Source organism: Caretta caretta, chromosome 14 (assembly GCF_965140235.1).
Source record: "Caretta caretta isolate rCarCar2 chromosome 14, rCarCar1.hap1, whole genome shotgun sequence".
Classification (NCBI taxonomy): Eukaryota; Metazoa; Chordata; order Testudines; family Cheloniidae; genus Caretta; species Caretta caretta.
In genome coordinates, this window is record NC_134219.1 from 31,705,518 (window position 1) to 31,775,996 (window position 70,479).

Consider the following 70,479-nt stretch of genomic DNA (forward strand, 5'->3'; position numbering starts at 1 on the left):
GCTGCTTTTTGGTGGTGGGGGGGGAGGGCAATGAAGCCATAATAGTGACATTCTCTAGCCTGTGTTATTTGTATTACTGTAGCACATAGGAGCCCCAGTCATGGATCAGGACCCGATTGTGCTAGGTGCTGTACAAAATAGTACAAAAGACAGTCCCTGCCCCAAAGAGATGACAATCTAAGTATAAGACAAGAGACAGATGGAGACAGACAGACAGACAGGGGAGTGGAAGGAAATAATGAGACTGTATTGGTTGGTATGATAGGCAGTGGTCTCAGCACCCCAGGAGACAGGCTGTTGAATTTTTGGTAGACCTCAGGGCAAAGAAGAGCTTTGATTTGGGAATTGGAGATGGATAATGAGGTAGGTTTGCAAATGTTTAAGGGGCTCTCCTCCCGAGCATGAAGGGCATGTGGCAGAAAGCACGAATGGGGTTGTCTGAAAATTTAACAAGTGGGTGTTGCTGGCAGCATGGACCAATTGGAGGTGGGAGTCAACCCCTTGGTAGAGTGAATGGGAGATGTCAGGCTGGGAGAGGACAGTACGGGAAGGGCCTTGAAAGTGAAGAGAAACAGCTTCTGTTTGATGCAATAGAGAAGGGGGAGCCAGTGGAGGGATGCAAAGAGGGGTGACATGGTGAAAGCAGCGGACTAGGAGAATGATCTTTGCAGCTTGCAGCAATATTCTGAATGGATCTGAGCTGGGCAAGAGGGAGAAGAGAAGCATGTGGTGGTAACTGAGATGTGATGTGATCAGAGCCTCGATGGGAATTTTAGCTGTGTGGATGGAGAGGAAAGGCTGTATCTTAGAGATGTTATGCAGGAAAACTGCACAAGACTTAAGCACAGCCCTGGATGTGAGGACCTAGAGCAGAGGTGGGCAAAGAACGGCCCGCGGGCCACATCCGGCCTGCAGGACTGTCCTGCCCGGCTCCTGAGCTCCCGGCAGGGGAGGCTAGCCCCCGGTCCCTCCCCTGCTGTCCCCCCGCCCCTGCAGCCTCACCTCACTGAGCCGCCGGCACTCTGGCCCGCTGCTGCTACCGGGCGGTGGGGCTGCGAGCTCCTGCTGCTCTGAGCAGCGTGGTAAGGGGGTGGGGGGGTTGGATAAGGGGCAGTCAGGGGACAGGGGGCAGTTGGATGGGGTGCAGTTTCTGGGGTGGGCGGTCAGGGGATGGGGAACGGGGGGGTTGGATAGGTGTGGGATTCCCGGGGGGGGGGCTGTCAGGGAGCAGGGGTGTGGAGAGGGGTCGGGGCACTCAGGGGACAGGGGTTGGTTAGGGGATGGGGTCCCAGAGGGGGCAGTCAGGGATGGGGGTCAGTCAGGGGGTGGGAAGTGGGAGGGGGCGGATAGGGGGTGGGGGCCAGGCTACTTGGGGAGTCACAGCCTTCCCTACCCAGCCCCCCATGCCATTTTGCAACCCCGATGTGGCCCTTGGGCCAAAAAGTTTGCCCACCCCTGACCTAGAGAGAGGTGTAGTGGAAGATGACAGGTTATGGGCCTGAGTGACAGGCAGGATGCTGGCGTTGTCCACAGCGATGGAGAAAGGAGGCAATAGAGAGGGCTTGGCCAGGAGGGGAGAGATAGAGAGCTCTGCTCTAGCCATGGTGGGCTTGAGCTGACAGCTAGGTAGGCACAAGGAGATGTCCCAGAGACAGGCTGAGGTGTTCATTTGGCCAGCAGGAGATGGGGCTGGTGCAGAGAGGCAAATGGGTGAGTTGTCAGCATCGAGAAGGGAGTTGAATTTGTGTTTACAGAGGAGACAACCCAGAGAGGAGGGGCAGAGGGAGAAGAGAACAGAAGAGGGAGGCTGGCCATAAACCATGTCACATTTACTGTTTTTTTTTTCAAGACCTCCCCCTTCCTTGTCACACATTGTTATACCGAAACAAACCATTAAGGACCCTCCCCACCCCATGTGTTTATATACTATTTGGTCAGCCCCAGGGGACCAAGGACAGAGCCTGTGGAAGGGCCCCGGAGAGCTGGAAGGAGGGGGAAGCAGTGATCAGAGGGGTGGGGGGAGCAGGGGAGGGCAGAGGGAGGACAAGGTTTCAGGAGGAGGGCTGGCAGGGCGGGCAGGCCAGGGAGGGCGAGGACTGAGCCCCCATCGGAGCTTTGCCCGGGGGCCGGGCGGACGCTGCTCGGGCACCAGGCCAGCCCGGGAAAGAGGGGGAAGGTTTGTCGGGAGCGGAGTGACCGGGAGTCCAGTGGTTAAATGGAGCCGGGGCTGAGGGCGGGGATCGGCCGCTGTTGTGGTGACACCCGGACACGGACGTTTCCGCTGTTCAGACCCAGGTGGGAAACGAAGCTGGCGCAGTGGTCACAGGGAAGCCGGTCGCTCTTCGGTGGCTCTGTGGCTGCGAACTCACCTAGTGGGATCTGGCTGCGAGCCCGCCTGGCTGGTGGGACCTCAGCTCCTTCCCCCGGCTGCGGCGCTGGGCGCTGTTCCCGCGGGTGAGACGCTCCGGGTCCCAGGGGTCCCTGCCCGGGCCGCGGGTGGGTGGGTGCTGCTGGCTGCTCGGCGGTGGCTCGCTCTCTGCGCGGCGGGGTTTGCGGGCCGGTTCCAGTCACAGCCGGGCTGGGGCGAGGGGGGACCGCGGGCCCGAATGCGGGGGGTGCCTCGGGCGGGGGGGAGCGCAGCGCGGCGACGGGGCCCGGTTCGTGGCCGAAGGGCGGGGATTCTGGGCAAAAGGGGGGTGATTCGGGGGGCGGGCCCCAGGCCGAAGGGCGGGGGGGGGTTCACATGTGTCACCAGTCAAGGGATGAACAAAATACCTGAAAGGAGGATAGGTGCCTCAGTTTGCATAGATACAGGTTTTGGAGGTGGGAGTCAACACCTTGGGACGGTGAATGAGAGATGTCCGGTTGGGAGAGGACAGTACGGGAAGGGCCTTGAAAGCGAAGACAAGCAGTTTGTGTCGGATGCAATAGAGAAGGGGGAGCCAGGTTAAATGGAGGCGGGACTGAGGGCAGGGACTGGCCCTTGTTGTGATGAAACTTGGGAACCGAAGTCTCAGCTGTTCTCTTAGGTCGGCTCTGATTGGCTGCAAACTTAGCGGGTAACGGGGTCGAGCCTGGCTGGTGGGACCTCAGCTCCTTCCCCCTGCTTCGGCGCCGGGCGCTCTTCCCGCGGAGTGAGACGCTCCCGGTCCCCGGGCCGGTGGGTGCTGCTGGCTGCTCGGCGGTGGCTCGCTCACCGTGCGGCGGGGTTTGCGGGCTGGTTCCAGCCACAGCCGGGCTGGGGCGAGGGGGGACCGCGGGCCCGAATGGGGAGGGGCTGGGGACCGAATGGGGAGGGGGAGGGGCCGGAGGCCCGGAGGGATCGAATGGGGAGGGGGAGGGGCCGGAGACCGGAGGGCTCGGGGCCAGAGCCCGAATGGGGAGCGGGGTTCAGGGCTGGGGACCGAATGGGGAGGGGGAGGGGCCGGGGACCGGAGGGCTCGGGGCCAGGGCCCGAATGGGTGGCGGGGCTCGGGGCTGGGGACCGCATGGGGGGCGGGGCTCTGAATGGGGGCCGAGCTCGGGCGGGGGCTGGGGACCAAATGGAGGCGGGGCTCCAAATGGGGGGTGGGGCTCGGCTGGTGCCTGGGGACCGCATGGGGAGGGCAGCGCGGCTGGGGGGGCGGTCCTTGGCCGAAGGGCGGGGATTCTGGGCCAAAGGGGGGCGATTTGGGGGGCGGGCCCCGGGCCGAAGGGCGGGGGGGTCAGGAGAGCCCCCCCCCCCAGAAGGGAAAGGAGGGGCTGGGCAGAGGAGCGCAGGACGCTGGTTCAAGTCCTGCCCTTCAAGGAGGGGGCTGGGCCAGGGACAGGGCTGTTTTGAGCCCCATCCCCACCCCTTCTGATATCCGACTCACACTTACTTCCAGGAGGATTGTGTGTGTGAGGAGGGTCTTCTCCCCCACCCCCCAGCTGAGTGCCTGTCACGGTTGAGCGGGGCCTGTAGCAGATCAGGTCTCTGAGGCCCTGGGGGGCGGAGGGGCCGATGGGAGTGAAGGGGTTTTAATCATCATGGCACCGCCTCTGGCAGGGGGTTGGGCTGCTGGGCAGGGAACGAGAAACCACAAATCGCCTCCCCCACCCCTGACCTGTCCTGCTTGGTCCGTCTGGGTTTCAGATCGGCTGGAGAGTCTGGAGCAGGGACGGGGAGCCAGGGCCAGGACCTGTGCCTCGGCTTTGCTGCTGCCAAATCGGACTCACTCAGACCGAGAGGAGCCGACCCCAGCCCAGCACCTGCTGCAGCGTCTGTGGCCTGAGTGTCGCTGAGAGAGACGATGGGGCCAGCAGCTGGGGCTGCTGAGAGCGAAGAGCCGCTGCAGGAGATGTGTGTTAATGGCAATGGACACCGGGAGACTGGAGGGAACCCAGGTAATGGGGCATCTCTGCCTGGGAGCAGGCTGGAGAGAGACACTGAGACTGCCTGGGGTGCTGGAAGGGGGCATGGCCCTCCCACTTTTTGTCACTGGCCCCGCCCCTCCCCCTCCTCTTCCCCCTGAGGTCCCCCCACCCCATCTCTGGCTGGCAGCTGGAGTCCAGGCAGTTGCAGGGAGCCGTTGATGACCCTCCACTTGCCTGGGGTGGGGGGCCAAGAGCAGCCCCTGGTCCATATCCCTCCCCCAGTCTCCCTGCCCAGAGCAGGGGGAGGGTCTGTAGTTCCCCACAGCTGCGGCTCTAACCATGGCCCGGCTGCTGCTCTGAGGCCCTGCTACCCAGCCAGAGCCGGATCTTGGTAACAGCCCCAGGGCAGCTCTGGGGAGCCATGGACCCTCTGTCTGCCCTTGGGGGTGGGGGGGGGTCTGCCTGACCCTCCGGGCTCCTCTCCCAGAGCGTCTGAGGGAAGGAGCAATCGACAGAACGGTGCATGTTCCAGGGCAGCTCCAGCCCCGGTGTTGTCAGTGAGACGTGTCCTCCCAGCCCTGCCTGACGGGTCTTTCTGTTTCAGACCCTCCTTGGAACTGCCAGAAAAGTCCAACCTGTGGAGTTGTGGTTGCACTGATAGTTGTATCGTCTGCTTTGATCGCTGCCATCATTGCTCTGGCAGGTGAGTTCCCAGCTTCCGCCCTGCTCCCTTCCCCTCCATCTACGATCTCCGTGCATCCCATTCCCCCGTGACCTACCACGGTCCCTCTCTCCTCCCAGCCTGTCTGGCTTCTGCCCCTGGGACAGAGGATTCCTGGGGGATGTTCCTCCACGACCCTCCTCCTGCTCCCTCCCAGACCCCGGCACCTGGGCACTCTCTGTGTCAGGACGATCTGACTGACATTAGCCCCCCCCCAGCCCATCTCTGAGCACTTTGGGTCCAAGTCACCTTTGCCACGCGCCGTGAAGCAGTCCCTGACCAGGGTGTCCAGTGGGACAGGGTGCAGTGCAATGCTGAGCCCTTTGCCTTCCCTGTGTTGCTCTGAGGTTACCAGCCTGGCCTTCCTGGATCTTCAGGTCACGCCTGTGGCCGGACGGCAGGTGTTATTGAAAGGAGCCGGAGAACTCAGTCTAGACCCCTCCACCAGCGCAGTGTGGAAACCCCCCAATCGCTGAGCGTGGCCATGAAGGCTCCCGTAGCACCATTCGCTCCCCCCGGCTGCACAGACGGCGTGTGCTCGTGCAGAGGGCTTTTGTTAGCCGTGAACATGAACCCTGCTGTATCCCCCCGTCGTCTGGGGCAGGGGGTGCTGGAGACTGTCGGGGGTGGGATTTCTCTATTGCCCTGGGATCTGATCACTGAGCCCCAGGAGGGTTTAGCAGCTGGCAGAGGGGATTGAATCCAGGTCTGTCTGCATTAGGAATCCTCTGTGCCGATGTCATGACATCCGTGCAGTTGAATTGGGGCAAACCGCTAAAGGAGACGCACCGCACTGGTGCACAAAGGAGCTTGCCTTGGTGCAGTTCGCTGCAGGAAGTTACCAGAGCGAGCCGCACTGCTCCAGCGCATCTCCAGGAGGTGTTTGCCCTGATGTCACTGCGTCACTGTGATTATACCGGTGCAGATTGCTCGGATACAGATGGGCCCTGAATCCCAGCTCCCTGCTGTAATGGCAGGCTGTTGCAATGGGCAGCATTGACTCTCGCTGTGTAAGGTGGGAATCTGTGAGCTTAGGGTTGGTTACACACCTGCAGGTGCAGGGAGCTCTGCAGAACATGTGGCATCTGACCTGGAGATGGATGGTGGAGACAGCCTGTGCCATCAACTGTTAGTCACTGACTTCTCTGCTCAGTTCAGTAGGGCAGGGGTGTGGGCTACCGTGCACTGGACAGTGAAATCTACAGGGTCAGACATGCCTTGTGCGTGAGGCGAACACATGCTCGTTTTCTGATCACCGCTGCCACGTTTCCTAACTCTTCCCGACTTAGAGTGTCTGTTCCTCGCTGAGCGCCAGCCACATGAGAAGGCTTGAAAACCAGTTACTGAGTTACTGTGGTGCAAAGAAAAGTGATGTGCTCAAAAGTGTTTGGAGGGGTTTGAGTCCGACTCCTCTCAACTAGACAGGCCTTTCAAATCCTCTTTGGTGTCACTTGTGGGTGACCCACTGCCGCTCTTTCATGGCTCTGAAAGGGTTACAGTGCCGTGAGGGCTTCCAGAAAGTGCCTTTCTTGCTGCTGTGTTTGGGGAAAGAAAAGTCTGCAGGTAGGAGGTGAATAAAGTTACATCATTCCTGGCCCACAGTGCAACAGGTCACTTCCTGTGGCTGTGGTTTCTGGCGTCCCCTTGTGGCTTTCATGTCCCTGAGTGAAAGTTCCCACGTTCTTCTCAGTTGTTCACCTGCTGTTTGTTGCGAGGTTGAACGTCCAGCTGCTGATCTTGTGCCTGGGGTGAAATGCTCTGAGCTGTGTCAGTCCCTCCCAGGCTGGGAGTGTCCCTGGAATCCTTGCCAGGCAAATTTACTGTGACAAACGCCTCCCTCCCCCTGCGTCTGATTGCCATGAACCAGCCCCAGCTGGGGATCCCAGTAGGCTTGGCAAGCCGGTTAATTGACTGCCTGTTTGGCCGCAGTCAAATACTCCAGCGAGAGCCCTGGCGGCAGGAGGCAGCCTGCCTTTCGGATTGCATCTTGGAGCTTGGCTGGTGTTTTTCAGAACTTGGTTTCAGTGTTTCGCCTTTGCTTTCTGAGTTAAAATAACTCAATGAAGTACATTTTTTTAAAAAAAATCGGTAGATCCATATCAAGCTAAAGCTACTGGAGGCAATGACGTCTTGCTCTTTTTTGTTACTGTTCTGATAAATTGGTATTTTAAAATATCTGACCACTATCTGGCACATTTGACTGGTCAGTTAACCAATTTTTGTACCAGTCAAATGCCCAATTCTAGGTGCAACTCTTACCCTCCATGTGACTGTCTCATTCTCAGTGCTGGCGTCTGTAAGCTTTCATCAGCTGATCTGTGCCCCCCTGCTGGCCCCTCGTGCCTGGATGGCTGGATGGGATACCAAGGGAAATGCTACTATCCCTCAGAGAGGGAAGGGAGCTGGACTGACAGCCAGAGCCACTGCTCTGCACCGGGTGCCTCCCTGGCTGGGATCGACAGTGAACAGGAAATGGTGAGAGACTCTCGAATTGCCAGACAGTGGCCTTGGCTCAGCAGCGGCTGCTACAGTAGGACCTGGGCTCTGCCCCTGTGGGGTGAGGAGCAGCTCTGACCCCTCCCGTGCTGGGAGGCCGGAGTGAATGAACTTCCAGCGGCTGAACGCCAGCCCTGGCTGGGCCCAGGGCCCTACTGTCTGTGTGTGATCACGAGGATTGGCCATTCTCAGCTTCCCCCTCCCCAAATAGGGAGACAGCCCCTCTCTAGGGCAGGGCTGGGTCAGGCATCTACTGGCTGTGGGAGTGGGACTGAGAACCCAGCCAGTGCTCCTGTTTGGGGGAAGGGAAAGGAGCAGCCAGGTGAGGATGTGGGGGGTGGGGTGGGGGTGGGAACCTGTCACATTGACCCCTCCCACTTCAGTTTGACTCGCTCCCTCCTCCTACCCTGCTGTGGTGAGTGGGGGCTGCTCTGTGAGAAGAGACGTCTCTGCAGAGAGTTCAGACCCAGCAGCTGCCCCCAGCCCAGGGGGACTTGGGGTGTGGGTGACTGGGAGCACTGGGGCGGGGCTGCTGTGTGCGGTGGGAGGGTTAAGACTGCCCAGGTGGTCTTGTGGTTTGCAAGAGGGAGGGGAAAATCCCCCCCCCCCCGAAAATAAACTGAGCGCCCTTCAATATGCGACTGGGATTCTCTGCAGCACAGAGCCCTGGAGGGGCGGTGGGAGGAGCACGGGAGCTGGGGCTGATACCTGCTGTCCCTCGGCTTTCTTTAAGGCGTTCCTGCTGCGCCATAAGGGTGTCTATGACTGGATCGGCCTCTGGAGGGAGCCGGGTCAGCCCTGGACATGTGCCAATGGCACCAAATTCAACCACCTGTGAGTCTCTCTCGCCCCTCTGGACTAATCCCCTGGGCTGGGGATTCTGGTGCCTGAGCTGTTTGAGCTCAGGTAGATCCACCACTCAGTGCTGGTGAAACAACCAGACACGACCCTGGTCCGTTCGCGTCCTGCGTGTATCGGAGACCGATGGGAGCCGGCGTGTCCCTGAACTCTCGGCTCCTCCCCGCAGCACGGAGCTGGGCCGGAGACAGAGCCCGCCACAGCCAGAGGTGCCCTCGCAGCGCGCTGGGATTTCAGCTGGGACACTCGCTGTTCTCCCCCAGCCCTCTTCAGCAAGGTCCCTGGGGTGTCTGACCCCCCTGGGGAAAGGAGGCAGCAGGGAGCTCAGGTTAACAGTGGATGCTAGAGAGGGCAGCATGTCGAGCAGTGCATGGCAGGTGCAGGTCCCGCTGGGGATTTCAGCCGGCAGGTTTGAGTGACTTGGCTGGTGAGGCCTCTGAATCCGCAGCAAGGCACCGATGTTAAAGGAGCCTGCGGTTCACAGGTGCTGGACGCCTGGGGCTCCCACGGGAACGGGGTACAGTAGTGATGGCTGCCCAGCCAACACCCCGCGATGGGTTTCAGTGGGCTCCAAGTGTGATCACAAAACCTTGAGCCCGGAGCAGGGTTTGAACCCCGGAATTCAGCATTAGAAGCATGAGCCTCTTCCATAGGAGCGAAAGAATCCACTTCTTTAACTGAACCCCCCCCCACACACCCGATTGATAAAGCTCTTATGCAGGCCAGCCATTAGAGGGGGGTGGAGACCCCCCACTTCCCTGGTCTGGGTTACTTCAGTACTTTGAAAACTCAGGCTGTTATCCATATGAGAAAGAGGGCACACATATTCAACCATGAGGATGAATCACCAAAGGAACAAACTAGAAAGGGAAGTGGTGGGAATTCCCCACCTCTTGATGTCTTCTAATGAAAACTAGATGCCTTTCTGGAACGTTTGTAGTCAAAAACTAGCTCCTATGCTCTCCAGAAAGCATGTGATATGCAGGGGGTCAGATGACATGCTCTAATTGTCTCTTCTGACCATAAAGTCTGCTAATTGATGAAAAACTGAGCATAGCATGGGGAGAAGCCTCTGATGTTTTACTGCGTTCGGCTTGAGCCCACAATGAATGCTCATTGAGTGGGGTGATCCAGGGGAAGCAGGTCAAACATCCAATGTAGCTGGACAGGGGCAGGACATCAGCACTGCAGGGGAGGGGTGGGTGTGGCAGTGACATCACAAGGGCCTTTGGCAGGACCTCAGGCTATTGGACAAAGGTGGTGGGGAGGCGATGACCTCACAGAGAGATCTTGACATCAGCCAGGCAGGACAGGGGTGCAGGACAGGGGCAAGCTCGGAGATCCCTGTGGCTTTGCTTCAGCACGTCTCCTTCTCGAGGTCTCTCCTGGAGGACTGAGAGAGCATTCACTTGCACGTTCGTGAGCGCAAGGAGGACCCTCTTCGGAGTTTTCTCCTATTCTTTTAGTGGTTTTGCTAGAAAACAGACGTCCCTGTAGAGAAGGTAAGAGCCTCGGACAGGTTTGGAACCTGTCAGTCTGATCCATGAGGTGCCGGCTGATTTTTAGGAAAGGAAAACATTAGATTGTGGGGGCAGTATTTTATTTCCGACCTAGGACTTTGTCCCTTAGAATTACTGGGGACATTGGGGTTTCTCCTTTTTGTTTTCCCTTTTCCTCTGTCCCTCCTACCTTTCTCTTCTTGCTTCCTTTGTCCTTTTCCTCTGCTTTCCTCCCTCCACCAGGAGCTCTGTGGGTGGAGCGGGGGCCAGGGGGGTTGTGGGAGGCCCTCACAGAGAGGTGAGACTAGACTAGTGCTTCGAGAGTGATCCCCTCGGTGGTGACCAGGGCCATTCTTTGGGCTATTTGATGAGAGCCCTTAGCCTCCCACTCCTCAAAGTCTCAACCTTGATTGGCTGAGGAGGGGGCTATTGACAGGGAGGAAACTCTGGTCTTTGTTGTTCTCTTTTATGACCAAGCAAATAAGTCACAACCAGTTAGATGTTTGACCAATGTGGATGCTGCTCTCCATTCATTGTCTCGGAGCAGTTCATGATCCTCTCAAACATTCCAATTCTTCTGAAATAATTGCTGAATAATTACTAGGAACAATTGTTGGTCTGTAGCTCATTGAGAGCAACTTTGCTACTGACTGGCTGCATCAGCTAAGACAAGTCACTGCTCCTTTCTCAGCCTTCGTTTCTCCTTCTGTCAAGAACGAATAACAATCCTCTCCCACCTACCTCGCCATGGGTGGATGATGGGGATCCACTGAAGAGTGTCACTCGGAGCAGTGCCGACTAGGGGGTGTCCTATCACACTGAGCCAGAGCAGATTATGACCTAATATTCGATTTGATTTGTATTTTATTGTTTTGAAATTGTGAAGAGCAGCAACTACTTAGCTCAGACTGAAGCATCTCATCTAATTTTCTAGAGCACAGTGTCTTCCCTTTGTGTACGACGAGACAGTTTAATGCACTGTGACGGAGAGGAGATGCTCTTTTTTTGCAAACAAATATTTTTGCAAAGAATTTTCATCCTACTTTTTACGATTACAAGAAACAAAGTGGTTTTGTCTGAATGGATTTTCTGACAGAAAACGTTTTCCATGAAAACGTTCACACCTTATTTCCTGGGCTTTATCCCTGCCTCCGGGGGGTTGTTGTCTGTTAGTTAGAACAGGAGTCAGGACTGTTGTCTTCTCTTTCTGGCTCCGTCAACTGCTTTGCTGTGTGACACCTTAGGTAGGTCCAATGGGAACAGGGTCAATTCTCTAACTCCAGGCAGCAGGGAGCCTGGGTGAGATAAGGGATGTTAAGGCCGTCTGCGAAGGAGAAAGGGATGTTTCCAGGTGTTGAATGTCAAGACTTCTAAACTTTGCTAAAATGGCTCGTCTCGAGAAACAAGAACTAGTTGGGGCCAAACTTTAACCATTGTCTTTTTTAAAGCCCATTCAGGGATGTGAGTCCCAGAGAGCCATAGAGAGGGGGAGCAACTTGCCCAAAGTCCCACAGATCAATAGGCAGCAATGGAAGCAGGAGTGACCCTCCCTCTCAAAGTCAGGGGGACCAGCCATTAGGGCCTGGTTGCAATTGCCAGCTGTGGGAGGGAGTGTGCGGCAGTGGTTAGTGAAGGGGTCCATCCATGGCTCTGACACTCGGTGTGACCTTGAGCCAGTAGCTGAGGCCCGTTTGCCGAGAGTAGGGTTGGGGTCCCATCACTACAGCCCAGCGGGGTTGGGAGACTCCAGGAAGGTGTGTAAAGAGCTGGAATGTCAGGATCCTGGAGGTGCTGTCATCTCAGCACGAGGGCAGTGCTCTGCACCCTGCTGCTGCTGGCTGAGTTTCTCCGTCCCTTGGCAATAAGACAGATTCTTGTTTTCACAGCCAGTCGATCGCCCTCGTGTCATCACCCTGCCTGCTGGCTGGGCAGGGTAACTCCTGAGGTCACCACCCTCTCCAGCCTGCCTTGGGCTTGGAGAGTGAGGAGGAGGGCGAGGGACGGCTGCTCACCCTGAACATCCGCCATCCATCATACCATCACTGAGAGCAAGTGAGTGGCATTCGGGTTCCTCCGTGTCTTCCCCTGTCTGTCTGGGGAGAGGCAGAAACAGGGGGAGAGAATATCTCCAAAAGGGGATTTCATTTGCAAACAGCCCCCAAGAGCCCCTCACTCTTAGGCCAGGCAGAGGCTTCTCCAGAGCCATCTCCAGTGTGTTTGGAAAGGTTCCAGCAATGGGGCTCCCAGCCCTTCCCTTGTGGGACACTGTTCCCCAGGCTGAGAGTCTCTGAGCTGGGCCAGACCCTGTGAGCTGCTGAGCCTGGAAATCAATGGGGAATGAGGAGGGCCCTGGTCTTCCTGTGCCTAGGGTTTTTGTGACTTTGACGTGGGGAATGGTTTCCCAGGAGAAGTCCGGACTCCTGGCTTCTGTTCCTTCTCTAGCCTGGGCGGGAGAGTGGCCTGGGACGACAGGAGGGGGCTGCTTGTCCAGAGTAACCAATGGTCTTTGGGACTGACCCCATTGCTGGAAAAGGATGAGACTTCCTGGCTATTGCAGCAGCAGGGATTATGAGGGGGAACGTTGGGAGCAGATCATGCAATGAACTCCTGCCCGTGTGTGTAGATGGCACTCCCTGCACTCCTGTGGGGGCAGAGCGGGCGGCTGTGGTTGGAAGAGGGAGGAGGAGGGACAGAAAAGGCCCAGGAGTGAAAGGCTGCCTTGAGCCCAGACTCACCCCTGCTCCCCGCTCGGTTCCAGGATGGCCAGGCTCCTGCGGATGTTCAGGAGGAAGGCTCTGCAGGTGGCCCCAGAGCCTGAGGGAAGCAGCTGCCGTCTTCCCAAGGGGCAGAGCAAGCCCTGCGTCCCCGCTGGCGGGGAAGCAGCTCCCGTCCAGGCCAGACGGCGGAAGTGCCCGGCCTTCTGGAAAAGGAACCCGGCTCCCGGCGCAGGCGCCGAGCTGGGAGCGGCCCCGACCAGGCCCCAGTGGAGCTGGCCCAGGCTGCGGTTTGGCAGACAGGACCCAGCCCAGGAGGGGCGCCGGGCAGGGTGGCTCTGGGGCTTGTTGTGTGGGCAGCAGCGGCCCCAGGAGCCCAGTCCTCGTTCCCATCAGGAGGCATCGCCCTGCCCGCTCACTGAGGACCTTCCAGCCCCCGCCGGCCAGGAGGGGGAAGGTCCCTGTCCCAGCACCGGCAGCTCAGCCTGGGACAGCGGCAGCACCTGGGCCTCTGGCAGCAGCCAGGCCGACGGGCGCCACTGCTTTGTTCCAGGTGAGGAGCCAGGCTGGGCTCCGGGAGGGCTGAGGACGGGATGTGAACACCCTGGGCCCAGACGCAGTCCCAGGGATACGGGGGGGGGGGGGTCCCCAGCCCAGGTGTCTGGCCTGAGTCGCACGAACCCCACGGACAAGAGCAGCCGTCACACAGCTGCCCCTTCCGCACGGGGACCTGGGGGTGGGGGCATGAAGAGCTGCTGCCAGTTGGTCCTTGCTGCTCCGGGCGGGGGGAACAGGCACCTCCCCTGGAGTCCTGGGCAGGGGAGGGGGGCTCTGCTCTGGGCTTCGGCAGCTGTTGGGGGCTGAAGGCATCCCTGAGAGGGAGGTTTGGGGCCCCATCTGCCCTGGGGGCCTGAGGTGGGAAGTAGGGTCTTGAATCCTGCTCTGCCCACCACGCCCCTGTCCTTCCCTCCCTGGTGCAGGGACCCCCCTGGATTCGGAGCAGGAGGAAGGGGTTCACATGGCCAAAGATGAAGCTTCTCTCAAGGTCATCCGAGAGCAGCTCCAGTGCAGAGATAAGGTACAAATGTTCCCCACCTGGGCTGGAACCAAGATTGCCCTGTCCCTTCCCAGCATCCCCACCCCCTGCCGAGGGTCTTGTCCCTCCTGATCCACCACCCCTAATGGGGCCCTTTTACATCCATGATGTGGGACCCCCAGATGGGGGTCTTTGTCCCACAACAGCCGAGGTCGTCTCCCCCAACAGGCACTGTCCCAGTTCCTGATCCTGCTTGCGTAGGAGTGGTGGGGGATTTGGACAATCGGCGGGTCCCCACAATCTCCCATTGAGGCCTGAGCCCTGGAGCTGGTTTGGGTGGGGAAGGAAGGTCCCTCGCTAACAGGTTCTCTCTCGCTATACCCCACTCCTGGTGGGTCCAGGATGAGGGGCAGCAGCTCCTGTTCCTTCAGGCCATCTACCCCGCATGTCTGGCTGCACGGGAGAGAGGGGAGGACACGCTGGAGCCACGCTGCTCCAAGGCGGCTGTGGTGAAGAGGATCGTGGTGAGTGAGACACGCCATACGGCAGCTGGCGAGAGGAGAGAGACATGGGATTGGCAAGGGTATGGCCAGGCTAATGGGTGGGGGCTGGGTACTGTTGGAGGGGGCAGCAGAGGGCAGGGATTGCTGGGGCTGAAGACTTGGGAGAAGAGAAGGGAGAAATTCTGAGATTGGTGGGTAGTGGGCAGGGGGGGAATTGTGGGGCTGGAGGGCAGCTGAGAGTGGGGGACAAGGAATCACATGGTCCCAGATCGGTCATCGGGATGGGGCTAAATGGGGGAAGTTTTGACAAGGAGGAAGAGAGAAGGGGATTGGGAGTGAGCTGGGCAGGAATCCGGGAAGGGGAACAAGTCGGATGGGCAGGAAGGAATCGGAGGAGCGGGAGGTTGTGGGGGATCCTGCTGGCCATGTGGGGCACTGGCTGTGTCATCTCCTCACTGGGAGGTGTCAGTCGGGCCTGAATCTTACACGCTCCTTTGTCTCCTTTGCGTCTTACAGGAGCTCATCGAGGAGCTTCCCGATGACTCGTCACCCAGCGCCGTCCTCGCCCACTCCCTGGCTGCAGTGGGCAACCTCTGGTACCGAGACAGCCCCACCCCCCACCCCGCCGGCTCCCCTCACCCCAGTGCTGCTCAGGCCCAAGGCTGGGAGTCACCGTCACTGTCCCTCCCAGGTCACCTCCCAAGAGTGGCGCCTCTGGCCGAGATGGTGGGGTGGGAAGGTTCACTCTCTCCTGGCAGGGCTCTTCTTTTCACTTCCATAACATGACAGGGGCCTTGGGGAGGGGCTCACTCCCGGGCTCAGATACAGAAGGGGCAGCAGGCTCCAGAGAACAGGAGCTATTCCTGTCCTCCCACTGTCTGTCTGTGACACCTTGGCCTTGTCATTCCCTAGCTAAGTGCCTCAGTTTCCATTCTCGCCAGCCTGTACCTCTATCCCTGTGGGTTGGTGTCCGTGTTGGCGACAGTCCCACCCCCGTACTGCACAGTCTAATACCAGCTCCTCTCTCTTGCCAGCACCATGAAACCTGCCCTGGAGCCAGCCCTAGAGACCCACCTCTTGCGAGCTGCCCTTCACTCCGTCTTCACCCTGGGCACGGAGAAGGACGCCACCGGCATCCAGGTACCTCCTCGTCCTCCATCCTTTTACTTTTCCAGAGTGGTCCTTGGCCCCTGCTCCCTTGATTCGCTAGAGCTCCAGATTTAGGGGTGGGGTAACAGAGTTGGAACAAGCTGCAGGGTTGGATTCTTCCCTTCAGCAGGGAAGAGATTACCCCTCCCTGGGGGATTTCTTTCTTTCTTTCTTTCTTTCTTTCTTTCTTTCTTTCTTTCTTTCTTTCTTTCTTTCTTTCTTTCATAAGCCATGTTTTATCCAGAAGCCCAGCTTCCATCCATAGCAACTTGGCTGTTTCATACTCTTCTGCCTACAAGGTCCTCTGCAGAGACCTGCTAAGCTCATGGATCAAAGGTTCAGGGGTCATCAATTCTTGCCAATTGCCTGCCGTGGGATGTGAAGGAGAGAGGCCAGGATATGTGTTTGGAGTCTCCCCAGTGCTTCCCAGAGACCCCTCTTCCCATCCTGTGGCAGGTGTAGGCCCAGGTTCCCTAACTCTGACCCATGCTTTGCAGGCTCTGCACAAACTCATCCCAGAGGTCCTGGATGCCATGCTGGGGAACCTGCTGGCAGAGTCCCCAGACACAGACAGGCTCCACTTCATCTTGGAGGTGAGCCCCATTTCACCTGAACTCTTTGGGGGACTGGTAAGGAGAGACTGGAAGATCCATTTTCTACTGTGTCCTCCTAGCTGGGTCCCCAGTGGGCCGTCCTTGGTTGGGGAGGTCAGTGCAATGCAGTGTCAGGTCCTTCCTTCTTGAGGGACAGAGGAAAGAGCTGGGATTTCAAGCCAGAGCTCTGCCTTGTTCTGCTGAGCACTAACCACAGGGCTCCTGGCTGTCTTGGGGAGTGAGAGTCTGAAAACCCACCCTTCCCCCACCCCTCCAACACACACACCCCATGAGATTCAGGAGATGGTTCTCAGAGAAGAGGCACACGCTCCTTCCTAGAGAAACAGGAGGAGCCCAGGGAATCAGCCCTTCCCTCTGATCTGCTCTGAAATTCCTGGGGGGATTGTGTTCTCAGTCACTCCCTCCATCCCCCCAAGGATTTTCGTAGCAGGGAAGGGCCGAGGGTTCAGTCTCCTTTCTGGTGAACTGTTCAGGAATCAGGAGTTCTGGGAGGAGGGGACCAGCCCCGACCCTGAACATTGTCCCAATCTAGAGAGACACTGACAAGTTGTGACCTGCAGGGTACAAGCTGCGTCCTGGGGGTAAGAATCCCCTTCTAAAGCTCTGCCACCAAGGCCTCAGATATTCCCCCCTGGGCCTGGGGGCGTGGGGGGCTCATTTGCAAAGCAGGTGCACCTGGCCACTGAGTCTGACCTGCCTCCTTTCCCCACAGGATATCAACTTGTGGGTCGTGTCCAGGGTGTCGCAGGAGCGAGCCAGGGCCATCAGGAGCAGCACAGCCCTGCTGAGATACACAGTCTCCCTCCCTGAGTTTGACGTAAGTGACCTCCGACCCCAGCTTGCTGGCTCCAGGCGGAGGCGGGCTGGCTCCAGCGGGCTGCAGGATCTGCTGCTGCCGGGGCTGTGGCTTAGGAGGGTTCTTCATGGGGAGGCAGAGGCAGAGTCAGAGCAGGGACTGAGCTAGGCTTGAGTCAAGTTCTTCTTGTCCCGGTTCAGTGTTGTCCCTGGGCCTTTAAGGAGCCCATGCTCCACCCCTGCTCGGCATCCCAAAGCAGCTCCGTGCTCCCTTGGCAGCAGAGCAAATGAAGGGTCGATCTCAAGCTCCTCTCCCCCAGCATCTCCTGCAGAGGAGCTAAGGGGAAGGAGCCCTCTGGCCCAGGGGAGCTGACAGGAAAATGCTGATGGAGTCCCCTCTCCTCTCCCTTCCATTAGATCTCAGCTGAGTTTCCTCGGATGGGTCACCATGTGGCCCAGCTGGCTCTATTTGTCAGCGATCCAGACAAGGACATCAGCCGGCAGGCCAGGGAGGGGACTTACCGGCTCTACCAACTGCTGCTCCAACAGAGGGGTAAGGAACCCAGCTGGGGCACGGAACCCAAAAGGGGACTAAGAGTGACCACAGGTGGATAATGGGACCCCAGACCATTTCTCTCAGACTGACCCCAGCTGGAGGACAAGTCTCTCTCTGCCTCTGTTCTTCTCCACTCCACTGTGGAGCCACCAATGGGATTGGAAGGACACAGAAACTGCAACCAGAATGAGGAGAAAAGTCTCTCTCTCTCTCTCTCTTCCAGGCCTGACCATACATGACGCGGAAGATCTCTGGTGCTATGACTGGCACCAGGACAGAAGGCTCTTGGGCTACAAGAATACAGCCAGAGTGGGGGAGGTAAGGGCACTGTGCCAGGGCATGACACAGCTCAGGGAGTGTAGCTGGCTGGGTTCCCTGCAGTGGATGCCTCCTGGAGACAGGAAAAGAGCCCACTCATTATTTCCAGTTCAGAGTTCCTCATCCAGCAACCAGTGGGACAGGCTGGTGCTAAAGGTCCCACATTGGAACCTCGCTAGTTGCCGTGATTTGAGTGTCTTACATGGCTGCATTGCTCCGTGGCATAAGGAGGATCCCCGGGTGGGTGAGTTTATATAGGATTATGGCTCTGGGTGTCTCTCTGCTCCTTGTCCCCCTGGCTGATCCCCAAGTGTCTGAGAGGAGAGCCCTGAGTCAGTCAGTCACGATTGCTTGATCAGACCCTTGTTTAATTCCCTGCACCCTGTAGAAGCAGAGAAAGGAGGTGGGCTTTGCCCAATTCCATTGGCGGTCAGGAAGCAGAATGCCCCAACCTGGGAACTGGGTAGGGGACATAGTGAGCTCCAGAGCCAATGTGGACCACATGCACCCCCCTCATGTCTCCAGCCCTGGCCAGGGAATGACAGAGTATCTGGACCTCAGCCACTGTTCCAAAGAAGCACATTGTCACTGACCCAAGTTGCGGCTATTTGCTGCACAAGTAGAAAATCAAAGACACCCCCCCGCCCCCGTCTCACAACTGTGGTGAGAATATCCAAACCTTCCAACACACCATAACACAGTGCCCCCATCCTGGAGTCAAAGGTGAAATGGGTGATTGCCACAACATCACAGAGGAGGCCCTGGAGCGGCTCCTGGATCGACAAGGGCATCGACAGAACGCTGCTCCACAGACGCCCCGTGAGAGAGACTGTGTGAGCTTGTCCCGCCTCCCACAAACTGAATTGCTGCAGCGGAAGAAAAGTCTCCGAGGAGCATCTGGGATGGGGACTGGGCCATAAGTCTCCTTGTCCTTGTGAGGCTGCAGGTTGGATTCCCCTTGAAGAAACCAAGGAGATGCAGAGGCCATTCCCAGCAATGAGAGAAATCACTAAGCTGGGGTGAAGAGACCTTTGGTCTGTCAGCTCCAACCCCCTCGCCCCCCACAACACACACACACACTCCTCTAGCCGCTGAGGTGCAGGAGATCTCTCTGCTGGAAGCAACACAGGGTCCCCTGTCATCTCGGTGCCCTGCACAGCAGAGTGGGCCTGCTCACACACATTAGAGATCCATTTCCAGCCCATCCTGGCCCCTGCCAGAAATTGCCCTCCCGAAAGAGCCACTGGAGGCTTTGGTCCCTCAGCATCTGCGACCTTTTAATAAAGGGGCTTCCCTGAGCCCTGGGACCCTGAAAGCCTCCTGGGGAATGAACTGCCTTGACCACAGCAGCTCTCTTCCCCGCCCTTTGGGGCACTAGACGCCATTGTACCGCCAGGACTTGGAGGCTGGCTCTGGCCAATCTGCTCGAGCCTCGTATCCTCTTGGTTTTAGGTCTTTGGAAAATTCTTCTCCATCAGTCAGAAAAGATCCTTCCTTCAGACAGCAGTGCTGGCCGTCCACGACCCCATGCTACGTGTCAGCCAGGCTGGGCTGGTGCTCGTCTACTCCCTCCTGGGGGAAGCCCAGCAACTGATGGGGGTCACGGTAAGCAGCTGCAATCGACTCAAGAGCTTGGGGTGGGGGCCACGGCCTCATTCCCATCCTATCGCCATTCGCTGGCCTGGTGGCAAGGAGCCTAGTGGGGACTTCTGGACTTCATGGACTTCTCTTCTTAGGATGTGGTGCTCTGCTATCACTCCTGGAAAGGACAGGAGAGTCCCCTAAGAGCCCTCTGGGAACCTTTCCTGCCCCACAGAGTTGCCCCCATTTCCCCATAGCCTAGTGTCCATGTCACCTGAGCCACCATCGAGAGTTGCTCCCTTCCCCGGCAGCCTGGGAGGCCAAGGACTGACTGGTGATGGCGACTGAGCAGGAAGGGCTGAGGCACATGGGCGTGGGAAGCTGGTCTTGCTGCTGGTCGGGCTGGACCCGCTCTCGAGAGATTGGGAGGATTCAGTCAGCAGGGGCTGCTGACCTGCCTCGTTCACCAGGGCTGCCATCCTGTGGCTTCAGCTTTTGTCACTGGGGTGACTTGGGGAAAGGTCTCAAGCTCTCCCCATCCCACTTCACTGCTGCCAGAATCCCTCCCGCCCCCCGCCACCCTTCTAGAGCCCCCTCTCTGCCCTACCTGGGTGGGGATGGAGGTGGGGGTGGAGGAGAGGGTTCTCCGAACTTGAGCGGTGTCCCCAGGTGGGTTGGAGGTGGAACAGCTGTCAGGGGCACTGGTGGGGAGGTGGCAGGAGCTCACACGACAAGGAGGGGGGTTGGCACTGGAGGTCACTAGAGAGGACAGCAAGCCTCCATCCTGGGGGTCGGGAGGGTGAATCCACCACTCAGACATGAGCAGCTGCTGGGTGGAAATGATGGTGCTAATTCCAGGTGCCCTTCATCCTCCCTGATTCCTGGGCAGTGTCTCAGTCTCTGACATGTTCTCGTTCTCCTGCAGCACGAGGATGTCACAGCCAAGGTCATGGGCCAGCTTCACGTCATCAGGCACTTGCACCAGATGCCCGAGGCGCTGCAAGGGCTGTGGCTCGTCTGATGCTCTTAAAGGTTCCCCTCCCTGTTCAGCAAGTCCCGCTCCCTGCTGCAGGTACTGCTCTGTCTCACTGTAAATGGGGGGCTAGTGGAAGCGGAAATGGAGGCCCCGGCACTCACAGAAATTCTCTGCCCTCTCTGTGGAGCTGTGTCCTTCCCGCGGCCCCCCAGATACCTTCATCTGGGGCAGGAGCTCTTTCCCTCCCACCCATACCCCTCCCCTCTTTCCTTGATCTCACCCCCATCCCATTCCCCGTGCTCCCAGGCAGAGATCTTCCTGCCCCATATGGCGCAGAAGGACCTTTGGGTCAGGGCTACAGACTGTCTGCCCAACTGAAGCTCAGGAAGCTCCACATTTGAGGAGGTGAGGATGGGACAGAGGCTCAGGGCTAGCTTCATCTCCTGCCCTTTATTCTTCTTTGGGCTCTCAGAGTCTGACATGAAGAGGAGCCTCCTCCCCCCATGTCTTCTCGGCCCTGGGGTGTGTGACAGCCTCCCAGATGGCTGCAGTCAGAAGCTGAACTACCTCAGGGAGCAGTGGGGGCAGGTCCCTTGTCCGAGGAAACCAAGCAGTGGTAGTTCTCAAAGAGGCTGAGAGGGAAGACCCCGTTCCCTCATGGAGGTAAGAGCCATTGACTTCTTTGGGCATATGGGTTTCGTGGGGGAGAAATGGGATCCGTGCTGCATAGCCTGGCTGGGAGCTTCCCCCATCCCTGGGACAGAGACATCTCCATCAATGTGCCACCCTTGTTTTTTTCCTAGCAAGAGACTCCCCAGAGAACTCCTCAAACCTGTTCTCCTGGGAGCGTTTGTGGGAGGAGGCTCCCATCCCTCAGTCTCCAACTCCATCATGCAGTCTCTTTCACCTAACTTCTCCGCTCTCCAGCTCCACTTCCCGCAGCAGGACAAATGGACCTTTAGCTCCTAGAGAACAGACTCTGACCTCCTTCTGATCAGCAATGGGGTTTCACCATCCCCTCAGGAAACCTGTCAGCCGGGCTGGACCGGATTTGAAGGAGGAGGGTATCTAACAGGGTGGCTTGGCCTATGTCTGCCTAGCCTGGGGCTAGGCCAAATTGATGACCAAGTGAGCCCCACCTGAGAGGAAACAAGGGAAAACAGCAGCAAAAATCCAGAAGCAGAGCAAGCTGTTCAGTCAACGGCCTTGGGTCAAAACCTGGAGTCCAGGGTAGGACTGGGTTCTCTCACCGTCCCTAAGGAAGGGGACACAGAAGACCATAGAAACCCAAGAAGGGCAGGCCGAGCCGAAATCAGGCGGAGGAAGAACTCCCCACGAGGGTGGAAGGCCTTGTTTCTGTTCAAGACATTTTTGGACTTTGTTTGGAAGAAGCACGACCCAGGAAGGAGTGGAGTAAAGGCCAGTCACCTGGTTGGAGGGCTGAGTTCTCAGCCAGCAAACTGCAAGAGTGAGTATCAGTGGGGTTGCTAGCCCAGCTGGAAAGCAGTGAAACGAGGCCTGACCAGCATCTAGTGGTGAGTGAACTCTGGTACGCACCTGCTTCCATTCTGGAAACAGCCTGGTATTGGAGAATGGGTGGGGAGAGCAGGGGGGTGGGAGGGGTTCCTGAGGCTGGGGTGGGGAGGAAGCTGTGGGGCTGGCAGGGGAAGGACATGGCCCAGCTTGTGGGAGAGATCCTGCTGGCTGTGTCTGGAGCCCTGTGTAGCCTCTTCTGTGGGAAGTTCCCATGGATCAGTGGGGCCTGAATCTCTCCTGCTCCTTTGGTCTCTTTGGGCTTCACAGGAGATGTCTGGTGAACTGTCCTTGGACTCTGGGCCCAGCATCGCTCAGAAATTATTCGCTACCTTCAGAGAGACAGGGCACAGCTCAGCCTGTTGGGTAGGCTGGAGACTCACACTTCACTGGAACACACAACGCTGAGGTGCTTTCGGAAGCACAGTAACAAAGAAGAGATTTAAGTGAAACTAAGCAAGAGAAAAAGACAAATTTCAAACAGACAAAGAAAACACAACACACTTTGTTGTGACTTAAACTGAACCTTAACAAGTCACAATCTTTGCCTTAGCTGTTTCCAGAGTAACATCTCAGCTTTCCTAACAGACCTTCTTTGATGTCCCTGTAGGGTACAAAACTTCTCTGTCGAATCCGCTGATTTGATTGCTTCGTCTTCTGGTTTCAGACCCTCTGTTCTCCTTCTGGGCTGCCTGGACCCTGACTGTAACACCTCTCTGGCCCAGCCTCTTACACAGATGTGTGCTGCAGCCAGCCCAGCGCAGGGAGCAGTGGGGACTAACATGAAGGGGAAAGGAGTCCAGGAGAGCTGGCTGTATTTCAAGGAATCCCTGTTGAGGTTACAGGGACAAACCATCCCGATGTGTCGAAAGAATAGTAAGTATGGCAGGCGACCAGCTTGTCTTAACGGTGAAATCCTAGCAGATCTTAAGCATAAAAAAGAAGCTTACAAGAAGTGGAAGGTTGGACATATGACCAGGGAAGAGTATAAAAATATTGCTTGGCCATGTAGGAATGAAATTAGGAGGGCCAAATTGCACCTGGAGCTGCAGCTAGCGAGAGATGTTAAGAGTAACAAGAATGGTTTCTTCAGGTATGTTGGCAACAAGAAGAAAGCCAAGGAAAGTGTGGGCCCCTTAATGAATGAGGGAGGCAACCTAGTGACGGAGGATGTGGAAAAAGCTAATGTACTCAATGCTTTTTTTTGCCTCTGTCTTCACGAACAAGGTCAGCTCCCAGACTGCTGTGCTGGGCCTCACAACATGGGGAATAGATGGCCAGCCCTCTGTGGAGATAGAGGTGGTTAGGGACTATTTAGAAAAACTGGACGTGCACAAGTCCATGGGGCCGGATGAGTTGCATCCGAGAGTGCTAAAGGAACTGGCGGCTGTGATTGCAGAGCCATTGGCCATTATCTTTGAAAACTCATGGCGAACGGGGGAAGTCCCGGATGACTGGAAAAAGGCTAATGTAGTGCCAATCTTTAAAAAAGGGAAGAAGGAGGATCCTGGGAACTACAGGCCAGTAAGCCTCACTTCAGTCCCCGGAAAAATCATGGAGCAGGTCCTCAAAGAATCAATCCTGAAGCACTTACATGAGAGGAAAGTGATCAGGAACAGTCAGCATGGATTCACCAAGGGAAGGTCATGCCTGACTAATCTAATCGCCTTCTATGATGAGATTACTGGTTCTGTGGATGAAGGTAAAGCAGTGGATGTATTGTTTCTTGACTTTAGCAAAGCTTTTGACACGGTCTCCCACAGTTTTCTTGTCAGCAAGTTAAGGAAGTATGGGCTGGATGAATGCACTATAAGGTGGGTAGAAAGCTGGCTAGATTGTCGGGCTCAACGGGTAGTGATCAATGGCTCCATGTCTAGTTGGCAGCCGGTGTCAAGTGGAGTGCCCCAGGGGTCGGTCCTGGGGCCGGTTTTGTTCAATATCTTCATAAATGATCTGGAGGATGGTGTGGATTGCACTCTCAGCAAATTTGCGGATGATACTAAACTGGGAGGAGTGGTAGATACACTGGAGGGCAGGGATAGGATACAGAGGGACCTAGACAAATTGGAGGATTGGGCCAAAAGAAATCTGATGAGGTTCAATAAGGATAAGTGCAGGGTCCTGCACTTAGGACGGAAGAACCCCATGCACAGCTACAGACTAGGGACCGAATGGCTAGGCAGCAGTTCTGCGGAAAAGGACCTAGGGGTGACAGTGGACGAGAAGCTGGATATGAGCCAGCAGTGTGCCCTTGTTGCCAAGAAGGCCAATGGCATTTTGGGATGCATAAGTAGGGGCATAGCGAGCAGATCGAGGGATGTGATCGTCCCCCTCTATTCGACATTGGTGAGGCCTCATCTGGAGTACTGTGTCCAGTTTTGGGCCCCACACTACAAGAAGGATGTGGATAAATTGGAGAGAGTCCAGCGAAGGGCAACAAAAATGATTAGGGGTCTGGAACACATGACTTATGAGGAGAGGCTGAGGGAACTGGGATTGTTTAGTCTGCAGAAGAGAAGAATGAGGGGGGATTTGATAGCTGCTTTCAACTACCTGAGAGGTGGTTCCAGAGAGGATGGTTCTAGACTATTCTCAGTGGTGGAAGAGGACAGGACAAGGAGTAATGGTCTCAAGTTGCAGTGGGGGAGGTTTAGGTTGGATATTAGGAAAAACTTTTTCACTAGGAGGGTGGTGAAACACTGGAATGCGTTGCCTAGGGAGGTGGTGGAATCTCCTTCCTTAGAAGTTTTTAAGGTCAGGCTTGACAAAGCCCTGGCTGGGATGATTTAATTGGGTATGGGTCCTGCTTTTGAGCAGGGGGTTGGACTAGATGACCTCCTGAGGTCCCTTCCAACCCTGATATTCTATGATTCTTTGACAGATGAGCTCATCCTATCAGACCAAGAAACAGGGGTCCCACTGAGGCTTAGATGGAAGATCCCAGGCATCTCCTGGAGGTAAGAACCGTCCACTCTTCTGGGCACTTGGGGCTGTTCCAACAAAGAGGGGGCTCCTGTTCCATAGCCTATTTGTCATCATGACTGTGTTTTTTTATTCTCAGAGGATGCGTCCGGGACCCTGGAGACTGTTTCGTGCAGGAAGTTTGAGCGGGGAGAGATCAGTCACTGTCATGACCCATGGGTCATTAACCCAGGTCTGCAGGGTTCCTGGGAGCAGCCACCCTCCAGCACGCCACCTGGAAGCCTACAAAAAACTGCTTACCTAGGACTGATGAAGTCCAGACCCAGTTTGAGGCTCTGTTGGCAGAGTCCCAGAGCAGCTAATCGGCCCCCAGCACCTCCTTAAACCAGCAGCAGGAACAAGAAGCTGTCTGAACACCCGAGCTCCCACCCGCCCCCTCTGGACCGTGTGTTAGCTGTTCCTGCTCCCACTCCCCAGGCTTGATTTCCTGGCATCCGCACTCGGGGTGACTCATCTGACTTGAGGTGCTGAACACAATTTGGTCTTTTGCTTCTGCTCTTCCAGTGTCCTGACCCAGCTGACTCTCGACTCCTGTCTCGTGAGTGTGGACTCTGCCTCTGACCACTCGATCTGGCTGCCCATGACTCGGCCATGACACTGACTTTTCTACAATTCCTCCAGTGCCCTTTTCTGCTCTCCAGCTCTGCTCTCCCAGCAAGACACACCGATCCCTGGCTCCCAGAGTCCTGCTTGCCTGCTAGTCAAGGGCTCAGGGGGAGAGCTTGTCTTGCCCCCTCCCCCACCACAGCTGCTTTTCCTCTGGGACTCTCCCTAGTGCAGAGGAGAATCAGTCCTGGCAGCAATTCAGGAAGTCACAGAAGGGACGGTCTGCTCAGCTCCCTCTGCAATGCCACTGCCTGAGACCATTACGAGTGGGTGCCCAGTGACTGCGCCGGCAGCTCCTTGAGAGACTCCTGGGGCAGGGTAGTCGTTTTTCCCAGTGACCGCGGGAAGCCATGCAAAGAGTGTGGCATTGAGGAGACTCTCCTGCTGTCCCAAAGGGTTTCTGTTCTCCTGCACGGTCAGACCGTGGGGCCGGGTGGCAGAATGGGGAAGAGCTGGTTGGTGATGAGTTGGAGGAATCACCATAGTGGTGGCAGCAGCTGCAGATCCTGGAGTCCCTGTGGTCGGGTTACCATGCGTCCGGATTTTCCCGGACATGTCCGGCTTTTTGGGTTTTAATTCGCCCTCCGGGAGGAATTTGTAAAACTCTCCAAAGGGCTGGGATTTCCCTCCCAATGCAGCACTCTGGGGGCAGGGGGTGGGGAGCTGTGCGCTCTGCGGGGGAGCGCGGCACTGTGTCTGGCTCCGCACCCCAGACACACTGCTCTGAGCAGCAGGGTAAGGGGGCCGGGGGGCTGGAGAAGGGGCATAGGGTCCCAAGGGACAGTCAGGGGACAGGGAGCAGGAGGGGTTGGATCGGTCAGGGGATCTGGGGGGAGCCTGTCAGGGGGTGGGCATATGGAGAGGGGTCGGGGGAGACAAGGGACAGGGAGTAGGGGTGGTTAGATGGGTCGGGGGTTCTGCGGGGGCAGTCAGGGGACAGGGAGTGGTTGGGTAGGTGTGGGAGACCTGGGGGTCTGTCAGGGGGCGGGGGTGCGGATAGGGGGCAGGGCAGTCAGGGGACAGGTACGGGGGGAAGTTCTAGGGGGGCAGTTAGGGTGGGGGGGTCTAAGGAGGAGGTAGTTGGAGACAGGGAGAAGGAAGGCTTAGACAGAGGGCAGGGTCCGGAGGGGGTGGCGATCAGGGGACAAGGAGCAGCAGGGGTTGTAGGGGTTAACAGTTCTGTGGGGGGCAGTCAGGGGGCAGGAAGTGGGAGAGAGTAGATAGAGGGCAGGGCTACAACTCCCTCCTCCCCCCGGAGTGTCCTCTTTTTTGAAAGTTCAAATATGGTAACCCTACCCTATGGGCCAAGCCTCCACTCCTGAGAGTTCAGGCGAACCTCCCCCTGTTCTCAGGGAGTCTTTGGCTTTCGCGGCTGGGCCTGCCTGCCGAGACAGAGGACTCAGTGTTTCCATCAGGTTGCTCAGTTGCAAATGCAGCCACCCAAAGATGTGAAGAATGGAAGCGAAAGAGCAAAGCTGGACCCTCCGCTGAGCTCTTGCCATCTAGTGAGCACAGCCTGGGAGAGACGAGGGAAAGCTCCAAGGTGGCTGGTGGCTGCAGGAATCCAGGGGAGGAGAAATAAATAGTTCATGATGAATCCTACGGGCTTTGTCTTGTGTGGTGAAGGGTTTAAAATGGGTCTAGTTACTATCACATTCAACTTTACAATGGCTGTGTCTGATTGAAGGGCAGGTCTGGAAAGGTCAGAGGTCACCCGAGGAGCGTCAAGTCTCCGATTCGGTCCCTATTGCCTGCTTTGACCAGCTGATCTCACCCCAACACATCCCTGAGGTGGTGAGCTCTTTCCCCCTTTTTCTGGATTAGCCACCAGCATGGGGACAGGATCCATGTGGCCAAGGAAATGGAGAGGCATGGGGGGTCACTTGCAGAGGCATGCAGGGAACTTGCAGAGTTGCCTGTTAATGCAGCTCCTACAGGGGAGCACGGTAGGGTACTGTGCACTCAGGGGCACCGTTTCAAATTTTGGTGGTGACGGGGAGAATAATTTCACCGTGATTCAAAGGGCTACTTAGGCACCTGAAAACTCTAGTGTTTTGGCAGATAACCTAGCAATGAGCTGACAGGAACACTTGCCAGACTGCTTTCCGGGGAAGACAGCTATAAGAATGGATCCAGGGAATGATTCTGTATCTCTGAGCTGTTTGGACACTTTCAGGGAACATTTCCGATGCAAGACAGAGATCCGCAAAGTTATACTGGGAAACCCTGAGAGACTTATGGAAAACTAGCAGATACCACATCTCTGCTGTCACTTTGCACTGACAAACTTGGACTGTCCGAACCTGTTCATGTATTTTACCTGCTTTCACCTCTGAATAACTTTCACATATAAAAGAAAGAAAATTAAATATATGACGTAGTTACCGATATAGGGCCATAGCGTAAACTCGACCTCAGAGTTGTCCCATTGAAATGGAATTATTCACAGCAGTCATTAAAGTTAAACATGCACGTAACTGTTTCCAGGGCTGAGATTAAGGCCACAGCTTATGAGAGGGGGAGACGCAAGAAGAGAAGAGCAGTGCAAAAGCTGAAATACCATTTGGAACTTGGCCCAAACAATGCAGCATGAAAAATAAATTCATCTTGTTATACAGTAATAGAGCTGGTTCAAAATGGTTTTACACTGACAATGCAACCTTTTAACTAGAAATGCCACTTAGGATTACATTGATCATTTGAAAAAAGTTCCCGTTTAAAAAAAAACATTTTGGATTTCTCTGCCCACTTGAGGGAGAATGTGGCATTTTTCCCACCAAAACTAAACAGAAATTTGATCATTAAAAACATTTGCAAATAAGTTTCAAGAACATGGGGGGGAAGTGGTTTCTTCTTCAATTTTCATGACCCTCTCCACTTCCGCTATTTTTGACGAGTTCTAATTATGAATAAATGTCTTTATGTCCATGAATGATAAATAGGTCTGCTACTGAAACATTTACAAACAATGGCTCTCATCAGGAGCACTGAGGTCACATTACACAGAGAAACACCCAGGCCTGAATTAAATTAATCTTTAATTCCTGCAGACTCCCGGTCACCCTGGAGGATTGGCACTGCTACTCCAGTTTCCTGGGCCACATCCGTGTCCCCACCTAATGGAGCCCTTTCTCTGGGTTCCTGGGGGAAGCATCTGTCCTCCATTAGCAGGTCTCCTTCCCCATTCTCCAGGGCTGGGTCTCGATTCCTGTTTCTGGTTCCCTGGGCCTGGGCCCCGTCCCTGTCACACACTGCGGGGAGCTCAGATTCCTGTGAATCCTCCGGACTTCCAGGCTGCTGGGAGGGATGAGTCAGCAGCTTCCTGAAGACGAGTTGCGAGTAGGCAAACACTTTCCCTCTACCTTTCCAAAACCCACATTCGTATAGTGAGACTAGCACCCCCACCACTGCCACCACTCCACGCACCAGGAGACGATTCCAGGATGCTGGCTCTGAAACAAAAGAGAGAGAAAGGCCCCATGACTAAGGGACTCCGTTAAATCATCCCACTGCTGCCATGAGGATCCCAGAAGATGACATTCCTGGGACACAGTAAGAGCTGAGTTGGGTCGTGTGCACATGGGCAGCACTCAGAGCAGCGGGAATGAGATCTCCAGGCTCATTATCCCCATTGGCCAACCTGACGGAGGGAGAAAGGTGAGCCCGGCAAAGCAGCCCGTGTTCCAGAGTCTGGGAACTGTGATTTTTAAGATGCTCCGGGATGGGGTCCCTCAGGTCTTAAGGTTAGAGGGGATGGTTATGATCATCTACTCCAGCATCTCCTGAAGCGTGGGGAAGGGCTAGCCATGGTGGGAAGGGTGGGGTTTGAAGATGTATACAAGAAAATGGGGGGTGGGGTCGCTAACACATTGCTGATGGGTGAGGGCACGATTGGTTTCTTTGCCTTGAGGAGGGGGCTCAGCTTTAAAAAGTTTTGGGAAGAATAATTTAGTCTGAGCCCTGGCCTAACCCAGGCCAGAGAACGTCACCTACTGATTCCTGCACCCAGTCCAGTGATTTATGGCACTGACTTGGCATTGAGAGGGATTTTATCATACGCTGAAATCCAGCTGCAGAGAGGAACGGGCATTAGAAGCTGAAAGACCCCAGAAGTGGCTCTGGTTTTCTACTCAAAATAACCACCCAGGGCTGATTTTCCCCGGTCCAGCGCCTTGCAGTCATGCACCCAGCGCCGAGTGAGTTTGGTGTGCAGGCAGGCTCCCAAATCCAGACAGTGGCTCTTCACATCGACTTTGCCCTGACGTCAGGGACTGCCCTGAGCGCCCATCCTGCAAACACTTACGCACCTGAGCCCTCCCACTGCGATCTATGGATGGAGTTAAACACGTGGCTAAAGCGTTTGCAGAGCTTTCAAAGAGCTGAGGCTCCATGTAAAGGGAACATTACTTCAGTTATTCCAATCTTGGGTTGATGAGATGCTGCTGCCTGCCCCCTCCCTTCACAGCTGAGTCTCCCACCCAGTGGAATTCTCCAAGGAACTTCCCACTCCAAGAGACAGAGGTGCCTGAAGTGGCCATTAGCCTCTTAAGTCCCTTTGTGAATCCAGCCCTAACCGTTCATCAGGACAAGTCCTCAGCTCCCTGCAGCTGTCCTGTTACCCAGGCTACACGGTGTAGGTTTCCTCTCACCCATGAGACTTTGCTTTTAGAGGAAAGCTGAGATGCAGGAGATCAAGGTGGCGCTTCCAATGAACAAGTACCAGGTCACCCACCCCATGGGATTCAGCCTCGTATGGTCCTTGCTCCAGACCCCCTAACTCTGTGGTTCTCAAGCAGGGGTACATGTATCCCTGGGGTAAACAGAGGTCTTCCGAGGAGTAGGTCAACTCATCTAGATATTGGCCTCGTTTTACAGGAAAGTTAGAGATGAAGGACAACACCAGAGCCAAGCCTCCCATTAGGGTGAGGGGGAGGAAACACTCACCCATGGGCCTTTCCTTGTTACAGGGACCCACAGTGACATGGACTCTCACTCTGCAGCTTCTCAGGCTCTGCTGATGGGAACAGCTGCGGGTCGATAAAAGGCAGCCAGGTTCTGTCTGAGACGTGTGCCGCGGAGCTCAAATGGATCTGCCAGAAAGAAGCGGCCCTGATATAAACAGTGCAACTGAAGATCCACATTTGTGTGTCTGTAATGAGAAGTACCCCCATGTTCAGTCTCCTGGGTAGGGCCCTACCAAATTCACCCATCCAGTTTGGTAAATTTCATGGTCATGAGATTTTTTAAAGTCTTTTAAATTTCACAGTTTTAGCTATTTCAATCTGAAATGTCACCCTGTTGTAACTGTGTGGATCCCATCCCAGAAGAGGGTCATGGGGGGTCTCAGGGCTATTGGGGGAGGGGTGTCACAGTATTGCGACCCTGACTTCAGCACTGCTCCTGGCAGTGGTGCTACCTTCAGAGCTGGGCTCCCGGCCGGCAGCCACAGAGCTTTCTGCTGCTGGGGGAGGTTCCTGGCGGTGGCTCTGATCTGGCCCTGGGAGCAGCCCATGCAGGGGACGAGGTCCTGTTCCTCCCCTGCCCAGCCCGAACTTGCAGCTAGAGCCTGGCACACGGTAGGAGCCCCTGCCCGGGACGCTCCCAGCCCTGCCCCTTCCCCGTTCCAGGGTCCAGCACTCAGAGGTTAAAACGGCCTGGAGCTGGCGGGTGGCGGGGTTCCCTCCTGACCATCGCGCTCTGGGCAGTTACCCACATCACCCACCCATAAGGTTGGCCCTCCCCCCCGCCCAGCAGCTGCTGCTCTTTGGCCGCCCAGCTCTGAAGGCAGCGTAGACATAAGGGGGGCAGTACTGGGACATATTTCCCGCCCCCCCCCCAGACAGATTTCACAGGGGAGACCAGATTTCACAGGCTGTGATGCATTTTTCATGGTCATGAATTTGGTAAAGCCCTACTCACGGGGCGGGACTGGGGCTTTAGGCAGAGCAGAACTCTGGGCGGGGCTGGGACTCAGGTGCCCCGCGCAGTCACAGTTCCTCTCCTCGGTCCTCCTCACTGGGCTGGGGCCTTGGGGTGTCATTTTTAACTGCCCCAAACCTGCAGTAAGTTAATACCCTGCAATGCTTCCCAGGGTACCCAGGGCTGGGAGGCACCTCGCCACCACCTGCCCTTTGCCTGAGGGAGCCTTGTCTGTGCCTGCCAGGGGTCAGCTCCCCAACTCCACTGGCCACACGCACTCGCTGCTGGGCCTGCCGTCACTGCAGGGTAGCAATAGGCCCACTCTGCCTTCAAGCCCTCTGAGCATCTGTCTGGAGCGAACAGTCCTTGGTCCCCTGGGCACTGGCAGGATTCACAGATTCACTGTTTCCAAAGGAACAGTAACATCCTCGGCCCCAGCTTACCAGGTCCAGCTCTGATCACTGCTCCACTTAACACACAGCGCTGCCATAGGCTCACAGCGAAATCACCCCTCAGTTCAACAAAGCCAAGAGTCAAGTGTTGGAAACAAACAGTTACATATAACAAAGTCATAACATGTGTTCTAGAGCCTAGACCGAACTAACAAGGTATTCTCCTGTCTAACCAAGTACAGCTCACCCGAAATCCTTGCAGCACTTCAGAGCCAGGCAGGCTCGGACCCTTCTTTCTTGAGACGTGCGTACTGTCAGTTTGTCTCCAAGGGGAAGGATCCAGTATGTCTCTGCACACCGAGAGAGATCAGACCGATCCTTTGTCTTTATGCTTAAACACCACAGATGGATACACACACAGCCCCCTGCTCTTAGTTTCTTCCTGTAGATTTCCCTTTTTTGTGGATTTTGCCATCTAATTTTACACCTGGCTCAGTGGCAAAGAGACATCCTCCGGCAGGCACAGAATACACAGATGGCCAGGCAGGGAGGTAACCTCAGTTGTCTCCTGTCTGGGGTACATCACCTCCCGTGACCTGCCTTAACTCCGAGACCTTAAGGGCACCATTGTCCGTCTGGAGACACAGCTCCTTATATAGTATCCGTACAGAGGTCTCGCTCCGATTATGGTGACCATTGGGCTACTGGCCCTTGACACAGACCTCACATGCCCCCTTTGGTGAACTATTCTGTAGACCACTGGTTCTCCACCAGGGGAACATGTACTCCTGGCCGTATGCAGAGGTCTTCCCGGGGAGACATCAACTCATCCAGATATTTACCTAGTTTTAAAACAGGCTACATAAAAAGCACTAGCGAAGTCAGTACAAACTAAAATTTCAGATAGTGACTTGTTTACACTGCTCTATATCCTATACACTGAAATGGAAGTACAAGATTTATATTTCCATTGATTTATTTTATTATACGGTAACAATGAGAACATCAATCATTTTTCAGTAATAGTGGCTGTGACGCTTCTGTATTTTTTGTGTCTGATTTTGTAAGCGAGTAGTTTTTAAGTGAGGTGAAACTGGAGTTTCGCTTTTTAAGTGAGGTGGCAAATCAGACTCCTGAAAGAGGTACAGTCATCTGGAAAGGTTTAAACCGACTGATGTAAAGATCAGACCCAGGGGATTCCTGGAAAACCTTCTGTGCTGCCTGCCACTTGGCACCAAGGGGTCCCTGGGTCACATGCATCTTTCCCCCAAACTCCATCTCTGGGCAGGCTCAGCTCCTCTCTCCTGCAAGGAGGGAACTGGAGCCAAGGCCGTGCAATAGCGCTGTCCGCAGTGTCCTGAGAGAGTGGCGCCAACCTCAGGGCAGACTGCTGGGAACCAGGGCACAAATCCAAACTGGCTGAGAATTCTAGACCTAGATTTCACCAACCAAACATGCAGGGTAACCTCCCCCGGCATCCTAACAGCCTAGCCATGCAGTCCCCTTTGGGTTCTCCGATCTGTCTCGCAACCCAGGTGAGCCTGCCTTTGAGAGACAGATGGTCTCTCACACTCAGAATCACAACAGTATTCAGGTTTCAGAGGAACAGCCGTGTTAGTCTGTATTCGCAAAAAGAAAAGGAGTACTTGTGGCACCTTAGAGACTAACCAATTTATTTGAGCATGAGCTTTCGTGAGCTACAGCTCACTTCATCAGATGTATACCGTGGAAACTGCAGCAGACTTTATATACACACAGAGAATATGAAACAATACCTCCTCCCACCCCACTGTCCTGCTGGTAATAGCTTATCTAAAGTGATCAACAGGTGGGCCATTTCCAGCACAAATCCAGGTTTTCTCACCCTCCACCCCCCCACACAAATTCACTCTCCTGCTGGTGCTAGCCCATCCAAAGTGACAACTCTTTACATAATCAAGTCGGGCTATTTCCTGCATAGATCCAGGTTTTCTCACATTCCCCCCCACCCCCATACACACACAAACTCACTCTCCTGCTGGTAATAGCTCATCTAAACTGACCACTCTCCAAGTTTAAATCCAAGTTAAACCAGAACATCTGGGGGGGGGGGGGGAAGGAAAAAACAAGAGGAAACAGGCTACCTTGCATAATGACTTAGCCACTCCCAGTCTCTATTTAAGCCTAAATTAATAGTATCCATTTTGCAAATGAATTCCAATTCAGCAGTTTCTCGCTGGAGTCTGGATTTGAAGTTTTTTTGTTTTAAGATAGCGACCTTCATGTCTGTGATTGCGTGACCAGAGAGATTGAAGTGTTCTCCGACTGGTTTATGAATGTTATAATTCTTGACATCTGATTTGTGTCCATTTATTCTTTTACGTAGAGATGGTCAAGCAATCACAGACATGAAGGTTGCTATCTTACAACAAAAAAACTTCAAATCCAGACTCCAGCGAGAAACTGCTGAATTGGAATTCATTTGCAAATTGGATACTATTAATTTAGGCTTAAATAGAGACTGGGAGTGGCTAAGTCATTATGCAAGGTAGCCTATTTCCCCTTGTTTTTTTCTCCTGCCCCCCCCCCCCGCCCACCCCCTCGACATTCTGGTTAAACTTGGATTTATGCTGGAAATGACCCACCTTGATTATCATGCACATTGTAAGGAGAGTAGTCAGTTTGGATGAGCTATTGCCAGCAGGAGAGTGAGTTTGTGTGTGTATGGGGGTGGGGGGGTGAGAAAACCTGGATTTGTGCTGGAAGTGGCCCACCTTGATTATCATGCACATTGTAGGGAGAGTGGTCACTTTGGATGGGCTATTACCAGCAGGAGAGTGAGTTTGTGTGTGGAGGGGCGGAGGGTGAGAAAACCTGGATTTGTGCTGGAAATGGCCCAACTTGATGATCACTTTAGATAAGCTATTACCAGCAGGAGAGCGGGGTGGGAGGAGGTATTGTTTCATGGTCTCTGTGTTTCATGGTCTCTGTTTCAGAGTAACAGCCGTGTTAGTCTGTATTCGCAAAAAGAAAAGGAGTACTTGTGGCACCTTAGAGACTAACGAATTTATTTGAGCATGAGCTTTCGTGAGCTACAGCTCACTTCATCTGTGTATATAATGTCTTCTGCAGTTTCCACAGCATGCGTCCGATGAAGTGAGCTGAAGCTTACGAAAGCTCATGCTCAACTAAATTGGTTAGTCTCTAAGGTGCCACAAGTACTCCTTTTCTTTTTCCTTTTGTTTGTGTCAGACCTGCTGCCTATTCATTTAATTGTGACAGGTTTCAGAGTAGCAGCCGTGTTAGTCTGTATTCGCAAGGAGAAAAGGAGGACTTGTGGCACCTTAGAGACTAACCAATTTAGTTGAGCATGAGCTTTCGTGAGCTACAGCTCACTTCATCGGATGCATTCAGTGGAAAATAACAGTGAGTAAATTTATATATACACAGAACATGAAAAAATGGGTGTTTAAAACTATTCCCCCCCTTCCCCCCCACCACCACTGTTCCTCAGATGCTCTTGTAAACTCCTGGAAATGTGCTGGAAATGGCCCACCTTGATTATCACTTCAAAAGGTTTTCTCTCTCTCCCCCCCCCCGCCCCACTCCCCTGCTGGTAATAGCTCATCTTAAGTGATCACTCTCCTTACAGTATGCATGTTAAACACCCATTTTTTCATGTTCTGTGTGTATATAAATTTACTCACTGTTATTTTCCACTGAATGCATCCGATGAAGTGAGCTGTTAAATGTTAAATTTAATTACATTATGGTCACTATTACCGAGCAGTTCAGCTACATTCCCCACTTGGACCGGACCCTGTGCTCCGCTTAGGCCTAAATCAAGAATTGCCTCTTCCCTTGTGGGTGCCAGGATTAGCTGCTCCAACAAGCCATCATTGATGGTGTCTAAAAATCACTTCTCTGCATCCCATCCAGAGGGGACATGTTCCCAGACAATATGGGGATAGTTGAAAACCCCCATTATTATTGGGTTTTCTGCTTTTGTAGCCTCTCTAATCTCCGTAAATTTCACAGTCCCCATCCTGGTCAGTAATATATTCCTGCTGCTAGATTCCTATTCTTCAAGTGTGGAATTTCTATTCTGAGAGATGCTAGGATACAGTTGCATTTGTTTAAGATTTTTACTCTACTTTACTCTATGCTTTCCTGGACGTGTAGTGCCATTCCCCCGCCAGCGTGACCTACTCTGCCGTTCTTTCAGTGCTGATGGTCCAGGGTCAAACCCTGCTATCGGCTCAACTGCAGTTTGGTTATTTGATCACACCCAGATCCCACTGAAATCCCTCTTGGGATGTCATCTGGGCCATCTCTACTGTACCCCCGTTGTCATGGCAGCCCCAGGCACTCAGCATTTGTGACTATCAGGCATCTTTAACGCAGATGGCCCCACTAAAGCCAGACAGATCTGAAAGCTTTGGCCAGTCTCCCAGCAGACAACACTTGCTTCCACCCATCACTAATACACAGAGTACATAGCACTGACTGGTGCGTCGGCCTGAACTCGCTATCTCAGACGCCAGGGACCCAAAGCCCAGGCAATTCACAGAGGACTTACAGGTTGTTGAATTTGGTGCCATTGGCCCATTTCCAGAGCTGCCCAGTGTCCCTCCAGAGGCCAATCCAGTGGTCAAGTCTGCCTTTATAGCGCAGCACGAAAGCCTAAAAACAGCAGAGGGAGAGGTGGGGTCAGAGCACAGGCTCTGTGCACCAGAGACTCACAGGGATACACTGACGGGCTCTGTTTTCAGGGAATGGCTGGGGATTTTCACCTCCCTCTTGCCCAGCTCTGGGTAATTCAGTATTAACTTTCCCATCCCAAACCCAGCTCCCCCTCACACCAATCTGCCCTGGGCTGGAGCAGCTCTTGGGTGCTGCTGGGTCTAAGCTGCCCCCGCACCTCTCTATAGAAGGCCACATTCTCTGTCAAAGCCTCGCGTTACAGAACAGCTGAGCTCCCCTCCCCATCAGAGGGGAAGGAAAGAGCCCAGCTGAGCTCAATAAGGGATGCTGGGAAGGGCCAGGGATGAGAGAAGAGCCACCAAATCCTCAGCCAGAAGGGGCCAGGGCTAAGAGGAGCCCCCCCATCCTCATCTGGCTGCCCAAGAGCACTGGCTCTTCAAGTCAATCTGGGATCTCAGTACCCCTTTGGCCCCACGCCACCCAGAAGACACTCAAGCCAGCCTAGCCCGAGAGAGGGGCGGTCTCCTTTTGAGAGGGCTGACAGTGAGTGATCCCTGCAGTCAGACACGGACACTAGAGGTACCCCGGGCCAGCCAGCCAGGCCTGGCATTCAGCAGCTGGAAGCTCATTTACTCAGAGCTGCTCCTTGAGCCCAGGTTCTCCTGCAGCAGCTGCTGAGCCAAGACCAGAACGTTGCAATTCGAGCATCTCTCACCATTTCCTGCTCACTGTTGATCTCAGCCAGGGAGGCGCTGAGCACAGAGCAGTGGGTCAGGCTGCAGGTCCAGTTCCTTTCGGCCTCAGAGAAATAGTAGCATTTCCCTCGGTATCCGATCCAGCAACGGGCCCCGGTTCAGGTGACGGAAGCTTAGGTCTCCACACTGAGAATGAGACAGCGACACGTGGTGTGAGCGAGACCCGCCACCCACCAACGAGGAGAACAGGGGGAGATCAGCCCCTGCGCCCCAGGCTTCTGAGACACCTCGAACCAGGGTGGGTACTGAAAGGCCATGAGGGAGCCAGGAGGACACTGGGAATCCAGCCCCAGAGGGGGTTTATCTGACTCTGCTCTCACTCTCTTGGGTTCACATTCAACAGGGATGCAGCTGACAAACCGCTCATGCCATGAAGCCCAGGACAGAGAGCTGGGCCCAAGCTCCGTATTACAACACGGGGTGGTCAGAGAGCTGCAGACGAAGGGGACAGTTACCAGGGGGCCAGCAGGGGGGCAATAATTAATGGGTAGGAGATTAACTTCAACATGATTTGTCAGGTCTAGTACCCCAAGGAATTCTGCTAGCCCGGACTGCTGCCCCCTCCCCCTGCTCTGCGCTTTGCTTCCCTGGAGAGGCAGGTTGAGATGAAGACGGGAACAAACTCCCTTCCCTTCAGGAGACCGAACGCCCGCTGCCCGGCCTGTCCAGCGCAGCCAGCCAGGTTCACGATCACCATAAGCAGCTGCCATCTGCGCTCGCACACGCTGTCTGTGCAGGCGGGGACGTCAATAGCGCGACGAGACCCTGCCCTGCCGAGGTCACCAAGGGGTGGGTTTCACGCTGCGTTAAGGGAGGTGTCCGTACTGCGTTCCACGGCTCCTTTCAGTGACACGCCAGCACCTGCCCAGCACTGGGCACCACCCGGGGATGCAGGAAGGCCAGGCTGGCACCTCAGGGCGACACGCTGCAGGCAGAGTGTTAGCCGATGGCCAAGGATGTTTGGTGAGGTGCCAGCTATGCCCGTTTATACCATCCGTGACTTTAACCGCTAGGACGCACTGTCCCTTCGCGGCGGGCAGCCCGGGCTAGGCTGACGGATGCCCCAAGGTCCTAACCACCCGTGACTTTAACTGCTAGAGCTCAGAGCTCCTTCGCAGCGGGCAGTCAATACTGACTGACAGGTGCCCCAATGGCAGCACTAAGAGCCTCTCCACACCCGTGACTTTAACTGCTAGAGCTCAGAGCTCCTTCGCAGCGGGCAGCCAGGATTGACTGACAGGTGCCCCAAGAGTTTGCCCCGTGGAGGCGGCACAACTAAACGCTAGGCTCTTAGTACTCTCACCTAATGGCCAGGCTTTAGAGTCAAAACGGCTGAGGTTCTTTAATTGTGTTGGCTGCTTTACAGTAAACCAGAGAAACAAGTCAGGCTTATGCACAAATGGTTACCAAAATTTATTAAGCTAGATTCTAATCATGTGGTTACAAAATTGCTAGTGCCTACTTATTTAAATGTAGAGATGTTACACACACAAACAAGTTACAAAACTGAAGCCACAATCCCAAAGAAAGAAAACAAAGTATAGAGCTCTATTTCAAAATATGTGTACACTAAAGATAGGAGATCAGGTGTGGGTGCTTCTTACCCTCCTTGCATCTCTCAATTCCAGCGGTGCCAAGCCAGGATCGGTCACTCAATTCCGCGGAAAGACGAATAAGGGACAAGGCGTAGGGACCCTCTTAGCTGCAGAAGCCTTGGGAGGCTGTCACTTATCTGACCAGCAGATAGATAGTGAAAAGCACTCAAAAATCATGGTGCTGTAGGTCCCCTATTTATACCTCTGTACTCCTTTATTCTCTTTCTCCTTTCTTATGCCAGATTGAGGCTGGTCTGTCTGGGTGATGCCAGCTTTCGCAAGAGTAGTTTACACTTGCAAGGGAGAGAAACAGTAAGTTTCGACTACTGGACATTTCTTTTATCAGGGTAAATATTTTCCCACCTAGGATGTTGGTGTGTGTGCATCACGCTATTTAGTAGGGGCTAAGAGCCATGTCTGTCACAGGGCCTCTGCCTGCTGTGAGCTTAATCGTTGTATCTGTTCCCAGAGACACATTGTAGCAGCACACCTGTGCTTTTCACAGCTTCAAAGGCTGTGCTGGAATATATGTTAAGTGTCCTGTTCCGGCTTCCTCCTGTGTTTCCAGCAATGCTGGTCTGAGAAGGGGGGGGCTGGCTGTCTGGCTACACAGAGGGCCCAGCTCATTGCTGCCCTGCACCGTCAATCACCCCCACTCTGCACGGGTATCCGTGACCGTGCCTGGGGCCCGGCAACAGTGACTTGGACCCAAAGTGCTCAGAGATGGGCTGGGGGGAGCTAATGTCAGTCCCGACACAGAGAGTGCCCAGGTGCAGGGGTCTGGGAGGGAGCAGGAGGAGGGTCGGGGTCTGAGACGGAGCAGGAGGGGGGTCTTGGAGGAACATCCCCCAGGAATCCTCTGTCCCAGGGGCAGAAACCAGACAGGCCAGGAAGAGAGACTGACTGTGGTGGCTCCCGGGGGAATGGGATGTGCAGAGAGGGGGAAGGGAAGGGAACGGTGAGAACTCACCTGCCAGAAGAATGATGAGAACTAAGAACATGGTTGCGAGGGCGACTGGGAGCACAATTGTACATGTCTTGTAGTTACATTTCCTGCAGTTAGGACGAGGGTCTGAAACAGAAAGACCCATCAGGCAGGGCCGCGAGGACACGTCTCCCCGACGGCACCAGGGCTGGAGCTGCCTTAGAATAGTGGTTCTCACCCACTGGTTCGTGTACCCCTGGGGGTAAGCAGATACGCGCAGTCTCCTCCTCCTCCGATCGGAAACCTGCAAGGATCATTTTCAAAGATCAGTCTGACTGTGTCAGGAACATGCCCGTGCTCCATCAAAGAGCCCAACCAACCATTATTCCTGGTGGGCTGTGGAATCAAGGTGGAATACAGGCTGGCCCACCAGGGCTCCTCATCCTCAATAGGTGGCAAAATGTCCAGCCATTTTGTATCTGGGCAGGACACGAATGCAAGGAAATGAGTAGGAGTGAGTGTGAGTGTCTGTAGTTTCTCTTGTGATGTGGCTGAGAGGCTCACTGGCTGGATAAATATGAGTCAGCTGAAATGGGAGATTCTAAGTGATGGGTGGGAGCTGATGCGGCAGGGGCCTGACATCATGCTCCAGAGAGCCAGGGGATATGGGCAGGTGGGGAACACCTTGCCTGAGAACAGCCACAGAGGCAGGGGACAGGGTAGATTTACCTCCTGGACCACACAGTGGGGGACATGTGGGGTGGGCAGTGCTATATACTGGGCAAGCATACTGGGGTCCACTCAATTCTGCGAGCCATAGTCAAGAAGGTCACTGACTCGGGTGACACCAGCGAAGACCAGCCTCCCATGTGCCACAAGATCTGGTTTGTGCAACAGGAGTTCAGGAAGGAGGTCTCCACCCTCGGCTGATGTGAGAGATCTGGTTGCGGAGAACTTGCAGGGCCTGAGGAGACCTCTGTCAGTTCACAGAGATTTTGGAGGAGACATCTCACATGAAGGACAGCAGGCTGCTGGTCATATCAGAAGACTAGGAGGCAGCAGAGGAAGGCATAAGACCACAAGACAATAAAAATGGCCCTGGGGGACTCCACAATTTTCACCAGTTCCTCAGGGCATGAAGGTTCCTCTTCTCCACCAGAAGGGTGTGCACAGCCCTCCTGCATGACAGGAGGAGCACCATGCTGCCCAGTGGTTCTGCCCAGATGATGGCAAGGTCCAAGCCAAGGCCATCCCAGAATGTGTGGTACAACTGCATTGTCAGCCATTGATGCCTGCAGATTTTGTTAATGGGCATGAAACAGAGGCCTTCTGAGAGCTTGTCCAGAGTGAAAGGAAACAAGCCGGTCTCAGTCACCCATGCTGACCATCAGAAGTTCATTCCACAGGGCCACTCAGATGTCAGCACTGGTCAATCCGGCCAAAAAAGGTTCATGTAGAAAGCTCCTGCCCTTTATCATATCTGCTCCAGATCCACAGGAGGGGTGCCATCCTCTGTTAGGAGACAGGTGATGTGTTTTTTTGCCAAAGTACATTTCCTAATGGGGTTCCATACATGACCAAACAAAAGCAAGTGGCTGGGAAGAGCACCTCAACAGCTCAACACTGTGGCATTTAATTTCAGAAAGGGGAACTATGCAAAAATGAGGAGCTTAGTTAAACAGAAATTAAAAGGTACAGTGACTAGAGTGAAATCTCTGCAAGCTGCATGGACACTTTTCAAAGACACCATAATAGAGGCTCAACTTAAATGTATACCCCAAATTAAAAAACACAATAAAAAAAATAAAAAAGAGCCACTGTGGCTTAACAACCATGTAAAAGAAGCAGTGAGAGATAAAAAGGCATCTTTTAAAAAGTGGAAGTCAAATCCTAGTGAGGTAAATAGAAAGGCGCATAAACACTGCCAAATTAAATGTAAAAATGTAATAGGAAAAGCCCAAAAGGAGTTTGAAGAACAGCTAGCCAAAAACTCAAAAGGTAATAACAAAATTTTTTTAAGTATATCAGAAGCAGGAAGCCTGCTAAACGACCAGTGGGGCCCCTGGACGATCGAGATACAAAAGGAGCACTTAAAGACGATAAAGTCATCGCGGAGAATCTAAATGAATTCTTTGCTTCAGTCTTCACGGCTAAGGATGTTAGGGAGATTCCCAAATCTGAGCCGTCTTTTATAGGTGACAAATCTGAGGAATTGTCACAGTTTGAAGTGTCACTAGAGGAGGTTTTGGAATTAATTGAGAAACTTAACAGTAACAAGTCACCGGGACCAGATGGCATTCACCCAAGCGTTATGAAAGAACTCAAATTGCGGAACTATTAACTATAGTTTGTAACCTGTCCTTTAAATCAGCTAATGTACCCAATGACTGGAAGATAGCTAAAGTTATGCCAGTATTTAAGAGGGACTCTAGAGCTGATCCCAGCAATTACAGACCAGTAAGTCTAACGTCAGTACCAGGCAAATTAGTTGAAACAATAGTAAAGAATAAAATTGTCAGACACATAGAACATAAACTGTTGCGCAAAAGTCAACATGGTTTCTGTAAAGGGAAATCATGTTTTACTAATCTATTAGAGTTGTTTGAGGGGTTCAACAAACATGTGGATAAGGGGGATCCAGTTGACATAGTGTACTTAGATTTCCAGAAAGCCTTTGACAAGGTCCCTCACCAAAGGCTCTTATGTAAATTAAGTTGTCATGGGATAAGAGGGAAGATCCTTTCATGGATTGAGAACTGGTTAAAAGACAGGGAACAAAGAGTAGGAATAAATGGTAAATTTTCAGAATGGAGAGGGATAACTAGTGGTGTTCCCCAAGGGTCAGTCCAAGGACTAATCCTATTCAACCCATTCATAAATGATCTGGAGAAAGGGTAAGCAATGAGGTGGCAAAGTTTGCAGACGATACTAAACTGCTGAAGACAATTAAGACCAAAGCAGACTGTGAAGAACTTCAAAAAGATCTCACAAAACTAAGTGATTGGGCAACAAAATGGGAAATGGAATTTAATGTGGATAAATGTAAAGTAATGCACATTGGAAAAAATAACCCCAACTATACATACAATACGATGGGGGCTAATGTAGCTACAACTGATCGGGAGAAAGATCTTGGAATCATCGTGGATGGTTCTTTAAAGACGTCCACTCAGTGTGCAGCGGCAGTCAAAAAAGCAAACGGGATGTTAGGAATCATTAAAAAAGGGATAGAGAATCAAACGGAGAACATCTTATTGCCCTTATATAAATCCATGGTACGCCCACATCTTGAATACTGCATACAGATATGGTCTCCTCATCTCAAAAAAGAGATACGGGCATTCGAAAAGGTTCAGAAAAGGGCAACTAAAATGATTAGGGGTTTGGAACGGGTCGCATACGAGGAGAGATTAAAGAGGCTAGGACTTTTCAGCTTGGAAAAGAGGAGACGAAGGAGGGATATGATCGAGGTATATAAAATCATGAGTGGTGTGGAGAAAGTGGGTTACTTGTTCCCATAATATAAGAACTAGGGGCCACCAAATTAAATTAATGGGTAGCAGGTTTAAAACAAATAAAAGGAAGTTCTTCTTCACTCAGCGCACAGTCAAACTGTGGATCTCCTTGCCTGAGGAGGTTGTGAAGGCTAGGACTATAACAGGGTTTAAAAGAGAACTGGATAAATTCATGGAGGTTAAGTCCATTAATGGCTGTTATCCAGGATGGGTAAGGAATGGTGTCCCTAGCCTCTGTTTGTCAGAGGTTGGAGATGGATGGCAGGAGAGAGATCACTAGATCATTACCTATCAGGTTCACTCCCTCTGGGGCACCTGGTATTGGCCACTGTCAGTAGATAGGACACTGGGCTGGACGGACCTTTGGTCTGACCCAGTATGGCCGTTCTTATGTTCTTATACCCAGTGTTCATCAAGGACCCAAAGCTCATCCCATTTTTCTCAACACTCTCTGCGGAGGGACAGAGTCTCAGGGTTGGTAGCCATGCATCTCTCCACCTCCATGACTTTCTGTTTGAACTACTCCATCTCTGCTTCCATCACTGCTCCATCCCTCCTCCAGCTGCTTGGCAATGAACCAGGTCATAGGCAGTCAGTCCTTGTGGTCAGAGTGAGAGTCAGGCCTAGTCATTGAAGTCTGAATGCTAGAGCCAAAGGTCGAGACGGTCGAAGTGAGGAAACAGAGCCGAGGGTCGGAACTGGATTACCAGGAGTCAGGGAAGGCAGGACTAAGGCTGGTTCTGAACAGCAGAGGAACAAGACTGGGTGCAGGGTAGGAGGTGGACTGGAGCTGTGGAAGAGCCAAGCAGGAGCAGGGCTTGGAGAGATGAGCACAAGGAGGCAGACAGTCCATCGCCATGTGCGTTGACCAGCTAGTCAGCTATTCCTGCTGCTGGGCTTAAGAACTGGCCTTCTAGCTTCCTTAGCCAATTACGCAGGGCAGGTCATCAGGCAGCCTAGCTTCTCGTTAGTGCATCAGGAGTACTGTGCAGGTGTAGCTGCAGGGCCCTACTCCCGACACTGGTCCCGTGGGGTAGTCTCAGCAGAACAGCGTGACACACACCTTCCCCACTTCTCACCATCCCTGTGCCGAACTCAATGTGTGCCTCTATGCTCACCAGGCCAGCCAAACCTCCCAGAAGGACTCCACAAAGCCAACATCTTCTTATAAGCTATTATTACAATGCCAATAAGCCAGCCAGAGCTGCTCAGCTATGAGGGGGGCCTTCACAAGGACTAAATGATGGCCCAAGAAGGGGTCCTGGCTGAATGTGTGAGAAATGGGCCCACAAGATATGAAAATGTGAAAGGTAGATTATGTCCAGCCCAGAGGGATGTGACTGAACCACCTCACCCCAGAAAAAGGTGAAGGAGGTGGCATCATATGAGTGTTAGTCATACCACATGTCCACCAGGGAGTGATGTTCAATATCCACCTGAGAATGTTGGCAGCATCTCTGCTTCCCAACGTGGTTCTTTGTTTGAAGAGTGGTGTTAAAATTCCCACCCACGACCAAGCATTCATGAGAATCCAACATACTGAGGATGGCAGTCGCACACGGATAAAAGCACACCTCCTCTGGGCCCAGTATCAGCTCCGAAAGATTGACAGCTTTAAAAGTGGCCCCTCCACATGGACTGGAGGTGCATCAAGGAGCCTGGCACAACCTTGGCAACGTTCAAAAAGTATTTCTCCAGGGCCTGGGAGAACAGTGTCATCACCTCACCAGATGATGCCATGAGTTAGCTAAAATACACCCTGTTCCCCCTCTACAGCTGGCTTCAGCAGCTGGATCGGTGTATCTCCTTCAGGAAAATGACAGAGTACCGCCCTGCCTGAAGGTAGGAGAGGACGTGGCACCTGCGGAGACTCACCCTACAACCATTGATGTTCAGTGAGGCACAGATGGTATCCTCAGTGCGGGAGGGGGTTGAAGATCCTCACAGACAGAGGTGTCCCATACACCAGAAGCACCACATAGCAACCGATGCGCCACCCTGAAGTTGAGTCAAGTGCTCTGGGAGCTCTAGGCCCACAGGTGCCGTTTAGAATGCTGCTCCTTTGTCCTCCCATAACAAGGCCCTCTCAGGAGTAGAAGATAAGATGGAAATGCCCCCTCACATTGAGAGCAAGCTGCCCCCTCTCCCGGTGCGAGACATAGGCTCCAGGAGTTGGCACAGTTTGTCCCATGAGAAAGTGGGACTCAAGAAGTCCACGGACTTAATGGAGCCCGCAGATTCGTGGTCTATCTGAGTAAGGCACACAGTGTCATTCCCACTCCAACTGCCAGGTCCCCATCAACCTCCATTGAGCCCCAGTGCACCACCTCCTGAACCACATGGTCCATGTGCCTTGATGCAGGTGGAAGGAGCCCCAGAGGGAGGGGAAGGGAAGGCCCAACGAATGCCACCAAAGCCTGCGCATATAGTGACACGTGGGACAAGGCAGCTGCCACAGGAGGTAATGATCCCCTTGCCTCCTGGTTAGGCCTGGAAGGAGCAGGTGCCACGGGTAGAATTAGCAGAGGCAGTTGTCTTTGATGTAGTAGATGTTGAATTAACCGCAGACACTTGAGCATAGGCCTGGGAGTGGGCCCTGCTGGTGGGCAGATGCCTTGTAGAAGGAGGGGAAAATGCACCCATCAGCCTTCTCTTTGGCAGGGGGCTTGCATTTGCTCTGAAAGGAGGAGGAGTCATTATCCTTCCAGGGATAACTAATGGTCAGACCTATTGAGGGGAGTATTGTGACGAAGTGGGGATTTTCCCTTGTTATGCTGCATGTGAGTCTATGTGAGTCTTACTGTGTTGCATGAATTCTGTGTGTGACTTTTGCAGAGGCTGCTCCAGCTGCCTGCAGGGATGCTATGGGCACCCCTTCATAACCTGAGATCCAGGAGGGGACTACAACCAGGTGACTTTGGCCCGGGAAGTGAGACAAAGGCTGGAGGCGGAGCAACAGGCAGGGCAAGGGCCAGGCAGCCAGAAGCGAGTCAGTCTCGGCTGCCTTGGGGGGCAGGGAGAGGACCAGTGCCCTGGCTCTAGGGTGACCAGATGCTAAATCCAAAATATCGGCACCACCGCAGCGGGAGCGCCTTTTCAATTGTTACACTCACCCGGCACATTCGGCGGGGGGAAATAAATCTTGCCGATGAAGAAAGAAGTACCCGCTGCCGAAGTGCCGCCGAAGCCCGTCAGCGACTGAGTTGCCGGCTGCCGAAGTGCAGCCGCAGACCCGGACGTGCCAGGCTCCCCCGGCCCTCACCACCGCCTAAGCAAAAAAAAAAAAAGGCTGCCACACCAGAAGCTACGTTGGTCGGGACACGGGACAAACTGCTCAGTATCGGGATGTCTGGTCGCCCTACCTGGCCCTGGGCTCCCCTCCCCCCAGGATGGACTTGGCTGAAAGTCACTGATTTCTGTGCTAACAAGTTCTGCCCTACACCGTGTTCCTGTTGACTAATTAACCTTCTGTTTTACTGGCTGGCTGCGAGTCACGTCTGACTGCGGAGCGGGGTGCAGGGCCCTCTGGCTTCCCCAGGAGCCCAGCCCAGGCAGACTCGCTGCGGGAGGCGCACAGTGGGGCAGGGGATGCTGAATGCGCTGAGGTCAGACCCAGGAAGGTGGAAGTTGTGTGAGCTGTGTGTCCTGAAGACAGTCTGCTCAGAGAGAGGAGGAGGCTCCCCCAGAGTCCTGCCTGGCATCACAGGGAGTAGATCCAGAGCATCGCCCTGATGACTCCGTGACAACTGGTGGCAGAGGTGGGATAAACTGCACCCCTATGGACAGAGCATCCTGCAGTAAGTGACTGGTGAGCAGTAAAACAAAGGGGGATTAGCGAGAGATGGGCGTGCTGAAGGCTCCAAGAGGTGCAGTTCCTGGAGGTGGAGGAGTCTACGGCTTAACCCAGAGAGAGAGTGGACCCCCGAGAAGGGCTGTCGCATTGAAGGGGTTCCTCCCAGGAATCATGGGGAGCTGAGAGAGCACAGGCCTGTAAGTCCGTGACCACTTGGGAACAGCTGGGAACAGCATGGTGATGGCCTATAACCACCTCCTTATGAAGGACATTGTAGAGCTGTGCAGAGAGAGAGGGCTGTGCATTGGAAAGCTCACTAAGGCACAACTGATTGCTCAGCTGGAAGAGGACAATCACTCTAAGGAGCCAGTTCCTGACTCAGCTGGGGCTGCAAGAGAGGCTGGGAGCAGCCAGGCAGCCCCAGGGCCCACACCGGTTCCTGACCCAGCTGGGGCCACGAGAGAGGCTGGGAGCAGCTGGGTGTCCAAGAGACCCATGTCCCCAACCAGCAGGGGGTCTCCAACTGGTACCCCGTTGGTGGATCTGAGACGGATGGAATTGGAGCTGAGATCAAAGGAGTCAGAGGACCATAAGAGACAGGGAAGGCATGAAGCAGAACAACAGGAGAGACAGAGGCAGCATAAACTGGCGATGGCTGAGCTGAGAAGCAGAAGGACCCATCCAGGGGATCCAGACCCTGCCCCTGTAACAGCTGAGGATTTGAAGACAGAGAAGGGCAACAGGGTTTGTTACAGGGATTCGTTCCTGGGTTAGTGTTTCTGTGGTGTAATATTTGCTACAGGTTGGGGGGCTGTCTGTAAACGAGGATTGGCCTGCCTCCCAAGGCCTGTAAGTGGGGGATTGTTTTCCAGGATAGGTTGTAGATTGTTGATGATGCGCTGGAGAAGTTTTAGCTGGGGGCTGTACATGATGGCCAGTGGTGTTCTGTTATTTTCCTTGTTGGGCCTGTCCTGTAGTAGGTGATTTCTGGGTACCCGTCTCATTCTGTCAATCTGTTTCCTCACTTCCCCAGGTGGTATTGAAGTTTTAAGAGTGCTTTATAGAGATCTTGCAGGTGTTTGTCTCTGTCTGAGGGATTGAAGCAAATGCAGTTGTATCTTAGGGCTTGGCTGTAGACAATGGATTGTGTGGTGTGTCCTGGATGGAAGCTGGAGGCATGTAGGTAAGTATAGTGATCAGTAGGTTTCCAGTATAGGGTGGTGGTTATGTGACCATCACTTATTTGCACTGTAGTGTCCAGGAAGTGGATCTCTTGTGTGGACTGGTCCAGGCTGAAGTTGATGGTGGGGTGGAAATTGTTGAAATCATGGTGGAATTCTTCAAGGGCCTCTTTCCCGTGGATCCATATGATGAAGATGTCATCAATGTAGTGTAGGTAGAGGAGGGGCGCTAGGGGACGAGAGCTGAGGAAGCGTTGTTCTAAGTCAGCCATAAAAATGTTGGCATACCGTGGGGCCATGCGGGTACCCATAGCAGTGCCGCTGACTTGAAGGTATAAGTTGTCCCCAAATCTGAAATGGTTGTGGGTGAGGACAAAGTCACAAAGCTCAGCCACCAAGTGGCACATGGCCTCATCAGGGATACTGTTCCTGACAGCTTGTAGTCCATCCTTGTGTGGAATGTTGGTGTAAAGAGCTTCTACATCCATGGTGGCCAGGATGGTGTTTTCAGGAAGATCACCAATGCATTGTAGTTTCCTCAGGAACTTGGTGGCGTCTCGAAGATAGCTAGGAGTGCTGGTAGTGTAGGGTCTGAGGAGAGAGTCCAAATAGTCAGATAATCCTGCTGTAAGAGCAACAATGCCGGAGATGATGGGGCATCCAGGATTTCCAGGTTTATGGATCTTGGGTAGCAGATAGAATACCCCTGGTCAGGGCTCTAGGGGTGTGTCTGTGTAGATTTGTTCCTGTGCTGTAGCAGGGAGTTTCTTGAGCAGATGGTGTAGTTTCTTTTGGTACTCCTCAGTGGGACTGGAGGCTAGTGGTCTGTAGAATGTGATGTTGGAGAGTTGTCTGGCAGCCTCCTGTTCATAAGGGCTGCATTAGGGAGGCTGTGTTGGTGAGTATCTGAGTGTCTGCTGTGGGGACAGTTTGACAGTTTGACCGTGTGTTTGATTGGTGGTTTGAAAATTGTGAATTGGGAGTGCTTTGTTCCAGGTGAGCCTTGAGTGGGCCTGACTGTATAAAAAGCCAGTCAGTTGTGAACCAGCTGAGCAGCGAACAGCAGAGCGGCTAACAGAGGGAGTTTGCCTGGGAGTTCGCCTGGGGAGAGCCCGCTGAGGCTTACATCTTGCCGGCTTCTCTGAGTAGATACTACAACTCCTGAGGAAGCTCGTAGAAGGAAGGTAATATGGACGGGGGGTGTTCAGCTGTTGTGACCTGCACTGGATGTGCCATGTTTGTCTTTCTTCCACAGGACAGAAGCGACTTTGTCTGTACAAAGTGCAAGCTGGTCTCCATATTGGAAGAGAAGGTTCAAGGTCTGGAGCAACAGGTATCGACCCTGCGTTGCATAAGAGAAACTGAAGATTTCCTGGACAGACGTCAGGATATGCTTCTACGGGCACAACGTTCTGAAGATTCAGAGCAGGCTGCGCAGCGGGGACAGGAGGATGGGGAAGAAATTTGGCAGCATGTGATCTCCAGAAGAAGAAAGGGGAGCGTCCATGTACCAGCAACACAGATACAGGTAAGTAACCATTTTCATGTTCTCTCCACAGGTACTAATGCGGAGAGTGGACTAGATGATACATCTGAGGGAAGGGAACAGAAGGAGACTCCGCCGATTGGAAGGCATGAGATGCACTGTCTTGGGTTGGGGGTTCCATGACCACCGCTCCCAAGAGAAGGAGGCGGGTGGTGGTGGTTGGCGACTCTCTCCTCAGGGGGACTAAGTCATCTATCTGCCGTCCCGACCGGGAAAACCAAGAAGCCTGCTGCTTGTCAGGAGCTAGGATTCATGATGTGACGGAGAGACTGCCAAGACTCATCAAGCCCTCGGATCGCTACCCCTTCCTGCTTCTTCACGTGGGCACCAATGATACTGCCAAGAATGACCTTGAGCGGATCACTGCAGACTACGTGGCTCTGGGAAGAAGGATAAAGGAGTTTGAGGCGCAAGTGGTCTTCTCGTCCATCCTCCCCGTGGAAGGAAAAGGACTGGGTAGAGACCATCGAATCGTGGAAGTCAACGAATGGCCACGCAGGTGGTGTCGGAGAGAAGGCTTTGGAATCTTTGACCATGGGATGGTGTTCCAAGAAGGAGGAGTGCTAGCCAGAGACGGGCTCCATCTAATGAAGAGAGGGAAGAGCATCTTCGCAAGCAGGCTGGCTAACCTAGTGAGGAGGGGTTTAAACTAGGTTCACTGGGGGAAGGAGACCAAAGTCCTAAGGTAAGTGGGGAAATGGGATACTGGGAGGAAGCACGAGCAGGAGCGCGCGAGAGGGCAGGGCTCCTGCCTCATACTGAGAAAGAGGGACGATCAGCGAGTTATCTCATGTGCCTATACACAAATGCAAGAAGCCTGGGAAACAAGCAGGGAGAACTGGAAGTCCTGGCACAGTCAAGGAATTATGATGTGATTGGAATAACAGAGACTTGGTGGGATAACTCACATGACTGGAGTAAAAAGAAAAGGAGTACTTGTGGCACCTTAGAGACTAACCAATTTATTTGAGCATGAGCTTTCGTGAGCTAAGTGAGCTGTAGCTCACGAAAGCTCATGCTCAAATAAATTGGTTAGTCTCTAAGGTGCCACAAGTACTCCTTTTCTTTTTGCGAATACAGACTAACACGGCTGTTCCTCTGATGACTGGAGTACTGTCATGGATGGATATAAACTGTTCAGGAAGAACAGGCAGGGCAGTAAAGGTGGGGGAGTTGCACTGTATGTAAGGGAACAGTATGACTGCTCAGAGCTCAAGTATGAAACTGCAGAAAAACCTGAGTGTCTCTGGATTAAGTTTAGAAGTGTGAGCAACAAGGGTGATGTCGTGGTGCGAGTCTGCTATAGACCACCGGACCAGTGGGATGAGGCGGACGAGGCTTTCTTCCGGCAACTCACAGAAGTTACTAGATTGCAGGCCCTGGTTCTCCTGGGAGACTTTTGTCATGCTGATACCTGCTGGGAGAGCAATACAGCAGTGCACAGACAATCCAGGAAGTTTTTGGAAAGTGGAGGGGACAATTTCCTGGTGCAAGTGCTGGAGGAACCAACTAGGGGCAGAGCTCTTCTTGACCTGCTGCTCACAAACCGGGAAGAACTTGATCTTCTCCTGTTTGCTGTACAGGATACTGATCGGGTGGTTCCTCAGTTTCTTTGAGAGCATGTGGCAAAATCTCTGACCATAGTCACTATAGCATGTCAATTGCAATGGATTTTTTACCTTCAGTCCATTTGATATGATGTCCATCTGTTTGCACTTGGGGAGGAAAATGATGTCTGTCTGTATTTGTGCGAGTTTTTTCATGAAATTGATGGATTTCCACTTCATATGACTAAATTCTGGGCCGCAAACATGCAGCTATTCGGCCTTGCTTATGAGTCTTCAAAATTATTCCAAGCTATGTGGTATTTGGCTTTCAGCTAGCAGTGGCTAGAAACACAAAATCGCTGATTGCATTAATGTCAGCTTTATTTCTCCCACAACACACCCCTCTTTACAGACTGTATATTTTTTAATATTAATATTTGCACAAACACATATAAAACAACTTTAGTGAGGCCCAGCATAGACTTAAGGCTTTTAACTGAAACCAATAATTTTTTTTTTTTTTTGCTGGCACTTTTAGTTTTTACTTTTGGTTTTTCTCATATTTAGAGACCAGATTGTATGTACGTTGTTTGGGGGGAGTACTCCTGGTTTGCAAAAGCATGAGCTTTGCAACCATTTATTAATTTAGCACATTAGCACCAGCAACAATAAATTCTGTCCAAATATCCCTCCTTCAAATTTTACATTGTGTGAACCTCCCCCTCTGCCACCATCACTGCTGTCCAAACATGCCACTATCAGGGGACCTAGGGGCATCTATCCTCCCTAAGGAGAGGCAGTGGAAAGGACACTCTTTCCTTCATGTTTAGACAGCCTTAACAAAAGTTCTGGGTTGCATAAGCCATTTTTTTGGCTTGTATTTTAGGAGCTGTTTTTAAATTTTTACCCACCAAGGAGTAGGAGCTTGTCATACTTTTGTAGGGCATGTCTGTGTTTGTTTGCTTTTTGTGCTTGCTCTTTTTTAGTCATGTTTGGGAGGGCTATTACTTAAAACGGAGTTGCTTCAGGCAGAGCCACAGATCCTTTTACACCCATAGAATCATAGAATATCAGGGTTTGAAGGGACCTCAAAGGTCATCTAGTCCAACCCCCTGCTCAAAGCAGGACCAATCTCAAACTAAATCATCTCAGCCAAGGCTTTGTCAAGCCGCACCTTAAAAACCTCTAAGGATGGGGTAACCCATTCCAGTGCTTTGCCACCCTCCTAGTGAAATAGTGTTTCCTAATATCCAACCTAGACCTCCCCCACTGAAACTTGAGACCATTCCTTCTTGTTCTGTCATCTGCCACCACTGAGAACAGCCGAGCTCCCTCCTCTTTGGAACTCCCCTTCAGATAGTTGAAGGCTGCTATCAAATTCCCCCCCACTCTTCTCTTCTGCAGACTAAATAATCCCAGTTCCGTCAGTCTCTCCTCATAAGACATGGTCCCAGCCCTCTAATCATTTTCATTGCCCTCCGCTGGACTCTCTCCAATTATTCCACATCCTTCTCCTAGCGTGGGGCCCAAAACTGGACATAGTACTCCAGATGAGGCCTCACCAATGCCGAATAGAGGGGAACGATCACGTCCCTCGATCTGCTGGCAATGCTCCTACTAATATAGCCCAAAATGCCATTGGCCTTCTTGGCAACAAGGGCACACTGCTGACTCATATCCAGCTTCTCATCCACTGTAACCCCTAGGTCATTTTCTGCAGAACTGCTGCCTAGCCACTTGGTCCGTAGTCTGTAGCAGTCCATGGGATTCTTCCTTCCTAAGTCCAGGACTCTGCACTTGTCCTTGTTGAACCTCCTCAGATTTCTTTTGGCCCAATCCTCTAATTTGTCTAGGTTCCTCTGTATCCTAGCCCTACCCACCAGCATATCTACCACTCCTCCCAGTTTAGTGTCATCTGCAAACTTACTGAGGGTGCAATCCACGCCATCCCCCAGATCATTAATGAAGATATTGAACAAAACCGGCCCCAGGACCGACCCTTGGGGCACTCCGCTTGATACTGGCTGCTAACTAGACATGGAGCCAGTGATCACTCCCCATTGAGCCCGATGATCCAGCCAGCTTTCTATCCACCTTCTAGTCCATTCATCCAGCCCATACTTCTTTAACTTGCTGGCAAGAATACTGTGGGAGATGGTGTCAAAAGCTTTGCTAAAGTCAAGGAATAACACATCCACTGCTTTCTCCTCATCCACAAAGCCAGTTATCTCATCACAGAAGGCAATTAGGTTAGTCAGGCATGACTTGCCCTTGGTGAATCCATGCTGACTGTTCCTGATTACTTTCCTCTCCTCTAAGTGCTTCAAAATTGATTCTCTGAGGACCTGCTCCATGATTTTTCCAGGGACTGAGGTGAGGCTGACTGGCCTGTAGTTCCCCAGATCCTCCTTCTTCCCTTTTTTAAAGTTGGGCACTACATTAGCCTTTTTCCAGTCATCCGGGACCTTCCCAGATTGCCATGAGTTGTCAAAGATAAACGCCAATGGCTCTGCAATCACATCCGCCAACTCCTTTAGCACCCTCGGATGCAGCGCATCAGGCACCATTGACTTGTGCTCATCCAGCTTTTCTAAATAGTCCTGAACCACTTCTTTCTCCACAGAGGGCTGGTCACCTCCTCCCCATACTGTGCTGCCCAGTGCAAGAGTCTGGGAACTGACCTTGTTCATGAAGACAGAGGCAAAAAAAGCATTGAGTACATTAGCTTTTTCCACATCCTCTGTCACCAGGTTGCCTCCCCCATTCAGTGAGGGGCCCACACTTTCCCTGAGCTTCTTGTTGTTGCTAATCGACCTGTAGAAACCCTTCTTGTTACTCTTAACATCCCTAGCTAGCTGCAAGTCCAAGTGTGATTTGGCCTTCCTGATTTCACTCCTGCATGCCTGAGCAATATTTTTATACTTGGTCATTTGTCCAGTCTTCCACTTCTTGTAAGCTTCTTTTTTGTGTTTAAGATCAGCAAGGATTTAACTGTTAGGCCAAGCTGGTCACCTGCCATATTAACTATTCTTTCTACACATCAGGATGGTTTGTTCCTGCAACCTCAATAAGGATTCTTTAAAATACAGCCAGCTCTCCTGGACTCCTTTCTCCCTCATGTTATTCTCCCAGGGGATCCTGCCCATCAGTTCCCTGAGGGAGTCAAAGTCTGCTTTTCTGAAGTCCAGGGTCCGTATTCTGCTGCTTTCCTTTCTTCTTTGTGTCAGGATCCTGAACTCAACCATCTCATGGTCACTGCCTCCCACGTTCCCATCCACTTTAGCTTCCCCTACTAATTCTTCCTGGTTTGTGAGCAGTAGGTCAAGAAGAGCTCTGCCCTAATTGGTTCCTCCAGCACTTGCACCAGGAAATTGTCCCCTACACTTTCCAAAAACTTCCTAGATTGTCTGTGCACCGCTGTATTGCTCTCCCAGCAGATATTGGGGTGATTGAAGTCCCCCATGAGAACCAGAGCCTGTGATCTAGTAACTTCCGTTAGTTGCCGGAAGAAAGCCTCTTGCACCTTATGCCCCTGATCCAGTGGTCTATAGCAGACTCCCGCCATAACATCACCCTTGTTGCTCACACTTCTAAACTTAATCCAGAGACACTCAGGTTTTTCTGCAGTTTCAGTGGCATTTGGGGAGAAAGGAGTTGGACACCAAGTAATGTTCAAAGTAAAAGAACCAAACAATTATCAAAATTCAGAATTGGGATAAAAACAATTAATTAGAAATAATTATCTATTAATTGCTTCTCATATGACTAGTTCAGGAAAACGAAACCAAAAGATGGAATTGTTTGTGTATTGTTACTAGTGGGATTGCATTCAGCTTACTAAAAAGACTGAAAATATAATTTATCAAGGATTCTTTTTCTAGTACATGATGGGATGTCCAAAATAAACAATTCAACTAGACTTTGAAATAAACATTTATTTAAGTAATCAGAAATGACAGAAGGAAACCAATAAACAGTTAATTCAAGAAGAATGATCCAAGTGATATTAACCAGATTTTTAAAAAAGGTAAATAAAGAGTGATACAATATAGCAACTCCTAAAAGCAACCTCTTAACTAAAAATTGAAATTCTATAGTAGAAAGTAAATTAAAACAAGGTTGGTTAACTATATTGAGTGGAGTAGTGTTATAAAACTGGGTATAAAATTCTAAAACCTATGAACATTAACTACAATGAAATTTGTTTATTTTTCATAAGATATTAACCAAATCTACAGGTTTGCCCTAATTGAAATTAACATTAATTCTGTTAATGCTTAATAGCGAAGCACTATTAACAGAATTCAGTACCTCAACTTAAAGAACTAGGTCTGCTCTACATTTCAAAGTTAGACTTGATGTAAGTTGCCTTGCATAAACCTGGATCCTCATGTGTCTATGCTGAAATTTGTCTCCCGGCTACGTAAGCAAGCAATTACAGTGACACAGTAATACCATCTCCTTGAATGGTGTAGAGCCATGGGTGACCTACTGTGGTTAATGCAGTGCAAGATGTGACCTATGTCAATCATAGACTCATAGAAGATAAGGGTTGGAAGAGACCTCAGGAGGTCATCTAGTCCAATCCCCTGTTCAAAGCAGGACCAACCTCAACTAAATCATCCCATCCAGCGCTTTGTCAAGCCAGGCCTTAAAAACCTTTAAGGACAGAGATTATACCACCACCCTAGGTAATCCATTCCAGTACATCACCACCCTCCTGGTGAAATAGTTTTTCCTAATATCAACCTAGACCTCCCCCACTGCAACTTGAGAGCATTGCTCCTTGTTCTGTCATCTGCCACCACTGAGAACAGCCTAACTCCATCCTCTTTGGAACCCCCCTTCACGTAGTTGAAGGCTGCTATCAAATCCCCCCTCACTCTTCTCTTTTGCAGACTAAATAATCCCAGTTCCCACAGCCTTTCCTCATAAATCATGTGCCCCAGCCCACTGATCATTTTCATTGCCCTCCGCTGGACTCTCTCCAATTTGTCCACATCCTTTCTGTACTGGAGGGACCAAAACTGGATACAATACTCCAGATATGGCATCACCAATGTCGAATAGAGAGGAATAATCACTTCCCTTGATCTGCTGGCAATGCTTCTACTAATGCAGCCCAATATGCAGTTAGCCTTCTTGGCAACAAGGACACATTGTTGTTCATATCCAGCTTCTCATCCACTGTAATCCCCAGATCCTTTTCTGCAGAACTGCTGCTTAGCCAGTCAGTCCCCAGCCTGTAGCGGTGCATGGGATTCTTCCTTCCTAAATGCAGGACTTTGCTCTTGTCCTTGTTGAACCTCATCAGATTTCTTTTGGTCCAATCCTCCAATTTGTCTAGGTCACTCTGGACCCTATCCCTACCCTCCTTTCCCCCTCATATTAGCCTCCCAGGGGATCCTGCCCATCAATGCTAAGAGTTTTCCATTAGCTGTCCCACAATGCCCAACACTGACCTCTCTGGTGACAATTGTGAACTCCACTGTCCAGGGATCATGGAGACCAGAAGCCACACACAACCTTTTAAAACACCATGTATTTTTGACATGTTTTTTTCTGATTGCCCAGTTTGGCAAGCACAGCTAGCAGCTAACTCTCCCTTGTTGTATGCAACTGCCCATGTTAATTACATACACTAGACATGTTCCTGCAAGGAGTAGACAGGAGATATTGGAAATGGTCATGGCCCCATTGCTGCAGTTCTCCCTGTGGGTCTGCAAATACCATCGCATTATTCATCATTCAAAGCTGTGCAGACTCCATGCTTTTGTCAAATATGGAGGATAGTGAAAGTGCGATGGGGGTAAACATGGCCCTAATGTCAAATAACCAAGTATATGTTCAATGAAGTAACTTGATTAAAAACTATAATTTGACTTGACATTAAAACTTTTAAACAAAAAATGAAAGTGGACAAAACTAGATATGTTGGATTGGACAATCAAGTTTAAATCAGTGTCAACAAAATTAGCAAAACCATTAATACTTTTCTTACTTTGTCTAAAGAAGTATTCTTAGACAAGCATGATTCTTAAAGAAAATTCACAGTCATATGATTATTACAGCTTGAAATTCAGCAGCATTTAGCATGTCAATAGCTGAAAATGGTTAGAATAATACACACAAAAGCTGGGGTACATGAATCACCCAGTGTTATTATTATGCAATAGAGCAGAGTTGATAGGTTTGGCTCTGATTTGGTGCAGTCAATAGACAATTTTACAAGTGATCAAATTCAGAAAGCAGTTTGATTAACTTTAATTTGAATACAGTAACTCCTCACTTGAAGTCATCCCGGTTAACATTGTTTCATTGTTATGTTGCTGATCAATTAGGGAACATGCTCGTTTAAAGTTGTGCAATGCTCCCTTATAACATTGTTCAGCAGCTGCCTGCTTTGTCCACTGCTTGCAGAAAGAGCAGCCTGTTGGAGCGAGCTGGGGGGGGGGGGGGGGGCTTGGAACCAGGGTGGACCAGCAGCCTCCCTATCAGCTCCCCGCTCCCCTAAGTTCCCTGTGCAGCAGCTGCCCAGCAGGCTACCAATTGCTGGGCAGTTCAGCTGTCCCTCCCCCCACTGCCATGTGCTGCTCCTGCCCTCTGCCTTGGAGCTGCTCCAGGGAGCCTCCTGCTTGCTGTGCTGGAGATGGGGGGGGAAAGAGGGGTGCTAATGTCAGGGTGTTCCCCTCCTCCCCCGCTCCTGCCACCCTCCCCCAGGTTCTTTACCCCATCGGGCCATCTCCACAGAGCAGGTAGGGGGGACACGACAGGGCTCAGGAGGGAGGGAGCTTGCTGGCAGCAGCTGCTGTCTCAGCTTGCTGATCTACTTAAAAGGCAATGGACTTAGAGTGGAGTCAGCATACTTAAAAGGGGCAATACGCATCTCTCTCTCTCTCTCACACACAAACACACACACACACACACACACACACGGTGTGTCTCTCTGCCATGCTGTCTCCCCTCCCCCCATTCGTGGTGCCTTGTAGAGTGTGAGGCTAAATTAACAACGTGTTAACCCTCGAGGGCTCAGCCGAGTGCTAGTTCATCATTTAGCAGTAAGGCATTTCCTGGGAAATATCCCACCCTCTGACTTCACCACCTCAACCAAGCTTCACAATCATCATTGCTGTGTACAGTATTAAATTGTTTAAAACTTATACTGTGTATGTGTGTATATATATGTCTTTTGTCTGGTGAAAAAAAATTCCCAGGAACCTAACCCCCCCATTTACATTAATTCTTATGGGGAAATTGGATTTGCTTAACATCACTTTGCTTAAAGTAGCATTTTTCAGGACCACAACTACAACATTAAGCAAGGAGTTACTGTACTTTGGTTGAGGTAGTGTTCTTAGAGAGTTGATAGGTAGACATTGTGTTGCAGGGAGATCCTGGTGTTTGAATTAATTGGCATAAGACAAAGATTGATTATTAAAGGTAATTATGTATACCAATGGGACAACACTAACGTTCAAATATAGAAAAAGTACTATCACAAAGTACCTGGCTTTTGGTATTTAAAATAGACAATGGTAAAATAGTAATTCTTTCACCAAGATTGGAAAGAGGCTAGTGTGAGGTGTCAGGTATTAGCACATTAAATACTCTCTAGTTAAAAACACAACATGACTAGCATAAAATTATTCTAAAGTTTAGAACACACAAATAAAGATTTACATCAGATTTTGAAGTCAGAAGATAGCTTTTCTCACTCACGCAGTGTACTATTACAAGGGGGAGAGTTCTAAGAATGCTTCTCTTAGCAGGTAATTCTCATTCACACATGCAAAGACAGCACAGCTGCAGGGGTGAGGGTAAGACACACGTCAGAGCTAAATAGTGATTATAGTTGCTAATTCTCAAAAGCACTTAATGTTATGAATTAAATTGACACAGGACAACAAAACAAAATTAACCATCAAACAATGAATTTCCTCAAAGCTATGATAACACAATAAGTACAGATGAGTTTTAGTTATGTATTCTTCAAACCAAAGATTGAAGGGTGACTCATTTAAGCAGTAAATTAGTAAGGTAAGTGAAGTGAGCTCAGCACGATACACACAAGGCATGAACAATAAGTGGCAGTTATTTGCAGTGCAAGCACACAGTTTAAAGCAGCACTAAATCAGTTTTAGTTACAGACCAGATGCCAGCTCTTGCCAAGGCTGCAAGCATTAGCTAAGAACTGACAAACTCAGCGCTGGAAACCAGTCCAGTTCATCTGTATGTTAGTTTTGCTCAAAGTAGGTATTAGTCTTGTAAGAATGTATTTAGTGTTTAGACTCTATGAAATGCTTGTAAATTGCTGTATGCATTAATCTCACTTGTAATATTCGTATTCCAGGCTATAAGGAAATATGTAAGTTTTGCTTTATAACTTTGAAAATGTTTGCTCTGAACTTGTGAACCCAGTTGTGGAAATAATCCCCCCAGCCCATCCAGGAGAACTATCAAAATTTAAATAGGCCACTATAAGACAAAGACTTTGTTAATTGTCCCATCCACTCATGGAGAAGTATGTGCAGAAGCCTTGTCCCAGAGCTTTGAATGCTAGAAGAGGGAAATAAAAATAGTTGATGTGAAGATTTTTCCTTTCTTTGCGTTTGACCTCTCACAGGGCCAGAGAAACCAAACTGAAGCCAGAGATCCCTAGGGGTTATCTCCTGGGTCTGCCCTGAAAGATACTTTGAATTGACAGACACTGTCACTTAGGATTCAGATGGTAACTCATTTGTCTCTATGTGTTCGCTTGCTTTAACCTGTCAATAACTCTCATTTCTTTTCCCTAGTTAATAAACCTTTAGATAGATAATTTATTACAGGACTGGCTACAGACATTGTCTTTCGTGTAAGATCTAGGGTACCAATTGATCTGGGGTAAGTGACTGGGCTCTTGGGTCTGGAAGCAACCTGAATATTTTGTGATCTTTGGTATAAGTGACCATTTATCACTCATCACTGCCTGGGTGGCAAGACAAACAGGAGGCACTGATGGAAGTGTCTGTGAGTCCATGGCAAGACTGGTATCGTGATGCAGGAGTTCACATTTGTTTCTGGCTTGGTGAACCCTAATTATAGGGACACAGCTCCAGCTCCAGGTGTCTGCCTGATTTCTGACAGTCTGCACTCATGGTCATGAGCCACTTAGGCTTATTTAAAATGTTACATATAAATCTACAACAACAGATGGAGGACAGGTCACTTGTTTAGGGTCTAGAACATGTAGGGACATAGAAACGCCTTTGTTTATTCCTTCTCTTAAAGCTGTACACTCCTCTTCAAGGTCATAAGACAACTTTTATATTGTTAGAAAAGTCTGTTAACTCTGGATTCAGGAAAGAGGGTAATAAAACCATTTAACTCATTTCAGGGTTCAACTGTAGGTAACTTGGCCTAAAATCAGGCCTTGCTTATGTTTAAATGCAAGAATACATGATTCAAGTGTGAGCTATTTCATTAAATCGTAATGGTATCACTTTTAAGGAAAAGCGTATGAAAATTGCATACTCAGCGGTCAAAATCAGACATTTAGGCACCACAGAAGGAATCACAACACCATTAATGTCCACAAAGGTTGATCAGCTATTATTACATTCCAGGGAATTAATTTCTATGTATTTTCATTGTCCTGAGTCTAAAGTGTTTTTTTTATATTTTTGTGCTAAATGCCTGCATCAGAAAAATGAAATAAGAAGTTAATAACAGTGGAACTACAGTGTATTTAGTGAACCTGGATTCTACATGTAATCAGATTAATTATGAATTCTGTGGAATGTAGTCATAGAGGACTTTGTAAAGGATACAGGTCTCAAAATGGGGAACGGCAGATCCATGACAGAAGAAGTGTGTAACGCTACTGGTAATAGTCAGTAACTCAGACATCTAGTTAAACCTTCCAGATCTATGAGTTGATGGGAACTAATAGGAATAAAAAACAGAACCCCAGTGTAATCACACTTGATAGTTTATACTGTGTAAAACAGACCCATAAGAGACTTTCTTGGAGGCCCCAGCTCCACAAATGCCCATTTTCATACCCTGGGACTCAGATCCACCCCATTCTTCCAGAATCATAGAAGATTAGAGTTGGAAGAGAACTCAGGAGGTCATCTAGTCCAATCCCATGCTCAAAGCAGGACCAACCCAAACTTTCTGGTTCAAAGCAAGAAAGTCACAAATAAATCATTGTCCTGCTCAGTGCCCAGAGCCAAGTCAGGACATCACATTGACAATCTAACTGAGCCCATCTCTTCATCTGTATGTATGCATTGTACTAAGTAAGGTGGCGGGGGAGATTCAAAGGTTCTTAGGCACCTTTCTAGGCACCCCTGTGATAACAGCACTCCCACTCAGGTGCCATCTATCCCTGTAGGCTCTTAACCTCACTCGGCACCTACGTTTTTGCAGTAAAAATCCTCTAGATCAGTGGTTCTCAGACTTTTGCACTGGTGACCCCTTTGACATAGCAAGCCTCTGAGTGCAACCCCCCTTATACATTGAAAACACTTTTTAATATATTTAACACCATTGTAAATGCTGGAGGCAAAGAGGGATTTGGTGCGGAGGCTGACAGCTCGTGATCCCCCATGTAATAACCGCACGACCCCCTGAGGGGTCCCAACCCCCAGTTTGAGAAACCCTGCATTAGATGCCTATGTTCCTGCTTCTGGATGTGCATGAGGCTGCCTCACCCTAGGCACCCAAGCCCTAGCCTCTCCCCTAAGCCTCATCGCAACTCACAGATGAGGGGAAGGTAGCCAGAGGCTCAATCTGGCAGGCATGTTCAGAGGCTGCCTAGCTCCACACAAAATAGCTGGGAGGATGGGGGAGGGTGAAAGGAGATGGCCCTCCCTCCTAATTTTCAGCCCAGTGGTTAGGGTGCTTGAAAAGGATGTGGGAGACGATACCCCCCCGACACACACACTTGAAGTGTCCCTTCCTCTGCCTGATGAGAAGGGATTTGAAAAGGAATTGACTAGCTCACAGGACAGTGCCCTGTGAATAGATACTGAAAGCATCATTGGAGCAAGGGACTGGACCCTGGGTCTCCCACCTTGCTGGAGGGTGTCCTATAACATCGTTTTCAGTCTCTTTGGCCCAATGAGTCTTTTAGTATTTTTGCACAGTGGAACAGCTTCCACAGGGTAGACTGAGAGGCCCCACCCACCCATCGGTATATCCCATAGCTCAGTACCTGGGCACTCACCACAGAGGTTGCAAAGCCCTTCTTCTGATCAGGCAGACTTGAACTGGGTCTCTCCCCTCTGGTAAGTGCCCTAACCACTGCGCTAAAGGTTATGAGATAAAGCCTCCTCTTCCCCCAGTCAGGTTGTTTTGAGTGGAGTTAGGCAGCCTCTGAACACTCCTACTGAATGTGGCCCCATAGCCAGAGGAGTGCCTGTCATTCCTGGTTTGTGAATGGTAAACGGAGATTGGTGTCTCCCTGCAGACTGAACATAGGCATCTTTCTCCATGACAGGGGCTGGGCTTAAGACACCCTCCCCTCCACTTAAGACACTATCAGGAATAAACAATTTGCAGCTTATAAAATAAAGATGGTTCTAGGTTACTAGCACCAAACTAAACTGTAAGAGCCGATCAGAGGATGTTCAGAACTTCTTGAGAAGTTGTAATCAAACCCCATCACAATGTGTGAATCTTATCTCAGTCTCTTGCTCCGCATGGCTCTGTTCCAAGAAGGTGGTTTCATTCTCTGCTTTAATAACTGTTGCATGTCCTTGTTAGACGGCCAGTCCAGCCTGGCCTGACCCTCTCAGATTGATGGGAACCAGCAAAGGTGTTATTCACTTGGCCCATCACTAGTATGACACTTTTAGTGCTTTTGTCCTCTGTGGATTCTCTGGTGTTTGTTAAGGTTTGAGCTCTGATTGAAGCATTTCCCACAGTCGTGACAATTATAGGGTCTCTCCCCCGTGTGGATTCTCTGGTGATTAATAAGGTTTGATTTCCAACTGAAGCTTTTCCCGCAGTTGGGGCAGTTATAGGGTCTCTCTCCCGTGTGGATTCTGTGGTGTAGCAGAAGCTGTGAGCTTTGAGGGAAGCTTTTCCCACATACAGTGCATCTGTAGGGTCTCTCTCCCGTATGGGTTCTCTGGTGCTGAGTGAGTTCTGACCTGCTTCTGAAGCTTTTCTCGCAGTTGGGGCACTTATGGGGCTTCTCTCCACTGTGGGTTCTCTGGTGTTTTGTGAGGTCTGAGCTGCAACAGAAGCTTTTCTCACATTCAGGACACTTATAGGGTCTCTCTCCTGTATGGAATCTCTGATGTGTAGTGAGGTTTGAGCTCCAACGAAAGCTTTTCTCACAGTCAGGGCACTTATAAGGCTTCTCTCCACTGTGGATTCTCTGATGTTCAATAAGGGTTGAGCTCCGTCTGAAGCTTCTCTCGCAGTCAGGGCAGTTATAGGGTTTTTCTCCCGTGTGGGTTCTTTGGTGTCTAATCAGGTCTAATCTCCAACAGAAGTTTTTCCCACAGTCACCGCATGTGTTGGGTCTCTCTCCAGCAGGAACAGTTTCTTTCATTTTCTTCGCCTTTCTGCTCCGATGAATCAATTTATCCCATCTCTCCCCTGGCTGGATTCCCTGCTGTGTCTCTGGCCTGTGCTGGCTCTCACGGGCTTCTCCCTGCTCAGGACTCTGGGAAACGTCCTCTTCGGCTCTTTCCAACAGCACTCCATGCAGTTCCTCTGGCTGAGGATTCTTCTCCTCATTCTCACTCACTGTCCCATTAGCTGCTGGGATAGAGAGAGAATCCAGACAGGAGTCAGTCCCTGTGCCTAGGGGCAAAGGAAACCTCAAAAAGAAGCATGGCAAAAGGGTAAACAAACCAAAGTAGCTACTGTGGGGATAGAAAATTGCTGAGAGGAATCCCTTCCAGATCCTTCCCCAGAGTAGAGACAGGAGGGGACCAATTCTGCCTCCTCCTCACATCCAGATATGGATGAGGGGATGAGTTACATGGTTACTTGGGCAAACAAGTTTGTTGAAAACCCATGAGTAATGGCTGCCAAGAGGATATAAAAACTGAATCATTTTAGCCAATTACTCACCTGTGTGGGCATCTCTTGGGCTCTCCCTTTCTTTGTACCCTTTGATATCAGAGACCCATGACTCCTCCCCTCGTTCCAGCCAGGAGATCACAACAGGTTTGGAAATTGGAAATCCTGCTTGGGGGCAAGGAAACAAGCATTGTTCTTGTTTGTTACAGTCACTGCTATTACTACTCCCAGACCCAGAATCTGAGTCACCCACTCAGAGAGGCTCCTTCCTCTTTCCCCCACCACATACAGAATCTGGGCTATAAATTGCAAATGATCCTCTTGTTTGGAGCAAGACTTCATCCAGTCTGCCTGGGAAATGGCCCTATCTGGTGCCCCTGGGTGGATGAGCAGAATTGCTACACTCTCTAGGTGTCTGGTTTTCAACCTAGGGCTAGTCTACACTAGAATGCTCCATCGGCGCAGCTGTGCCACTGTAGCATGCCTAGTGAAGACACATTATACCGACAGGTGAGCGCTCTCCCATTGGCCTAATTACTCCGCCTCTATGAGAGGCGGAAGCTATGTCAGCAAGAGATGTAGCACTGGTTTGGACAGCACTTAGGTTGATGTAACTTACGTTGCTCCAGTGGGGGTGTATGTTTTTCACATCCCTGAGCAACGTAAATTACATCGACTTAAGCTGTAGTGTAAACCAGCCCTAAGTCTCCATCACTGCGAATTCCCAGCTCCCACACCTACATATGCCATTCCATCTATGGCACGAGCCAGAAATGGAAGATATTACTTAGACTAGGAGCTCTCTGGGGGAGGTGGGAATAGTCTCTCACTATGTGCTCATGCAGCACCCATCTCACTGGGGCTGTGATCCTTTACTTGGGCCTCTAGGGAGTGCCCTGATACAAGCAGTGATGAAATAAACAGAGGAAACACCACTCAGGCCATGGAAAGAAGATTACTAGACACCTGCCCCCAGTGGCATGCAGAGAGTAAAGAGCCTCCTCTCATGAGGTGATGATGGACTAGCACTAGGGTCCATCCCCATAGTAATCAATAGTCATTTGGTTCTTCCATGAGTCTTGCTTTGCCCCCACAGACACCCAGCTTGCTGAAACCACAAGCCTTGGGCTGGCTCTCCTCACCCCCTCAGCCTGCTTCATACACCACAGACCCAGAGAGGACAGATCTAGAGGAGAAGTCATTCTCCTCTCACCTGGGTTCAAATGCGGAAGACGCTCCCTCCCAATAAATCTCACAGAGCTCATTTGCATAGGATCCCAGGTACACCACTGAGCAAAGAACTTATTCTTGATGCTTGAGTCCCATTCACTTTAATGGGAGTTAAGTGCATGCTTAGGACTTTGCTGAATAGGATTTTTCTTTTTTCTTTTTTTTTTTTTTTTGTAACTGGTGCCTGAGTCCAGAGACAAGACTAACAACATACCTGGGTAGACATAGGATCAGGCATCTGAGGGCCAAGGGACAATTATAACAACAAGGAGTCCACATTTTCATTCCATGCATCTGAGGAAGTGGGGGTTTTATCCATGAAAGCTTATGCCCAAATAAATCTGTTAGTTTTAAGGTGCCACCAGACTCCGTGTTGTTTTTGTGGATACAGACTAACACGGCTACCTCTCTTGTAAGGGACAATTATGTTCATCTAGTCTGACCTCCTGCATGACACAGGCCAGAGAAACTCAATCAGCTATTTCTTTATCATGTTAGCATATAAGTCATACTCTCATAAAGTTTTGTATAGTTCTGTGAAGAGAAATAATGGAAAATTACTACCAGAAGAACTTTGTATTGCTAATGGAATTATATCTAGAGTATAGCCTATTTTTGCAGCTACATAGGAAGTTCCAAATGCAAAGGGCATATGGGTAAACCACAAATCATATAATTAAGTATTGTAATAGCATGTGCTATGTTAAGATAATATGGAAAATTACTTATAGTTAAACTGCTGTGACCATTGCTTCTTTTGTATAAAAGAAGGGAAAAAGTAGAAGACAGTGATCTGACTGGAGACAGTGTCTGCCTGCAAGATGTAAAATTGTGGGGTTTGTAGCTGAGAAGAAATATGACAATCAATTAGAATAGTTGTAAACATGTAGGGTATAAAAATCCACAAAATTGTAACCAGTTTAGAAGAGGATAAGCTGTGAAGCTGTCCACAGAAGGGGATTTATGTTAACCTTTGCCTTTCTGTATTTGTGCTGATCTGTCTTTACTTAATAAACCAAATGAATGTGGCTGTCTTACATCTTGTTGATTATTAATCTAAGTCAAACCCTATTACAAGCAAGCCCATATTTTGTGATTGGACTTTTAGAATGACATATTTTTGGAATTCTTTAACATTTTTACATTTTTTTAGAAAGATGTCCAGTTTTGATTTAAAGATGTCTATAGATGGAAAATCCATCATGTTTCTGGGTAAGTCATTCTAATGGTTAATTCAAATCACTGTTACGCATTTGTGCTTTATGTCTAGACTGAATATGTCGAGCTTTGGCTTCCCACCATAGGCTCTCATTTTGCCTTTGTTTGCTAGGTTGATGACACCTCTGCTCTTCCCCATGTAGGTACTTGTAGACTATGATCAAGTCAACACTCAGCCTTCTCTTTGCTTAGTTAATTATACTGAGCTCCTTAAGTCTCTTACTCGATAAACTCTTCTTGGAATGTCTAAAAACTGGAGATGAAAATGTCCTAATTCAAAACATGCTGCATTCAACACACGGGAGTTCTACAGTAGCTCTCATCTTGACAGACAAAGAGGAACTTATCAGAAAACTAAAAAATAGCGATTGCTTCAGGGCAAGTCATAGAATCATTGAAACAGAATCATAGAAACATAGGGCTGAAAGGAATCTCAGCAGGTCATCTGGCCCATCCCTGTGCTGAGGAACGATTAAGTATAGTTAGGCCATCCCTGACTAACCTATTCTTAAAAACCCCCAATGATGGGGATTACAGTAACTCCTTGCTTAATGTTGTAGTTATGTTCCTGAAAAATGCGACTTTAAGCAAAACGATGTTAAGTGAATCCAATTTCCCCATAAGAATTAATGTAAATGGGGGGGTTAGGTTCCAGGGGGAAAATTTTTCCACCACACAAAAAAAACTATATTTATATATATATATATATATATATATATACACACACACACACACAGTATAAGTTTTAAACAAATAATTTAATACTGTACACAGCAATGATGATTGTGAAGCTTGGTTAAGGTGGTGAAATTAGAGGGTGGAAGAAGGTAGGATATTTCCCAGGGAATGCCTTACTGCTAAATGATGAACTAACATTCGGCTGAGCCCTCAAGGGCTAACACATTGATGTTAATGTAGCCTCACACTCTACAAGGCAGCACGAATGGAGGGAGGGGAAACCGCATGGCAGACAGAGACAGAGACACACACAGGGAGAGAGAGAGATGCGCATTGCCCCTTTAAGTACACTGACCACACTCTAGGTACATTGCCTTTAAAAAAAGAACAGGAGTACTTGTGGCACCTTAGAGACTAACACATTTATTTGAGTATAAGCTTTCATGGGCTACAGCCCACTTCATCAGATGCATAGAATGGAACATATAGTAAGAAGATATATATACATACAGAGAACATGTATGTTCATTTTCATGTGTCTTGTTCACAACATTCCTGCTAATACATCCCAGAATGACGTTCGCTTTTTTTCCAGCAGTGTTACACTGTTCACTCATATTCGGCTTGTGGTCCACTATGACCCCTAGATCCCTTTCCACAGTACTCCTTCCCAGGAAGTCATTTCCCATTTTGTATGCATGCAGCTGATTGTTTCTTCCTAAATGGAGTACTTTGCATTTCACCTTTTTGAATTGCATCCTATTTACTTCAGACTATTTCGCCAATTTTCCAGAGCATTTTGAATTTTCATCCTATCCTCCCAAGCACTTGCAACCCCTCCCAGCTTATCATTCACAAACTTTATAAGTGTACTCTCCATGCCATTATCTCAATCATTGATTAAGATTTTGAATAGAAACATATCCAGACCTGATCCCTGCAGAACCCCACTTGTTATGCCCTTCCAGCCTGACTGTGAATCACTGATAACTACTCTGTTGGAACTGTTTCCCAACCAGTTTTGCACCCATCTTATTTTAGCTTGATCGAGGTTGCATTTCCATAGTTTGTTTATGAGAAGGTCATGGAAGACAGTATCAAAAGCCTTACTAAAGGCAAGACAGACCATGTTGATCACTTCCCCCCATCCACAAGGCTTGTTACACTGTTAAAGAAAGCTATCAGGTTGGTTTGACATGTGAGACTGCTTGAATTAGCTACATCAGATGGCCTTTTTTAGCAAAGTAAGACCTGTCGCTGCTGCAGGTAGTACAATCCTACAGAGAGCATTTTCACACACACATGCATGTAAGAAACTGCAGTGTGTAGGGATGTGCTACCCGTAACACTGCTATATATGTGTGAGGCTAATTCCTACAGATAGCAGTTTCTCACATCATAGGTATGTGAGACTGCTATCTGTAGCAATTTGCAACAAACTATTTTGCCAAGCACTGGTGTCTCAGTCCCACTGGGATAACTGTTACCCCCTCTGCCCCTGCCGGGTTTTGCCCTCTGATACCCTCTGCCAGTGCCTCACCCCTGGGCTTAACTCCGCCTTTTCCCCCCCCCATCCCTGATTTTGCCATTTAGCCCCTCTCCTAATGCTGCCTCCAGCTGCTTGACCCCCTTGACCAGTAAATTTCCACCCCCTGCTCAGACCCTGGCCACCCCCCTCCTCTGATTCTCCCTTTTTGCCACTTTTTAACCCCTGTCAAAAGCAGTCCACAGAATCTTACGGCTAATAAGGGCAGGGTGAAGGGCAGTGGCTTCAGCAGATGTACTGAGCATGCTCAGTACACCGTAGGCGGCACATTCCTATGCAGAGCAATTTACTACACCACACCGGCAATTGATAGCCTGCTGGGCAGCTGCTGCACAGGGAACTTAGGGGAGTGGGGAGCTGATAGGGGGCCTCTGATCCACCCTGGTTCAAAGTCCCCACCAGCTAGCTGCAATGGGCTGCTCTTCCTGCAAGCAGTGGACAAAGCAGGCGGCTGCCAAACAACGTTATAAGGGAGCATTGCACAACTTTAAACAAGCATCCCTAATTGATCAGCAACGAAACAACAAAACAACGTTAACCGGGACAACTTTAAGTGAGGAGTAACTGTACACAACTTCCCTATGTAACCTGTTCCAATGCTCAACTATGTTTAAAGTTAGAAAGTTTTTCATAATATTTAACTGAAATCTCCCTTGCAGCACACTAAACCGGTTCCTTCTTATCCTACCCTTGGTGGTCATGCAGTACACGTTATCACCGTTCTCTTTATAACAGCCTTTTACATATTGGAGATCTGTTATCATTTGTCCCCATTGTCTTCTCTTGTCTAGACTAAACGTGCCCATTTCCTTCAACACTGCAAAAATTACCACAGTGTAACAATTTCACACATCACCTGGAGACAAGAAAAAGAAAAAATGTTTCTGGATCAGGTTCATTAATGTCTTCTGCTTTGCAATTATTCTGAGGCAAATAGCCCAAATCATGCCACAGAGAAATTTCAAAAAAGTAAGATGCTAAGGCTAAGAGTTCACTACCCTTTTGGCACTACTGGAGAATTCTATATCTTTTGCAGTGCACTTTATGCAGATCTTTGGTTGTTACAAATGCAGACTTAAGCCAGAGGTAATGCTCCAGTTTAGCATGGACATTACATGACAATACAGCTCTCAGCAATGCCCAGATTGCATTTGCAAATATCAAACAGAATGAAGTCCAGATCAACAAGATATACATAATTTGTGCTTTAGAAGGGCCATTTCACAAAACTACAATTATCTGGCAAACAGGGTGGATAAAACTCAATGATTTTTTTAAAAAAAAAAATCTAAAATTGGATTTTTTTTATTTAAATAGGATTTTTTTGATAAAATGCTTTTTGAGGAAATAGCCTATCTTAATTAAAACTAAGATATCTCATAGTGGAATAGGGATTATAAATTCTAATTCTATAGTATGAGACAATACACTCATTTAATATTTAAGAAAAGTTTTGTAAATGAGTTCCAATAGTTCATGGATTAGGGACCCAATTTTATGGGGCTCCAGGGGCTTCTGTATAGATTATTTAGGTTAATCTTTCTATCTACCCTATGGGACTCACTGCTCAATCTAGAAGATACCATCAGGGATGCTTAGTTCTGCAGTTCTCAAACTGTGGATTTGTGTGTCCAGAGATAACATGCTTGTTAACAGCAAAA

General features: G+C 51.0%; 2 protein-coding genes and 1 long non-coding RNA gene across 8 annotated transcripts in view; 1 reads left to right on the forward strand and 2 right to left on the reverse strand.

Moving 5' to 3' along the window:
• The first annotated feature begins 7,363 nt into the window (after positions 1-7,363).
• Positions 7,364-11,956, forward strand: LOC142069234 (uncharacterized). Its single transcript, XR_012665033.1, has 3 exons — positions 7,364-7,531; positions 8,286-8,386; positions 11,796-11,956. It is a non-coding gene; the product is annotated as an uncharacterized LOC142069234 (long non-coding RNA).
• Positions 11,957-28,197: 16,241 nt separating this feature from the next.
• On the reverse strand, positions 28,198-51,198 carry LOC142069205 (uncharacterized). The gene is made up of 7 exons (XM_075119717.1): positions 51,124-51,198; positions 46,170-46,324; positions 36,982-37,117; positions 36,142-36,245; positions 31,831-31,933; positions 30,217-30,362; positions 28,198-28,724 (listed from the first exon to the last, which is right to left on the reverse strand). The coding sequence occupies exons 1-6, from the start codon at positions 51,196-51,198 to the stop codon at positions 30,234-30,236; spliced, it is 702 nt and encodes a 233-aa protein (XP_074975818.1). The 3' UTR covers positions 28,198-28,724; positions 30,217-30,233.
• A 9,879-nt stretch (positions 51,199-61,077) lies between these two features.
• LOC125629166 (uncharacterized) overlaps positions 61,078-70,479 on the reverse strand; it is a 14,119-nt gene continuing 4,717 nt past the window's right edge. For 4 of the 6 annotated variants that reach the window (XM_048834485.2, XM_075119767.1, XM_048834483.2 and 1 more), the window contains 2 exons: positions 64,198-64,314; positions 61,078-63,882 (listed from right to left, as the gene is read on the reverse strand). In XM_048834485.2, the coding sequence (XP_048690442.1) occupies positions 62,963-63,882; positions 64,198-64,314 (1,037 nt within the window). In that variant the 3' untranslated portion in view covers positions 61,078-62,962. The remainder of the gene's footprint in view (positions 63,883-64,197; positions 64,315-70,479) is intronic. The other 2 variants (XM_048834489.2, XM_048834488.2) reach the window with 2 other exon arrangements.

Bases quoted from the DNA above. Each gene is read 5' to 3' on its own strand.
- LOC142069205 (XM_075119717.1), bottom strand. From the start codon at position 51,198: ATGCTCTCAAAGAAACTGAGGAACCACCCGATCAGTATCCTGTACAGC. The intron at 36,246-36,981 runs GTGAGAGATGCT...TGCTGTTTTTAG, and splicing joins TCAACAGTGAGCAGGAAATG to GCTTTCGTGCTGCGCTATAA. The intron at 30,363-31,830 runs GTGAGCTGTACT...TCTTTCTGGCAG, and splicing joins AAGTGCTGCAAGGATTTCGG to ATCCATTTGAGCTCCGCGGC.